This window comes from Myripristis murdjan, chromosome 8, assembly GCF_902150065.1.
Source record: "Myripristis murdjan chromosome 8, fMyrMur1.1, whole genome shotgun sequence".
Taxonomy (NCBI): Eukaryota; Metazoa; Chordata; class Actinopteri; order Holocentriformes; family Holocentridae; genus Myripristis; species Myripristis murdjan.
The window spans coordinates 8,911,734-8,983,822 of NC_043987.1; the positions used below are offsets into that span (position 1 = coordinate 8,911,734).

At 41.7% G+C, this 72,089-nt stretch overlaps 1 protein-coding gene across 2 annotated transcripts; it reads left to right on the forward strand.

Moving 5' to 3' along the window:
- Nucleotides 1–21,976: 21,976 nt before the first annotated feature.
- Nucleotides 21,977–50,811, forward strand: LOC115364101 (E3 ubiquitin-protein ligase RBBP6-like). Of its 2 annotated transcripts, none has more exons than XM_030058525.1 (20): nt 21,977–22,510; nt 23,507–23,609; nt 27,689–27,743; nt 33,278–33,322; nt 34,790–34,878; nt 35,318–35,414; nt 35,771–35,910; nt 36,106–36,278; nt 37,614–37,717; nt 38,107–38,277; nt 39,061–39,212; nt 39,914–40,019; nt 40,340–40,397; nt 41,288–41,330; nt 41,504–41,863; nt 42,310–42,435; nt 43,632–43,784; nt 44,552–46,711; nt 48,027–48,162; nt 48,384–50,811. In XM_030058525.1, the coding sequence occupies exons 1-20, from the start codon at nt 22,345–22,347 to the stop codon at nt 50,208–50,210; spliced, it is 6,264 nt and encodes a 2,087-aa protein (XP_029914385.1). In that variant the 5' UTR covers nt 21,977–22,344; the 3' UTR covers nt 50,211–50,811. The 2 variants fall into 2 exon arrangements, with proteins under 2 accessions (XP_029914385.1, XP_029914386.1); XM_030058526.1 differs by having other exon boundaries at nt 48,030–48,162.
- The last annotated feature ends 21,278 nt before the right edge of the window (nt 50,812–72,089 follow it).

Genomic DNA, 72,089 nt, shown 5'->3' on the forward strand with positions numbered 1-72,089 from the left:
CATGTGTAGCGAGTAGAAATTACCACAGCATTTTTCTAAAACCTTTTTCCGGGACTGTGAGTAACAAGTGTGAAAATCAGAGGAAAAAGACAAAAAAAAAAAAAAAAAAAAAAAAAAAAAATTACTACATCCGTGTTTCCCTCTTGACCTCCCTGAGCCACCAAGACACTACACTGTTTTGTATAAACTAAACATGAAATGACACCGAGTTTGACAACCTGACACATCGCACCACTACTGCAACAATTACTACCATGATAATAATAAAAGAACTGTTTTAAACCTCCTAACAGTAATGCTGTTTAATTCATGGCGCTGCTGTTCTATCTGCTGTCTTTTACGCCACATGAGGGAGCATAAAGGGATAAAGTTGCAATGCTGCGGACTTGCTCTTCCCGCCCTCCACATGTAAATATTAATTTTGCAAGCTAGCTACAACATCAGCCGTTGTGAGGTGGGCTTGTGAGAGGGGAGACTGTGTCTTTTTTTTCCCACCTCCCCCCCCTTCTTTCTCCAAGCAAGGGCTTTTAAATTTTAAAGGACCAGAGCACAGAAGGGCTTTTATGCTGCAGCATCGTCGTCCTGGGGTGTTAGGAGGGATGAGGGAGCAAGAGAGGAAAAGGCAAAGTACATTTGCGCAGGAACAACAGTTTTTAAACCAGCTGAATAGCTAACTAACAACATAACACGCTTCATGCAAAAGAGACGATTCGCAGCGGAGCTGGGGGGAAAGGAAAGGCCTCGTTCAGCTCAGCTCGCTGTGCACTCCAACTCTTTATTGCCAGGCCTGCTTTTAGGTTAGCCTTTACCTGAGCTGCTGTAGGTGAGGTCAACATCAGGCCAGCTTTAGGTTAGATGGGCAACTTTTTGAGAGAATTACAGAAGCGGATTGTTGCCTTAAGCAGAAGTGGGGATTACAAGATTTAATCAAAATTCTAAGGAATAAAAGCAAATATATTAGCAAAATACTGTCCGTCATTGCTGTTGCCAAAAATTTCCAATCTACATAGCCGCGCAATTGTTGCATCACGGCGTCTAGGTTAGCTTTAGGTTAGCTTTTAGGTTAATGCTGTCTGTAAGTATTCTCTTCAGTATGGGATTTGCTGCAGTATATTAAAAAAAAAGGCCTCAGCGGTAGTCGCTACTAGTCAGCACATTAGAGGTTTTATCTATTAGCCCCTCGGATCCTGAGGGTCAAAGTTCAGAGTTCAAACTGCCATCCATGAGCCATATCAGCATCGACCTTCCAAACCATGCATGCCATATCCATCTGCTTCCAACGCTCACATTTACTCTATCTCTACACCTCGGTCTCGAGCGGCACCCTAATCTCTATACTAGCCTGTAGTGCACTACATTTAAGACGCCTTATAAGGGTGTGTGGGTGTTTACTGAAGTTTACTCTTATAGGGCACGGGGTGCTCTCTGAGACGAGGCCTCTATCTATCTCAGCTTCTTCCCTCGTACCGCCATAGAGCTTTGATACTCTCATATCAAGAACAAGTAATCGTATTATTAGTAAAAAAAAAAAAAAAAAAACTACTCTAAAGGTGCCATTGTGCAGAGGATGACAAACTCTGACACGTATTATAGTTATTAATCTTCTAATGGGGGGGAAGGAGGGAGGGGGGTTGAGTGAAGGGAGCAGAGTTGGGAAGCGGGCGGGGGGTTGTAGTATTTGTAATATTACTGTAGTTTCATTTTCTACTTTGATGTGGTTTGTGAGATTGTGTTGTTTTGATCAGATCTGAAGCCTGAGAGAGGAGGAGGAGGAGGAGGAGGGAGAGATGGAGGAAGGAGAGAGTGGAGCTCTTCACTGATCTCTGTTGGACGTTACCCTCACCTCACCCAGGCCAGAAGTCACTACACAGTATGTCAACAAGACACTTAAAGTTGCAGCTGCACAGACACACACACACACAGAGACACACACACACAAACACATTTGTATCGCTGTACTTGTGAGGACTCTGACTGACCACATTCATTCCCTGAAACCTTAAAGTTGTGTTTCAGGCAAAAAAAAATGGGAAGGTGTCAACGCCACGGCACCGCCATTTGCGCTTTGCCGGAAATATTTTATCAGGATGGAAATTCTCTCATCTGCCAGATACTCTCTCCAGTCTCGAAAACCCTCGCAGCAGCTGATTTGACAGGCTGCCAGTGGGTGCTAATTAACAAAATCCAATAATGCCCACATGACTGGAAATTAGAGAATTATGTATCATAACACAGATGTACCCCGAGATAACTGTAAAGTTCTGTAAGCTTGATGATAAGTTTTGTAATCTTTCCTGTTCCAGATTGGTTTGAAAGAGTTTGGAGCGACACATCAAACACATGCTGATGCATCACACGACGCTGACGAGTTTGAGTTTGCTCATTGAAAACGGCAGACATTTTTCTGGTGCCTCTACATTGCTTTCTGGCTGAATACTATGTACATCAGGATTTTGTATGCTGGCAGACATCGTTATATATCTGCCAAAATAATATAAATATCATGATGCCAGTGTTGCGCAGCCCTAACTCATCAAGTTTCGATGCTGAAATAGTAACCTTAATGAGGGGACAAGCAGCAGATTGTCCCCACTTATGAGAGGATTTTGTTCATGTGTGGCTATTTGGTCCTCGTAAGTATAGAAATATGATCACAAACACACAAGCATACATAAATTCATGTGCACAAACAGGCATACACAGGCATGCACGTTCACACAAACACACCCATTAAGAACAATGTTACATGCTGCATACATGAAGAAACATACACACACACACACACACACACACACACACACAATCTCACTGCAACTCTTTGCTCCACTCCCAGCCTCATCTTTGCCCAGCGTGGCATGCGGAGAGAAGAAGTGTGTCCTGTCAAAACAAAAAAAAATCACTGTGTCACGTTCTGGAAAATCATTGTGAGTGTTCCTCTGGGAGAAAAACAACAACAACAACAACAACAATAACAAACAAACAAAAAAAAAACTGTCGCTGATGTGTCGCGTTTCCTCCAAACTCCTCAATGGATTTTCCAGTACACTGAGCCAGCCAATCAAGCATGGAGGACTAAAAAACTGTTTGATTTTGAGAAATGTGAATTAATGGAATAGTTCCGAGACAAACACACACACTAAGCACTGTACACTTTGCACCTCGCCACTCTCATACAAACACACACACACACACACCATACACACCATACATACATACACGTACACAGACACCTATACACACATTTGTGAGGAGCGCAGAAAAGTAAGGTTATGTGTCTGCATGTCTGTGTGTGTTAAATATTTGTGTGCGTGTGTGTGTGTATGTGTGTGCGCAGTTAGCCTCTCCTCACCCATGCACCCAGTGCCTGCCTCTCCTGCCTTCAGACAGCTCCCAGATCAGCCATGGGGCTTCCAGTTTGACCTCCTCCGCATCCCCACAGCCTTTCCTGGTTGCGCTGGGATCAGTTTTTAGAGCTAACTCCCCCGATCATTCCTCAATAGACTCAGCCATACAAGCTACAAGGACTGTTTTGGGGTCAACAGTTTATGATTTTTTTTTTCTTTTGAAACATAGGCATGGAGGTAGAGCGTTCATTTTGTAAGATTGAGAAGAAAGTGATGTTTGCATTTTGAAAGCCTGATGCGGGGCTGATCACTTTGACTGTCGTGATTGCAGTCTAATTTGTTTTTGGAGCTTCTGGTGGTGGAGCACCAGCTAATGATCTGTCAGCAAGGCTGATTTGGGATTGGCAGAGGGGGCTGTTAAGGCTACACTATAATCTGTCTAGTCCCTTATGACAGCTGATCTTGAGTCGGCACAAGCTCAACCTGGTGTACCCTACCTTTTCCTGATGCTTTCTAACTTCCAAAATCAACCAAATAAAAGGGAGAAAGCTGGTAGTTCATACTGAGAGAGAGAGAGAGAGCCTGGAGAACGCAAAGACCAAGTAAAAGCTGCGTGTGGCGAGCGTGCGTATGAACCACATGTCAGCGTTAGCTCTCAGGCCCAGATGAAGTGAGCGTTCGTCCCAGCTGTACCGCCAACTCAACTCCAAACTTCCCTTTGTTGTAGCTCTAGAAGGAGTTTAAATTGTTTTAGAAAGGAAATCAATAATCCTGGTTCTTCCAATACAGCGGGGCTGTAGTCAGTGGGAGATGTGCTAATTTAAAACAGGAATTGTGGACAGGTGAACTCTTTTTTTCCAACATGAATTCCTTAAATAGAGGTCCAGCTGAATGTTATCTCCATTTCCCGGGATGTCCTCTCTTCCTTGTGAAATCTCTGTTTTGTGGTATCCTGTAGCTGGATGGATTTCATAGATGGATTCATGCATGTATTTTCAAACTTTTGAGAAAACTGTGATGCTATGTTTTATTGTCTACTTCATATTTCCAGCGTCAACAGTTTTGCTTAATATCACAGACCTTCCTCCTTACCCCATTTAAAAATGTTCAAACACAGCTGGATAGGAACTTCTTTTCATTCATAAAGCACATTTTTTAATGCTTTATGAAGCAAGACTTTACAAAAACAATTGCATAGATGCACACCTTTCTTACATGGATTACAGCTCAGAAATTTGATTTTAAAATCACTTGGAGTTGAAGGATAGCAAATGTTACCTGGTGGTACGGAAGCAAGTGCAATGATAGCTTTTTTTCTATAATATCATGTGGAAATAATCAACAATTATAGAAGGGAAAGAGGGCAACTGGAAAATGGGCCTAACATTTACTGTGTGTGCTTTAACACAGGGTGTTATTTGATAATTTCTTAATTTAATAAGTTGGAAGCTAGCACCCACTGAATTCCCCCTTATGTGCCGTACCAAAACAGACTAAGTATGTCGGGAGAAAAGTCAGTGCAAAATCGCTCCAGGTTATAGTCCAAGTAATCATTTCAAATGATGTCTGCTTTTGACTCTTGCGCCTCATGCCCTGCACTCAGACAGTTGTTTACACGCATAACATATTCAAGGTTGGCATGGCTGACTGACCAGGGATGAAAGACCTGAAATGGCAGGATGTTTTACCAGGCTCTGGGAGTTGGTCAAAAAAGCAGCTTTTAAATGAGTCTAGCATAAAGAGCATCCAAGATATCCCTCACACAAAATACTAATGAGTAGTACACGTCGGATTCCTTTTTTCAGAGAGAAATGTTTGTGGTTGATGATAAAGAATGAAATATATATGATTCCAGTTGGATACATTTTTATTGTTTTTTTTTTGTTTGTTTGTTTTTTTGTTTTTTTTTTTGGTATAAAATTGAAAAGGCAATTCCCCAAATGACCTAACTGCCCATCACTGCCCATTCTGAGCCACGATGTAATGGACAGAGTCAGGTTACTAAAAAAAAAAAAAAAAAAAAAAAAAAAAAAAAAAGCCAGAGCTGCATTTACAGTGTTGTACAGTGTTACTTCTGCCTTTTCCAAACAAGGAAACAGCAGGGAATGACATGTTAAATCTAACAGTTATTATTCCACAGCTTCATGCATGTCTCCAGAGATGATTGGTCATTGGCTATGCACTGACTTCCTTTGCATATTGGCGACACCCTGAGCAATGATGCTCTCAACATTGCAGAGATGTGAAAACTGCTGACAGAATCAAAGAATTTTGAGTGTTGAAATATGACTGTAACCTGACTTTGTCCATTTCAAACTGACCTGAGGACTGTTAGAAAACAAATGCCAGAAAACAATCACAAGGGAAGAGAAGGGGAAGTCATTTACCATATATTTTAAATATTTACCATTTTGTACAATGGTCTGATTTGAGTCTACTTTTGTTTGAGTGTATGCTAACAAAGATAGGGCTGTAGCTTTGTAGGAAGTCCACAACAAAAAGGTTATAGATCCAGAAAATCAACTGGAAAATGAAAATGAAATGAAATGAAACAATGTATTTTCTTCTCTAACCTTGAACCAGAGACTGCTTCAAATCAAAGAACTTTACAAGAAAATTGCATTTCCATAACAGGATTAAACTTAAGGTCCTTTAAGAACAATTTTGTATGTACTGTAATTGCCTGGCAAAAGACAAAATTACTTTTTGAATTGAGCAAGAGATTTGGATTAAAATCCTGTAAAGACAACAGAAAGAAATAATGCATCAATCACTAATTGATAAGCAACAAACATTACAGGGCAAAACCACTGCAGAAGATAATGAGAAATAACTGAGGATTGTTGCCTGTTTACCTGAGGCTAATTAAGTAAATCAGTAGATTAAGAAGATTAAAGAAGATTAAAAGATGAAATACCTGAGTCTAAATGCATTTAATATTGACTCCTCCTTCTCCTCTCCTACTAGATAAAAACATTGGTTCTGGTGGGAAGTTGACCTCAAGACACAGATCATAGGATCAGCTAACGTCTTGGCTACACTACCTCCTTTTAACTATTAAAGCCACTCTTCAAGAAAGATAAAACAGCTGCTGTTTGCTTTCAGGTGAAACATGCATGAAGTCTGGATAAAAGCAGCCCACTCTGGCTTATGGTATAGCCAAGAGGGTGCTCTACAAGCACACCAGCAAAGTAGCAGGTATGAGGAATGGCTTCACCACACTACCCAGTAAAGTTCTTCCTCTTGGGTGTTTGGTTTTTATACAGCAGTTACTCGTGTATGTGTGTGCTTCAAAGCTGTATGTACAAGCGTAATATATAGGAGAAAACAAGAAAAATCACCAACGAAATGTGTTAAACGCATTTAAAATGCATCTTTGATCAATCATATTGACTGATGACGCTGCCCTTTGTTTGACAGTATTTTATCCTTCTGCAGTGTACTTTAAATGACTGTCTTTCATAATGTCTCATGGAAATGGGTATTGTTTTAAAGCATGAACATTACACAAAGACATCTGATGCCTTTACCACAGTATCAACCCAAGTCTCATCTACTAAGCAGATTCCCATTTCCATTGAAGCATTATCAAAAGTTACAAGGCTGCCATCAAGACTGTTGCAACAGTACCTGAGGGCATTGTTTACTGTCATCAAGGCTTGCTATGCTTTGTGTCTGAGACACATCTTTGACCAATCAGATTGCCTGGCTGAAGCTACCTGTTGTATTATATAGATTTTAGAGGAAAGCCCCCTCTGTCCATTCAAATTCTATGTGGCCATCATAGCGCTTTGCTTTGAGGTGAAACACCAAGCAGCCATTACTCCACATGTCGTTAAAGGCAAAATGTCGGACACCTGGAGCTGGGCAGTGTTGCCTGCAGCAGGGACAATATTGCAACAGGGAAAATTAAAATTTAAAGTGAATTTAAATTTAAAGTGATTTGGAATGTGATTAAAAAAAAAAAAATCCTAATAAATTGATTAGTTAATCAAGCATTCAGAAATGAAATTCATGTGACAAGTTGAATCACTTTTGAATAATCACCATGTATCTAGCCTTACTGGTGCATTTTAAAGATCTGAAGACATAGTAGTGTTTGGGTAGGTTTGTTTTGTGGCATTACTGATGCTGGAGGAGCAGGAATGCAATGAACTGTTACAGTCAGAGACACTTTTGTTTATTTTCAGCTGTTGCAACCGATTCAGGATTGTGGCTTTGATTGATTGAAGGGGGATGATGATTAACTGGTTTGAAATCGGTGTCTGTGGGCAGCTTTAATCCTGCTCCACATCACTGAGCCCTGTCATGAGATACTTAGGCCTCTAGACACACATTAACACACACACAAACACACACACACACATACACATACACATACACATACACATGGACACGGGGACACAAACAAAGATACACAAGCACACACGTTTATATATGTACACACATGCACATTAACTGTGTACCACCGACTCAGACTCACACAACCAACACACACACACACACAAACACACACACACATACACAAACACACACACACACACACACACACAGCTGCCAGCCAGCCAGTTTCACTGTATACTTTATAATGTAAACCTCCAACTAACAGCGGTCTGACCCGGACACATGCTGTGGAAAAAAGCACACTTTTACTTACCTAATATGAATATGATTACCTATATCTAGAAAGAAAGAATATTATATACGGTATAATGCTTAGAAAATAAAAAGACACCTTTTCAAAGTGCCTGTGGTGCATTTATTTTGTATCTTAATGTGTGTGTATGAATTTTACAGGTATGTTACCCTCTGTGTCTGTCACTCTCTCTCACTGTTTCTTGTGCACACACACACTCACCTATAGCTGAGATGGCATCATTTGGTACCTCGCCCATTAAGTTTGGCTACCTGGTGGTCTTTATCGCAACAAATTAACACTATCTAATCTATCTTGGAAACTTTACCACACACATGTACAGCCAGGCATTGAGACAATAACACTTTGCACACTTGCACACACCTTTTTGCACACATACACACAGACACACACACTAGATGTGTATCAGCCATGCTGTGTCAACAGTTCTGAATTAGCCGCTCAATAGATAACACCTCTACTTATCTCTACCACCACACTGAAGTCTCCACAGGGGGAGGGGGCGGGCTGCATAAGGGAGGGAATAAGGGAGAGAGGCTGATAGAGAGAGAGCAAGAGAGAGAGAGAGAGAGAGAGAGAGAGAGAGGAGGCAGAGGAGAGAGGGAAGGTCAACAAGGAGATTGAAGAATGTGCCTGTTTTGAAGTGTTTGAAAGTGAAAACGGGGGGGGAAAGTATGTAGAGGACTCTGTGTGTGTGTGTGTGTACACTTATGGGCTTTCATAAATATGTGTGTGCCGATGTGTTTATTACTTATGCGTTGCATAAGTTACTTTTCCCCTGGCGAAAGACCTCAGAAGTCATGTCTCCATATGGCTGTGTTTTTTAGCATTTACGAGACTTATGCATCAAATAGAAATTAATTGGGTTTTCTTAATTCCTCCAAAAATAATTTATGACATTTGGATCTTTGTATACAAACCTTTCATGCAGTAATTATAACCTTGAACATGACTGGTGTAATTTTAAAAAACAAAAACAAACTGTCAGCTGCCAAGCACTTAGCCATCCATGCTGAGTCGTCACACATGACCAGAGCTCCAGGAATACTTTTGATGTCATCCTTGAACAACAACACATTGGCCAGAGAAATGGACATGGTGTCTTGCCAACAAGGTATTTTTATGGCTCAGCAGAAAGCTAGAATGAAACTAGTTATAAATTTATTGGGCAAAGCCAGTTACGGAACAGCCAGCTTTGTATTAGATGAAGTTTTATCACCAAGTTCAGAAACAAAGGCCACACCTCGAACACATCCCATTTCTGCACAAAAAGTATCTAGGCACACTTTATCCATTCCTTTCCCCTTTGCCTCAGTTTTGGCATTCCTCTCCCCAAACCGCCATCTTTTTTCTTCTCCTCATTGTTGAATACGGAAACCACTGGGGGGGTCAATCTAATGAGACTGCCTGAAGAAATGGCTCCCTACACAATGTCTCAACTCCCCTGGTTGCTCCTGTTTTCCAGCCCTCGGTCTTCATCGGTAGATGATTAGACTCCTCCATCCATCCATTCTCAACCCTGATCCTTCCGTCATTCTGTCATCCCTCACCTGACAACCCTCATCCACTCATCTACTGACCCCCATCCCCATCCTTCCATCCCTTAATCCCTTATCCTTCCCTCCAGATCCTCAGTACATCATCTCAGTTCTCCTATCCCATATCTTCATATCCTATTAGTCTTTGGTCTTTGTTAGTGAAATGTGTGTGTTAGCTTTGTGTTAGCAAAATAATTATTGGGCTGGATAGTGGCAGCAAAATTTATTGTATCCAGTTTCATTCATTAGAGAGATGTGCAGATGAAAAGGTCCAAGTTTTGAATGCCAACTTAACCCTCATATGGTATTCGTTTTTTTGTTACACAGGGAGTCCTGCTGGATCTGGTGGACCCATTGCAAATTGGGGCGTTTAATTCAACATAATAAAACCTTTTGTTGTTAAGATACTTAAGATTTTTACTTCATCCCAGTTGCAAGTAATATAAACAATACATATGTTTGTTTTTTGTGAAAACGGGTCCCACAGACCCGAATACCTTATGAGGGTTAAATCACAGACTGTGACATGGGTGATTAGTTGAAAACCCCATGAATTTTCCCCATAGACAAAATGTGTTCCACTAGTAGGCAACATTACATCTGGCTTCTGAAGCCTATTAAATGCAGGAACATGAATCAATTTCTGTGCATCAGCTCATTTATTTGCGTGGTCAACAGTGACGGTGATAATGCTGACCAGATTTTGACAAAACTTTCTATCCCAAAAAGGGGCATTCCCTTGTTTGTTCATTTGTTCATATTTTATCAATCCCCCACACAAAATGACACAAATAGACCTTTTTCACAGGAGCCATTTTGACATGAAATAGCAGGTAAACACAGGCGTTGCTAATGACATTAATGAAGGTTCTGTTTCCTGGTGTTGTTCACGATGGCTCGCTGGAAAAACTCTGATACACTTAAATGAAACAGAACGAGTATTAATACTATCATTAATACCTGTATTTATCTGCTATTTCATGCCTAAGTGGCAACAGTGGACAAGGCCATTTGGGCAGAGGAAGTGTTACAAGTACAGGCCAAAATAACTTAGGGCTGGTTAATTCAGACAAAATTAAAATCACTCTAATTATAAATGATTTCCAGTACACACTAACCTGCAAACGATGCTAAATAATCAAACTGGTACACATTGTATCCCAATGATAATTTAAAAACCCAATAATATCACCTACTTTGCTTCAGATTTCATTGTGTGAGTGATTCTACTTGGTATCTGCATTTTATCATTAGAAAACATAATTATGTATCACAGCGGGAGCACTAAAACAAGATGGCATGAGTTGCTGACTGGTTGGCAGTATCATTAATGTGGATCAGCACATTTCCTGGTGTTGTGCACTGGCTGAAATGTGTGTTTGTGCACGTGAGAGAGAGAGACAGAGCACAGGAGGAATGCGTGATGTGTGTAGGAGGGCTTCGGTGTTGAGCTCACACTCACCTGATGAATATTCATGGCTGCGGCGTCACCAATGGAGCTGCGCGGCATCGTCACACAGATTAGAGCAGATGGCGGGATTATGGGAGAGTCTTCACGTTGTTTGAGGATTGTCGTCATCACTGTGCTTTCGCTCCTCTTTACTGTCTCCACGAGGAGTTTTGTTACTGCATCACTCTTTCCTCCTCTTATTCTCCCTCTTTCCTCTTCAGTTTTTTTCTTACCCTCTCATGATCTCCTTGACTTTTCCCACTCTGCCACTTCTTTCTGTTCTTAATCTCGCCAACCCTTTCCCCTCTCTCCTCTTTAAGCCCCCCTTCTCTCTCTCTTTCTCTCTCTCTCTCTCCATTGAGCAGTATGGTACTGTAGTAATTGCTTTCTTCAGCTCCATTGGCCCAATAAGAAGAAATAGCCTTTTATGCTAATAGCCCATAAAAGACACTGAGCCTCACTTAGCAGGAATCCCACATCAGGCACTTTAACAGTGTCATAACACACAGTAATGTCTTGCTTCTGTGTACTGGAAAAATAAACTACATGTCTCAGCACAGGACTTGTTAAGACAAGCAGGTCAAAGGTTTGATGCGTCCATCCCTGAGAAAGAGGCCAGTGTCTCTCCATCTAGCCGTCCATCTGTACATCCATCTGTCTGTTCAACACTTCACTCCAAGGAAATATATTTCAAAATCTATTTAGGTGGACTGACATGAAATTTGGTTAACACATTGCTATTCAAAGGATGATCCATGTCAGTTTCAGTGATCTCATGACCTTTCGTCTAGCACCACCATCAGGCACCATTATACCTATTACACTATATCTCAAAATCTATTGGGTAGATGGAATTTGGGAAAGCATGATCATGCTCCTCAGAGGATGGATCATGTCAGTTTTGGTGACATCAGTTTTTGTGACCTTTCTTTTGGCACCACCATCAAGACAACATTTCAACGTGGCACTCAAGATGTCACAAAAACAGCACCACCTTCAGGCCAAACATTTGACTTGCACACAACACATCTATAAATGTAGTCGACATATCGCCAAGTAATTTGCTGAGCACACTCATACTCCCCGTAAGATGGACCTTCTCAGTTTTAACCACCTTCAGTCCCTAGTGCTAAATTTGATATCTCAGAATCTTTTGAGTGGATTGTAGAGAAATTTAGAAAGCACATTTATGCTACCCAGAGAAATAAAAATAAAAATGAAACACTGTGGGGAAAGGGGTAAAACTGTACTGTTACATTTATGTAAAACTGATCAAAATGGGCTCTTATTTTCCATCAAATGTAATCAGTTAATTCACAAGATAACTTCTCCTGCATAAGATGGCATACATAGAGTCACACACACACACACACATACACACACATCATCTGGCAGTGTGACACAGTGATATTACACCAGCCCAGGCAAGCTGTCACACCCTTGGCCTCACTCTCACCTAACAGACACACACACACACACACACACACACACACACACACACACACACACACACACACACACACACACACACACACATTCACCCTAACTCATTCTGTATAAATACCGTGCAAGTAATTTTGAAAGCAAGTGTATCATTAGCTTCTACTGTGTGTGAGCGCGTGCATGCGTGTGTGTGTGTGTGTGTGTGTGTGTGTGTGTGTCCCTGGTGGATGTTGCTCTAACAGCTGTCTGTATGACTGAATGAGGCTCTGAGGGAGAGATGCTGTTGGCTTTGATGTCCTAATTAACCAACTCACTATCTATCTATCTATCTATCTATCTATCTATCTATGTATCTATCTATCTATCTATCTATCTATCTATCTATCTATCTATCTATCTATCTATCTGTCTATCTATCTATCTATCTGTCTATCTATCTATCTGTCTGTCTGTCTGGCTATATGTCTGGCTATATGTCTGTGTAGCTTTCTTCAACATGCAATAAACTGATTTTTACAGTGCCTCCATCATCACTCACAACTCAATAAAATTACATTTTAATCTATATTTGTGTCCTGCTAAGTCTGTGTGTGTTTCTATGGTACAGTCTGTATGGAAGTGATTTGGACCCAGATGTTGTCCCTTTGGGTGTGTAGTGTGGTCAAGAGAGATTGAGTGTGTGTGTGCGTGTGTGTGTGTGTGTGTGTATTGTGGACGCCTAACCAAAACCCTGTATCCTTAAAAAATCCCCAATGAAGTGTTTTCTACTAGTTTTGTGTGTGTGTGTGTGTGTGTGTGTGTGTGTGTGCATGCGAGTATGAGTATGTGTGTATGTATGGAGCTACACCTGCTCTACTAAGTCAGCTGGCACAGTTTTTTTGCTGCCTGCGGGCCTGGCACAGCCAAATGGAAGCCCTGCAATGTGTGTGAACGCGCGCGCGCGCGCGCGCGTGTGTGTGTGTGTGTGTGTGTGTGTGTGCGCGTGTGTGCGCACGCACGCGAGCATATTAAACTGTGTGTGAGTGTGCATATCTACTCCAACTGTGTGTGAAAAGGTCACCACATTCCTATCAGCTGTTATTTGATTGCAAATTTCACCTTCTTTAATAAATGATCTGCCTTCCATTTCAATCAGCAGACACATGCAGTCACATTTTAATCAGTAAAATACAAACTAGCAAAAGCTAAAGCAGCCAGCAACCATCAACAGTTTCCCCAGTTTTTAAGGAATTAAGAAACATGGATTTATATTACATGATTGGCAGCAATCTATTTAGGAAATTACCAGGTGGTTTGGGTTTTAATGGAGTATCCCCATGGAGTTCTAATTCAAAATTCAGTCAACACCGCTGGATGGTCTGAGTGGAAATCTTTGCTGTTGCAAAGAACCGTGGCTGTTATACTGGGCTAACTTCTGTGTAAACGAATTTGTGGCAAGTTGCTGACTCACTGAGGTGAGAGGTTTTTCAGCAACGACCAAACAAGCAGTGGAGCATGGAGCATGGAGAGGCATCTTGTGCAGAATATCTGTTGCCATGCAGCTGGAGGGGAACTGAGGATTGTTGGGCCCGTTGGTGGGAGATATTAACGTTGATTACAGCAAACAGCCTAAGCACAACATATCAGTACTCAAGCTAGTGTGACTCACTTAACAGCCCCACTGACGTGCAGTATCACCAACGCATGTAACCACAATCACCATTTTTAAATGACCATGGACTCTGTGTACATATCTGCAGTATCTGTTAAGTATCCATTAAATCATAACCAAGAACCCTAACCATAACCAAGAAAACAGCAAAACTGTCTTTCATGTTTCTCAAGCTGATAATGAAATATTAGTATACTGAGTGATAATCTCTTTTAACCAACGTCATCCAGAGAATCCAAATCTGTTAATTTGTTCCTTTCCTGTTTGCTTGTCTGAAATTTGGATTTTGCTCTGCCTGGATTTGAATAGGTCCAGTTAAAAGCATACACAAGATGATTCAAATCTTTATTTTTATTTTAATAAGGTCCAAATGATCGTGACTATGTTTTTTTTTTTGTTTTTTTTTTCTGGAATCAAGTACACATTATGTGGTGGTGTCACGAAATGGGTTAAAATTATGTGCCAGCACCATGGAAACAATGCCAATGCAAAGTCAATTAGGAACCTTAGCCATGCTGGACACACAAATCACTAAACCTAACCAGCCTCCCATGTTTAGCTTGCTAGAGTTAGTTTATGTTCAAGTTAGTTCAAGTTAGTTCTGGTTAATGTTATTATTTGGAATAGTAAATATTGAGCAGTGACAATCAATCTTCTTGCAAAATTGATATGTAATGTTTTGAACGGAAAGGCTTCCATTTAACCCAGTGCTTGTTTTTCTTTTCATTTGAACAGAACCCAGCCCAAATTAACCCAATGCTTTTCTTTTCCCAGTCACACATAAAGAACAACATCAATGCATTTATTATAAACGCACATCTCATACACAATCTGAAGTTTTCTAAATATTTTTTTTTATTATTAATAAAGGAAATATCAAATCGGGAGTCATGTGGTGGTGATGTATTGTAAAATCAGATTTTCTCTTTTCTCCTTTTCAAGCCAAGTCTTTGAGGACAAGAGACACTTCTGCTTCTGAGAGGGGCAAACTGAGTGAAGAGCACTCTGAGCAATCGACACTGCCGAAGAGAGCAGTCTCAAGTGTGTGTGTGTGTGTGTGTGTGTGTGTGTGTGTGTTGAATAGAGCAACACTATGGCCATCTGCACTGTGGAGAAAAAAAAAAGCCTTTGAGCTGTGAACGCTACTCAAGCAGAATGAGACAAGAAGGAAAGAACGAAGATGGAAGATGAAGAGGATGAAGAAGATGAAGAGGAAGAAGAGGAGGGGGAGGAGTTAAGGGCTGACGAACACAAAGGATGGATGATTAGAGAAACAAATTGAGAAAGTCAAAGATGTCTGGAAGGAAGAGAGAATAGGCTGAAAGGAGAAATGGAAGGAGGAAAAGGAAAAGGAAGGAAGGAGAAGAGTAGAGAAAGAAGAAAAAATATAGAGTCATTTTCAGGTCAGTCAGTCATTCAAATTGCAGGTAATCTGATATAATCAGTCACTGACTGACTATTTGACAGCAAATCTATGAAATGGATGAGCTATTTGGACTAAACTGATCAATTGCATGGAGGCAGTAAATCAGTCAGTAAGAGGTCGGTAAGTTTGTCATTTGTCACTTTAGTCCAAACAGTTTGTTGGTTGAACAGACTTTCACTCAGCTAGTCAGTCATTTAATCTATAAATTAGTCAATCCACTAATCAATAAATCAGTCAGTCAGTCAGTCAGTCAAGCCGATCGTATTTTGCTTTCTCTGGTAATCACTATTGGTAATATTCAGTTCAGCATGTTAAGTACATACACATAATTCTAGGTCACATGCATGTAAACCATACTCTCTCTCTCTTTCTCTCCATCTCTCTCTTTCTCTCTCTCTATCTCTCTCTCACGCACACACGCACGCACGCACACACACACACACACACACACACACATTCAGAGCTGTGGATGTGATTGTTCCTAAGCAGCTCTTTGATGGCTGAGTCACTGAACGTGTCCTGTATCAGATCGTGATAAGAAGAAGTACATCAGTTTTAAAAAGCAGCAGCCATTTCTCTTTCATCCTCTCACTCACTCACTTACTCTCTCTCTCTTCGTCCTCCCACTGCTCTCACAATAGTGTGCTAAGCCAGGGAAGAAAGGGCAAATCTCTCCTCTGAGCAGAGCAGGCAGGAGAGAGAGAGAGAGGGAGAGAGAGGAAGAGAAGGTAGAGAGTGCAAAATACTTCCTTAAAAAAATCCTCAATCCTCTCTCTCCCTGTTTTTTTTTCTCTGAGTCCAACCAATCAGCTCACAGTCTTTAAAGACCATGTGTGTGTGTGTGTGTGTGTGTGTGTGTGTGTGTGTGTGTGTGTGTGTGTGTGTGTGTGTGTGTGTGTCCGTGTGTGCGTGCAGCGGTGTCCCCCACCAGCCTGCAATGATGTCACATTGTCAGTGTCATTGTCAGTCATAGCTGCATCCCAATCCTGAATACCATGCTGCAAAGGTAGCTTCAATGATCTTATTAAGTCACATAACGTGAATTAACTATGGAAACACAAGCCTACAAGCTGCAGGTACACTGAAAAATAATTGTAATGTTTGCACCTATATTAAAACATGCTTTCACTGGACAGTAAGTAGAGTGTGCAATTTGGGGTTAAATAAGCTGTTGTTCCTATAGTAAGCCAGGCACAAGGGGCTGGTTTGCTTTTCTTCATGCGTGCCACTGAACCCAGGACTTTGGCTTTAGTGGGGAACGGGATGATGAATCCTTAGCAGTCATATTCAGAAGCCAGGACTTTGTACACATTTCTCATAGTTAGAGTTTAGAAGGAAACAGGTCTGTGTCTACAGCCCAGTGGTTCCCACACCAGTCCTCAAGGCCCCTGTGCCCTGCAGGTTTTTGTTTCAGCTCGACTCTTTCACACTTGATCCATTTAAGGGCTTTATGCTGATTGGATGAAATAGATCTACCTGAACAGGTCATGCATGAAGGTGCGTAGGCCTGGGTCCGGTGTGCAAAGTAGAACGGGAACAAAAACCTGCAGGACAGGGGATCCTTGAGGACTGGATTGGGAACCACTGCTGCTAAGGTATCACATGATGCCAGCTTAGCCCTAGTGCACCCTCTACAGGATCTGTCCAGATTTGATTCAGCCAGAGCTCAGCACTGTCTGATCTGGCAGCTGATAATAGGTGATCAACAACAGATTGAAAGTTAGTTGCCCATTGCCTAATTTCAAATCCAACAGATGATAAGAGTCCTTATCTTGAGACGGAGTTCTTTTGCTTCATTGGGGCAGGAAAGTGATCAAAGGAAACTGCCTACATGGAATGACTCAAGAACAGTTTCAATCACATCCTCGATGCCCTTACTGTGATCGTGCACATGTTCTGGGCAGCATATGGTACACAGCAGGGGCAGCATTCATAGACAGTTGGTGTCTCTTTATATTTCATGTCACGCCACAAGAACCTGAGATGCAGTCTGTCCTCAGGTAAGAGCCTTACTTGATGGAACATTTGTTTAATTTCTCCACTCTGAGCAACTCTGTGTCAGCAGAAACGAAGCATAGCATTAAGTAGTGATGGGCTTGGAAGGAGCTGGCCATATTATTTGGCCTTGACAGATAAAGTTGCAGTTGAATACATTATTGTTACATTATTGTGACATTGTTATTGTAGATGTGAGGCATTTCAGGGTTTTCTCAGTCGCACTCAGATTGGCGGACAAGGGGCATTACTGATTCAAATGGGGCATTCGATCTGGGTGCACCTTTCTTTCTTAACAAAGGGGTTGCATAAGGTTGAGCTCCATCTGTGTCTCCTCTACTATGTATGGTCTTTGCATTCAAAAGGTCCATGGCCTCCTTATCTCGCCTTGATCTAATAATCAACTTTTTATTCCCGAGAGGAATGGGGTATTAATTTGCCACAGTTGCGCTACATGGTGTTTCTGTTCAGTGTAGTGGTTGGCTTGTGATGAAAATAGGCACTGGGTGGAATCAGATGACTCATCAAGAGAAGTGGGTCCTTACTGAACCCATTCAAGCCTTGTTCTCACTGCAGCTGGTGCTCCCTTTGGACCATATTGGACTCTCTCTGATATGATTAGGAATGTTCTGTGATCCAATGTGGATGAACCTTAGAGAAGGAGCTCAGTGGGAGACCATGTAAATGTGGGTGGCATTTCTTGAATTTATCAATAGGATAACTCTGCTCAACAAACACGATCACGTCAGAAGTGAAAGCGCTGTCAAATGAAAATTTTCCCTCAGGGAATGAGGCAGCAGGTATCGAGGTTTACGGTTCTTCCTTCCAGTGTCTGCTGTCTCACTGACAGACCAAAATACTTTGCTGCACCTGGTAGTAATGCTGTAATGTAATGGGATTGGATATCTTACTCTTGTTTATCTTTCTGGTTCAGTTAAGGCACTGAGAGGGTTTATAGTGGTAAGACTGAGCACCGCTGTTTTTGATATGGTTATCAACTTTGATGGTTGGTTTTTTAGTTGTAATTATTAGGGGGCATTGATGTAATTCTGTCTTGCATGCAGAGTTTGGCACGTTATTGTGTTCCCTGACTATGGATTTGCAGAGCCACTATCTCACTTTCAGCACTTGAGGCAATCCACCACTGTCCATATGCCGGCCACTGTCCATGGTGCTGAAGAGGTGCACAGTGGCATGATTTAGGCCTACTTCACATGTGCACACGTAGTTTTGAAAACCATATTGTTCCTCCTGTGTTTCTAAAAGAACACACATAGGCACTGTTTTTAAAAAAAAATCTGACCACGTGCAAACGCAAAATGCAAAAACACTTCAATGTACAAGTGAAACAGCTCGCTCAAAGACAACAGTGAGGACGTTCTCTCGCTATTCCTAAGCAACAGCCCTATCATTCTTAAAGCTGTCCCACCAGTGAGAGGTCCTACCGAGTCCCGGCCAAAACCGGCACTGTTAGCTGCAGGTTGTGTAAACACATAAAAGGTGCTACAAACTAAGACAAACAGGTCCTCCACACACTGACGCAGACTTTACTTAATCACTTTATTAGAGGGAACAACGCGTTTCGCCTCAGCGTCTTCAGGTTCACCTCAGGCTGAGGTGAATAGCTGTGAAAGTGTGGACAGGGCCTGAGGAAAATAAAAAAAAAAAAAAGGATACAATTCGCGTGTTGATTTTATTTCATATGTTGATGAAACTTGCTGCATTTGAGCATTAATGCTTGGTGAGTGCTGACCAGGTGAAATGCTGTGCAGCAGTCACATTGGTGGCGGAGTTCAGCAGGGTATTAGCAGAACAAGTCGATGCTAATCAAAGGGTCTCCATTTGAAATCACCATGCCCATACCCATGCATTTTCTCACAAGACCACAACTGGCAAACTGAAAAACGACTTGTTTGAACACAAGTAATACCTGTTACACAGATCAACGCTGATCTCTGTTGGCTCAATGAGACAGGAAGTAGCCTACATGGGGCAAATGGGACCACGTAAATTCAACTAGAGTACACTCCATTGTTGAGTTTATCAACTTCACGGATGAAAAACTCTAATCTCTATTGAATCAATGATCTCTCTCTCTCTCTCTCTCTCTCTCTCTCTCTCTCTCTCTCTCTCTCTCTCTCTCTCTCTCTCCCTCAGACATGCACACACATGGACACACAAACAAAAACAAAAACAAACAAAACAAGAAAACCTATGCCCACTTTTGGCTTGCATATCAAAGCCGAAATGGGCTGAGAAGCTATGGTTTAGTGTCTTGCTCAAGGACACTGGGTTTATCTGGATCAGGCAAGGATCGAACCGACGCCACTCCTTTACTGTTTTACTTTACCAGCTGCCCCAGAACTGACTTTCGAAACACAAGCCTATAGGCTGCAGGGAAACTGAAAAATTGTCACGTTTGTGCCCAAATTAAAACAAGCTTTTACTTGGCAGTTAACAGTGTGTGCAGTTTGGGTTTAAATGAGCTGTTTTGCCTTTAGCAAGTCAGGTGCAAGGAGCTATTAATATTCATATTCAACTTTACATTTTTGTCTGAAACACCTACACATTCATCAGGTCTTAGGCACGTTCTAAAACCTTGATCTCTATCAAATCTAAAAGGCAAACATCGACCATGTAGACGCAATTACACCCTGCTCATTTGTGTTTGTTTTTTAGTTTTCTCTCTCCCTCTTTTCTCTTCCTCTCTCTTCTCTATCTCAGACTCACAGTGCTTCTTAAGCTGCCTCGTGTTTCCTCACACCCTCTCTTCTCCACTTCCTTGACTCATCATATCCTTGCAGCCTTACCTTCCCTCCTCAACCTTTACATTTACATTGACATTTTACATTTGCGTTTTTTTGCCCTTAGCACTGTGAAAGAGAGAAGTAACACACTTTGTCAGTGGTATTTTCACTCTCTGAAAAGGAGCCTAGTGCAGCTTGTGTGGTGGGTGGAAACAAGAAAAGAGTGGTTTGCCTTCTAACTGCACTCTAAAGAGAAATCAAAGAAAAGAATACAAAAGAAAAGAAAACGGGGCTATCAGGCACATTATGAATGTGTTGTCTTGCGTATGGAACCCAAACTTGCCAAAATACACCAGCGTTCAGGTCCTACCGTTCACAGGCTCCGACACACTGAATGGACTACAGCCCCACTAACAAGCACAGCATAAACACCATAAATGATGCTTTCTCTCCCTCTAGTGGACAACTGAGACTACACACTTGACGGGATTAGCCAATTACTGTAAATTGTACTGAATAAGATGTGTTTGCAATAGAAATTTGGGCGGATTCAAAAATTTGTATTTTTTTTTTCATTATATATTAAAAAAATAGTAAATAAATAATATGCTCAGTGAGGTAAGGATGCCATTTTTTTCAGACTTCAGTTCCCACATGGATGCACTGTGGGAACTGAAGGTAAAGGTCTCTGGATAAACACATTCACCAAATGATAATACATGTCACTCCCCGAGAGGGTTCATCTACCACAGCCAATTGAATAGCAGTGTTTAGGGTTGTTTATTTTTAAGAAAAAAATGCATCACAGATGGTAAGACCGCCAGGTAGGAAAACTGCACCAATACGTCGCCTACAGTTTCACCTCGTGGCGGAAAAGGTCGAGGTTTGCACGTTTATCATACTAATATATTTAATTTGCTCAGCACTAGTCAAACTGGCCCTGGAGCCCCAACAGGTGCATCTACTGGATTGCCGAAGGAACACGGTGCTGCCTTCAGGGCTACAGGAGAAAAATGGAATTCGAAATTATACGCCCATGAAACAGCAAAGTGTTCAGTGAGACTGAGACAGTGTGAGTACTGTGCTATATAACCGAAAGATTATTAGTGTGCCTACGACATTCTGTTGTAGTCCATTTTAACTAAACTGAGCTCCATGGCACCATTTTGTCCGATAAACAGCCCCATACAACAAAATTTAAGCAGTTAACCGCTACTATAATTTCAGTATAATTAATAATTAACTAGTAATGAATATAATTGATCATTTTCAATTTTACATTGAAAATGATGAATGATGAATTGTGGGTAGTGTGTTGGTAGTCCTTTGTAATTTTTCCATGTTATAACAGAAAATTTGATATTTCAGGGAAGAAAAAAATTAAACCACGAGATCTAGGCCCACTGAACTCACCTAACAAATGCCTGCATATGCAATTGCTTGAAACTGCATGTAGGCTATTTATCAAATTCATATGTCTCTATTTTCCAGTTAAAGTTCAATTGCCGCACAAATTCCATACCTGCATTTTTTATTCTTTTCATTCTGTCACCGAGGCGCAAAGCCAATGAAACAGCCACCAAAAATCTACTTTACATAGTTCATAGTGTTATTTCCGACCAAATGCCCCGTAATGCGCGACAGCTCGGGTTTCCGACTGCGGAGCTGTAAATTCGGAGGTGACGCGCAGTCCTTGAAGGCAGCAGCTGATCGTGTGATGACGAGTCGTTGCTTGTGGAAACAGCTGGTGATTTCTGTCAACGAACGTTTCGGGAGAGCAACATGGGGAGGAATAAAAGTTGAAATTTGAATCGGAACTGACTGAATCCGCTTTAATTTGATCATCTGCTGCTGTTACACGAAACGCTGGGGAATGTCATCTTGTGCAAGCCACTTTGTTAGGCAGTGTTAATCAGCCGGCTAGTCTGTTAGCTTAGGCCATTGACTTTCAGTGTAGCCGGTTGCTAACGCCAGTCAGCTAGCTAACTTTGCTCGTACAAGTCTGTGTTTCCCCACAGTAAACAGATACCGTTTTGTAGTCGCTTAGCTCTTGTTTTTTGATCAGTGGGGACTAGTTTTTGTTCACTGCCGGCATGGCTCATGTTCATTACAAATTCTCCTCTAAACTCAAGTCCGACACGGTGGTTTTTGACGGCCTGTACATCACGCTGAAGGAGCTGAAGAGGCAGATCATGGGCAGAGAGAAACTCAGAGCCGGGGACTGCGACCTGCAGATTACCAACTCACAGACCAAAGAAGGTAATGACACACGCAAATATGGACTTTTACGCAATTTTCTTTAATAGATTGGAAACTGGGTGACAGGCTGCCGGTTTGAATTTTGACAAAACACGTGGTCCAGCCCTGACAGCTGTCTCGTCCAGTGGTTGCGTCACCTCTTTGGCTTGATGATGACAGCAAACTTGTCTAGAAAAGTCACTAGGGGACAAAGGACCTAATGAATGGGCAAAATTCCTGCTGCATTATGCTTTATCTCCTTAAACGGCCTCGGTGAATGGGGTTAGAGGTTTCCTGACGGCCGTAAATCAGCCCTATTAGTGCCGTGTAAAAGTCTGGGGACGGATGTCTGGTATAAATAGCAGAGAGGGATCACAGCATAATTGTGCCCATGAGACTATAAGAGCAGTGACACCGATTTGTGTGCTGATAGATGCACACACACTCAGAAAAAAAAAAAAAAAAATCAGTGTAGGGAATGTTGACAAAAAAATGTTTCAAAGTAGCAATTAATAATAATAATAATAATAATAAAAGGACCATATGCTCATTTCATGAAAGGCAGGCAAATAACCATACTCAAGTTAGTGATGTTAGGTATGATAAATCTTACACTCAAGTGTGTGCAGGCCAGGGGCGCCGCTCGGGATTTTGGGTCCCATGAAAAGAAATCTTATTGGGCCCTTGTATAGCCGGCCAATAGGCAAACCTTTTTATTTCAGGCCTTTTGAGGGTCCCCTCCCCAGTTGTGGCCCTGGGTAGTCAGTCCCACTTTTCCCCCCACTACGACGCCCCTGAGTGTGTGCACATCCTGCAGATAAGCTCTTCATATGAAACAAGACATGATATGAACCCACAAGTCAGTTGTATTATGAAGCATAGAAGCATACACAGATCCTATCATGAGAGAGAACACACACACACACACACACACACACACACACACACACACACACACACACACACACACACATGCCGTTCTCACCCTTCAACCCTCAATCTGTCTCTCTATTTCAGAGTACACAGATGATGACGCTCTCATCGCCAAAAACTCCTCAGTCATCATCAGGAGGATCCCTGTGGGTGGAGTCAGGGCCTCAAACAGCAAAACCAACATCATGTAAGTGTTCATTTTCAGGTTAGGCCCACAGCGACACTGCTGCACAGTTATTAGTGCTATCCCTGTGGTTGTAAAGGCCCCACCCTGCTTGCAACAGCACCTTTTGTCTTGGTCCACATGGAGCGTTATGGTACTTGGCCTACATGCTAAATGACCTCACACCCCATCAAGAAATTGGAAGCACCATCACACATATTCAGCACTGCACTACTAGTGTAACATGGCAGTGAAAGATGAATAGAGGTTTGTGTAATCACTTAATACTGGTAGATGAAAAGACAAGCACACTATGAGCTGCAGTCAGCAGTCTCCATCAGGGGAACATTCATATGAGTAACATGATAAATTATTTTCAGAATAGTGTTAAAATCCCCCTGGTGAGACTTGTTTTTATGTAACTTGCATCAAACTGCTATGACTTTTTGTAAATAATGAATTTATACCGTGAAAAGGGAGACTCTCATTTCCTAAATAGAGCTGGGTAAAAGCTTCTCCTCATATAAAAAAGACATCTTACAAACAATAATGATAGCAACAACTACCACAACTGCTACTACTACAACTACTACTACTAATAATAATAATGATAATAAAAACTTTAATTTTTGGAGCACCTTTCAAAATACAAAGTGCATTGCAATAAAGCACATGAGCATTGAATGTAGTATATAATCATAAAATGTTACAATATAATAAAAAGTGAAAATGGCTATTGATACTGGCGCATAGCAAAATAAGTAAAAAAAAAAAGATACTGAAATCAGAAAGCACAAGGAATACAACTAAGCGAAGAGTAGTGTAATACTATAAAATGCTTTACAGTAAGGGAATGCCTTAAGAAGTTAATCAGCTACTGCAGTTTTACTCCCTGGCCTGTTTGTGAGCAGCAGCATTAGTTATTAAGTCACTGCTGTTCTCACAGGACTGTTGGGTTTAGGGACCATTATGGATGAACAGCCATGAAAATCACAGCTATGATGTCTAAAGATACTCGTCATTATAGTGGGTCCCTATAGGCTTGTTGCAGAATGTTTGGTGTGCTGTAATCTGAATGTCGATGCATTATCAGTAACAGGACCAACCATTTTCTGCTCTCCACACTCTTTTTAAATGGGAATTGGATCATTTAGTTCTTGATCAATCTCTATTAGCCACTAGGAGGAGATTGCCCACCTGTCTCTCAGATACCTGGTAGGTGGGGCAGGGTGTCAATGTCAACTGGGAGCACCTGGGCCCAAACAGGCTGTTCCCCAGTTTATCTGGGGGGCGCTCCCCCTTTTGAGCATTTGGATTTTGGTTGGCTTTATGTTTGGTTTATTCCATACAACAGAAACACTACCTCAGACGCATCACCTTCACCACTGGCTACATTGACTTTTCCACATCCCTCAATTTTTTCTCTACTTGAATATGTTCATTAATAAATTTAGTTGTTTCTCCCACATTTTTTGTCCGCCTCCCCTTCTTTTTTGTAATGGATTGTCAAGCTGGGCCATGACACCAATTAAAGCAGAGATCCAGAAATCTCTAGTGAAGAAGTAATATGTCACTGTGCAAAATACTGCAGTAGCTATACTGCTTTATTCAAGTTAACTTTATTAACCCAGATAGGCAGTTGTTTTGCAGCATGGCAGAAATTAATAGACTATAACAATACATATACAGAAGCCATACAAGGAAAGTGTAGTTGACGGCGGACTGCAACTGCAGCTCGAATCACAAAAACTGAATTATTTTTACTCTATTTCATTTTCCTAGCATACATCTTTGTGTGTCTGTGCCCCAGCATGAAATTCCATCAGATCAAGCCAAGGCCAGAGGCCACCCTGTCTACAGTCTGTCAGTTTGATCACTTTAGTCACTAAACAGGCTTTCTGCAGTTCAGTTGCCTCCCTGTGGGAAAGTAGAGCCCATCAGCAGTTGCTGCCTGTGATCCAGTCCTGGGAGTTGGTAGTCAACTCTGTCTCCTTGAACCAGTTTTACAGGAGCTTTTCAATTTGGACTGTTGTAACACTTTTTTTTTTTTTAACAAGTATTTGTTTGGCTTTGCTCAGCCTTTGACGCCCTCTTGGTTTGCCAACCAGCTGTCCTAAATACAGCTAAACCACAATAGCACAAGATCGTAAACATGTAAACCGCAATTCAGTGGCAATATGTACTGCTGCTGAAAAATTATACCTGTTCCATATGAATGTGCTTCACAAGGCCAGGCTAATGTTAACAAGCTAGCTAGCTTCTTTCTTTGATAGAAGACCACTTTTACCCTTTACTTATTACTCAAGTGTTCACAACACTTGCAAAATGCTTAAACTGATTGTGATTGTGACTATAAACAGCATTTTTCAGATATTTTAACTTAAGTTATCTATTTCAGTCATCTATTTTTCCCAGGTCAACTGTAACTCATAATTTTTGTGGGTGTCAAATCCATTTAATAGAGTAAATTGTGATGAAAATGAGATGGTGCCATTTCACCCTCCAGTTGTTTTGATACACACAAACCTACTCTTGTTTACGAACAAGAAACATAATCTGTTTATCCTCATCTTTTGAGATTATATAAATGTCTTACAGTTTTACAGTTGTTTCTATTTGTTTTTTCAGTTTTTAGACTACATTTCTGATGGCCCTGTGTAGATGGTTTAGTTACCCAAATGAAACCCCTTAGAGCAATGTTCTCGTTTAGTCAGTGGAATGCTTCAGTTACTCAGCTGAGCAGGTGTCAAACCACAAGCACTTCCAGTTTTTTGGGGGTTTTGTCACGCTGGCAGACTGGTGGAATTACTTCAGTAGAGCTGAGAAATCACTCTGACATTTACAAACTTAGGTCCAACAGCAAACATTAACACAACAGATGCACAATATTACAATAAATTAACAGAATTATTTATATATATATATATATATATATATATATATATATATATATATATATATATATGTGTGTGTGTGTGTGTGTGTGTGTGTGTGTGTGTGTGAACAGTATCTTCAAGGTTAGTTTGCAGTTCTTCAAGCTCTGATGGGTTCCAGATTAACCCTACACTACAATTTGAATTTGTAGTCTTTTGCATCAGGTTTCTATTGTAAACGACGGTTGTTTCTAGCACAGATGGGTTCCAGGTTCACTTTACACTGTGTTTTAAATATGCAGTCTTTTGCATTAGGTTTCCATTGTAAACTACGGTTATTTCGGCTTTCAGTGAAAGAGGCAAGAACTTATTTAGAAATGCATGGTGACGTATGCAGGGATTACCCAGATTCTAGACAGGCTTTTGCAGGAAAGTCAGCAATGTTGGAGGGTCAAGGCACTGTCAGCATCATGCTGATGTGCAGTGAGGAATGCGGGCTGAAGAGTGGTTTACAGTCGGACACAAATCATCACTGAGGGTTTTCATAAAGAATTGGGCCATGACACAACTGATAAACAACCAACCGACATTCATTCCTATGCCAAACGACATTAAACAGTGGAAAAATTCCAGATTGTTAAATGAAAAATTGCCAAACAACAACTTTCCACCACCTGCACAAGCATACCGCTCAGGATGCTTGTGCATCAGGATCAAACTGTTTTTTTTTTTGTTTGTTTGTTTGTTTGTTTGCCCTTTGTGTTTTCTTTGAACATGCAGGCTTTTGCATCAGCTCTCCATGATAAAACATGGCTGCTTCAGCCTTAAACATCCAGACTTGTGGTCCTGACATCCACAGTTCGACTTAAAACCTGGTGTATTTGCCCTCCTCAGGCGTGTTCCACTATTCCTGAAACTTCAGTACGGCTGCTTGTTGACTTAATGAGATTTGTTTTATCTACTCTTGTTCTTTCTTCTTAAGTTTGTGTAAAGTATCCTTGAGGGTGGTGAAGAGTTCGACAAATAAAAATGTATAGAAAGCACAAGATTCTAATTTTCTGATGATGTGAATAGGGTTAGGGTTATATTTTGAAGTGCTATGTTTGTATGCTCCTCAAGGTTCTTGGTTATGTCAGAACAAAACCATATTGTTTTGTGTGTATTGTGAGTTTAATTGCCATGGATGACCCTGTTTTGATAATTGTCTCTCTTTCTGTTCTTTGTGTTTAGTGAGCGTTCAGACCACCAACTCCACCATCATTACGCCTTCGGAGCCTCCAAAGCAGTATGTAACCAAACCAAAATCAAACAGCACTGCCAAACATACAACACAGCTAACACCAACACAACACAGCTGCTCTCGAACGTGTGCTGAATGTGTGCTCTGCTGCTTTCGTTATGTTGTCTTTCTCAAAATAAAAGACATGCTTTTGAAATTGCACCTTGCTATAGAGATGAAGTATTATGTATATAGCTAGCATTTGTAAATATCATTACATTACCATTAAATTAATTGTAGTTGCCTGGTATAATTACGAGACCACGTTCAAGACAATTGGTTAAATCTATCTCACATCAGTGGTATTGTTAGTGTCAGTGTTTCCCAAAAACATGGGGTGGTGTGCATTCTTTGAAAGACGATGAAGAAGAACAGTAAAGAACAATAAAAACAAAAAAAGTGTTGTTTTTTTTCCCCCCATATCTATTATCCCTTCCACTTTTTGCTAAAACTATGAAAGCTGTAGCTCTGTTTGCTCTGGATGTAGAGCGCCCACTTCCTGTTTTGTGCTATTATGCAACCCAGCAGCAATAATGGAGCGGGTTACAGTTACCTTCCATACTCTAGGCTAGAGATTAGCATTTTGCATCATGTTATCTCAGTATACAGTTTACATTACCAAAAAAGTCTCCAGCTTTCCATTGTGTTTGGTCATAGTTGTAACTAAGACAAAGGACTCTATTTTAACCATCTACACTGTCTGAAGACCATCACAAATGCAATTAGGACGTGTCAAAGTCCACTTTTGCTGTTTTAACAGTGGAACAGGGTTTGTACTTGCTTTCTTAATTAATCATGGGTGTGTTTTGGGTGTAATATGCAATAAACCAATTAGATTGCCAACCCCCACTCCCTTTAAAAGCCAGGTGTGCTTGCACCTAGGTGTATTGCTGTTACAATGGCAGATTTGCCAGGTAACAGAACAGAACAGTTCCAGTTCAAATTCCTAAAGTCAGAGAACAAATAATGCCTCATATATTGTGTTCTTCCACCCCTAATTTGTGAGTCACACAAATTTGCGGGTCAAAGTTCAGCTGGATTGAACTTGGCATGTGGGCAATAGATGAAATTAATTTGCTGCCAGAAGCAACATTATTTTGCATACCTTGTGGGGTTTTGAATGGGTGTGATTGGGATGTGAATATTTCTTTAGCGCCGATGTGACCGCCCCATAATACAGGTTTTCTCATGTAAATTGACCTGACACACACTGGGCAGAGTTTGACTCTAGCTCTCTCTGTCAAATGTTTCTGTCAGGAACATGTTAAAAATGGAATTATTAGTGAGGGCCTCTGTCAGAAAACCTCAAGCACTCTCTGAGAGGCAAACTTCACCTTTGTGCTGCACAATGTAAAATGCAGTGTACAAGGCAATAGAGGCTGTTAACTCTTTTCAGTCTCATTCGTTCATGGTAAGTATGCATATGTCTCAAACTTAATGGGATGCATTACTGCAAAATGCTGCAAGTAGCACCTTTTAAACCTTTAATGCATTTTATTATACATACATCAAAGAATTTCTAGAATTGCTAGATAGAATCAGCACTGAGTGGTATTCCACATTGAAAACAGCTGACTGGAAGACAAGTTACCTCTGCCAGTGTCTGTTCTCGCTTCAAGCTGTATTTATCAAAGGTTTTTTGGTTTCATGGGAGCTTTTGCTCTCAATTTAATCATACCACACATTGAAATAAAGTGAAAAAAGATATGCAGAGATACACTATGTGTATTATGAATCACTCACTAGGATCAGACTGAGAGATGTGAACTCAGTATACAGTTTATGTTGATTAAAAGATCACATTTTCAATGCTATACACCTAACATGAGAAAATAAATCTTTTGGTTTTATATATATTCCTCCTAATAAATGTTGCAAGGTTTAAATCTCCAACACCACTCAACATGTGTGTGATGTGTTATGTAAACACAAAGAGGATACAGTCATTGTCCAAGCTCATTTAATATCTACTGGTGGGTGTTGTTAGCAGACTGGGTGGGTCAAACACTATCATACTGTGAAACAAAATGCAAAGCAGCTATTGAGAGCTGATAACCCAACTGCTGTTTCACCATGCACACTCAGCCGACAGTGAACCTTTCCACCACCATGAGTCATGTCAGCACTGCCTCATGATTCAACACCTTACATTTTCTCAGACTAGCTCTGTGTGATACCTGAAGCATTTTATGGCCTTTTGGAGATGGATATAGTTTCATTTTAATAATCTTTCACAATAACTACTCATATCAGCTCACAGGGTAGTCTCACCTTAATACAGTTGAATGTAGCCGGAGGTTCTGCTGCATGAACGGTTCAGGTGTTTTAATACAGTGGGAGAGGAATCAACTCAGTCACCCCAAGAGCAAGTCCCATTCTAATCACTATCAACATGATGAATATGAATGATTATCTTGAACCCTTTATGCATTTCTCTCTTAGAGTAATAACTTCCATGACGCGATTACCTCTTTAATCAAGTCACATTTCCTGTCACCATCACTGAGATATTGAGTACAAGTGATCATTGACTCTGGATTGCTACATGGGTCTGGAAATGAATAGAAACTTATTTTTAAAGCAGTTATCTGCATAAATCGTACTTAACATCAACAAAAATCATCAAACTGTGACAAATTGAAGTCTAGGGAAAAAATGAGAATTTTTAGTAATCAATATTACATTTGGACTGTGTTCAGTATCATTATGTAATAGTGATTTGCATTAACTTTGCCCAACAGATGATTGGACCAAACCCAAAACAGAAAAAGCATCTCTCAGTGTTCCTGTCAACATGCAAAAATTTAATGCCAGTGTTTGATTTATTTTGCCTAAACACTCTACAAATAAAATGCCCTCTTGACCAAATTTAAATGATGGAGTTGTGTATTTTTGTCGTCTTTAGATAAATTTATTTACCCTAGGATAAATAGCTCGCTGTTTGCCACATCCTCTGTCCTCCCTCCTCCCTGTGGCTTCAGCTACTCAGGATAATGAGATTTCAGACCAGTTTGCAGACTTCACCTCAGTGAATCAAATCTCTCCTTAGGGATCGCTAAAAAAAACATAAAGTCTTCCTCTCAGACAAATTGATCTGACATGAATAAAACTGTTAATCTTTCATCCACTTCTCAAATTCAGGAACCCAGTAGTCCCCATCTAGTTTTTTCCCCCGTGTTATTGAATTGCTCTGCTGACATTTTGTCTCTGAAGCTGTCAACTAACTTTGCTGCCTTACTTGCAACAGTCTGGATGAATTTTTGCACTGACCTGAATTTATCTCTGCTTTCTCAGTAGAAGTCATTTGTATACCGTGGTATCAAAATGTCTCCTTCATAAATCACTCTTTGGATGTCTTAACTCTTGATAATGAGTTGCTGAACTAAACACACTTTTTTTGTTTTGTTTTTTACCAATAAAGTATTTTGTATTATGTATGAAGCTGTCTTATTGTTGTATTGATTATGTGTGTGAGTTCACAGGAGAAATGTCATTATGTCGCCCCCATTTTTGAGACATCACTTTGAGATTTCTGTTGTATTTCATTGTGACTGTTTAATAATTGTTAAAGTCTTCTTTCCTCTTGTTTTCTTGGTTGAAAAACTACATTTAATAGAAAAAATATGGTACACACATGGCCCCTACTTTGGAAAGTTTAACAAATGTGTTTTTAAGCAACATTAAGTTTGGTACTGTGATATACAGAGGATGTCTCTACCGTCTCTGTCTCTAGTTTTGATATATCTTACAAGGTGACACTTTTGTTGCTAAGGTCCAAAACAATTTCTTTGCTCTGACTTCCACAGATCCATGCTAGGACAGTAACAGGAGGAGCAAAACCAGACTGTGATAGACAATAAAAACAAACTTACTGATGTACAGTAATTAGGGAATGGGATCAGTCCTCAATCAGTTTTTGCTGACTAAAACATTAGTACATTATATCCTCTTATCTGTGCTGAATAGGACACATCATCAATTACTTTACAAGATAAATCTCCCCTTCTTGAACAGTAAACAGGAATCTCATTGTATGGGTTGAGTTGATTTACCAGCAATAAATGATTTAAAATATGTAATTACTAGATTTATTCTTAGATGCCATACTTCATTGTACCCAGCATGGGAAATCCATCTGTCCTAAAGCTGCACACAACATAACTCATCCACTTTAGTGAGAGAAGAAGAAATGATTTCATGTCATTGAGAACAGTGCCAATTGTCAGGCCAAATTGAACAGAGCAAGCCCTTTTTGTGTGAAGGGAAGAAGAATTAATAGATGATATAAATGATTTAGGAAGTCAACATTAAGCATACTTCACAATGAACAATTTGGATGCGTACATTTTATTTCATTTTATTAATATGTGTATTGTGCAGTAACTCATGTCACTGCATGACATGCTTTAATGTTCACAAACTATTAAGTTTTGTTTTCATATGGTTCAGTATGAGAATACTATTTGTCAGTAATGTAGTTTAGTTTAAGCGGGATTAATTCTAAGTAGAGGACCAGTAGTGGACAGTCACACCCCTGCACCCTGCAGATCATCTTATTCAAGTGAAGCAAATCCATTGAGCAGGGGGGGGTTTCCAATTCATATGCTGCAAACTGGCTTGACTGGAAGGATTTTAGTTTGTTTGTTTTGGTGAGGGGATCCAGTCAGGAACAAATCTAATTGTGATGCATTTACTGAAACTAAAAACTTCAATTTGGCCACTGTCCACATTAATTATCTTTGATCTTATAATACTACAAGTAATTTATTATTTCCTACCATTGAAAGCATGTCCAACATGTGTAACATGTATTGAGCCACTTGTTTCATCTCTGAGTGAAACACTGCTTTCTTGGCTCATTATTCTTAACCTCAAACAGCAGAGGAATTGAAAAACAAGAGCCGGTTGTCATAAACAAGAAGAGCTGACGTGACAGGAAGCACTGAGGTTATATGAGGCGATGAGAGCAGAGCGTAGAGACATTTTTACCAACTAAAACCAAGTAAAGACTCTCAGGAAACATCGCCAGTCCCTTGCTTTTCAGCACAGCCGCTTTTTAGAGACAAGAAGAAACCGAGTTGACAGGAGGTGCTGAGGTAGAAATCCTGGGATGAGAACAGTGCAGTGACATTTAATACCCCGCTCTCTATGAAAATCACTGCTAGATGACAGTGAAATTTGTTTTCTCAGCTGAAATGTCAAATCCGGCAGCAGACTGAGCATTGTGTAGAAGTAGGACAAATAGACAGTGGTTTCTCTCACAGCATGGTGACTTTAAATTAGAGTTTGTCCAGAGGCTGACTGTATTTTATAGACCAGATGGGCTTGTTCTGGAGCCAAATCTGATGATTCTTAGTTTAAAAATCATGTGTCTGTCTTGGCTTGATCTTCTTATTGGTTTTTCCTCCCAGATTCCAGTACTTACAGACACAAAAATCCCATTCATTTGCCGTGTTGACTCCTGCATATATGTGTTTAGCAGCTCTATGATTGGACAGTCGCTTTATTAGTGAATCTAATTTTGTGTTTGATTCAAACAGATGGACGAGCAGAGTGCTTCCAGAGCTGTGGCCCTTCTTTCTAAGGTTTCCTCTCTCTTCTCTCTTGTATATTTAACATGGCAAGAGTTAAGCTACAATAGTAGTATTTAGTAATGTTTTTAATTGTTAATAGGGGAATATGTTTGCAATGTCAACTTTAAAGGGATAGTTCATCCATTTTGAAAATTTTGACATTATTTCACCTACCCCTTAGCTGTTGTGTAGGACATTAGTGGTGCTATTGTAGATCTTGAATTGCAGTATTACAGACCTCCCTGTTCAAATCAACATAGCAGGATGTTCAGAGTGGTGGCCAACTTTAGGTGTATTCTTGCAACTGCAAAGAACTGTGCCCTTGGCACTGGGCTAATATCTATTTTCCCATTGATGGTAACTATTAACATTTATTTACTACTTTTAGCAAGCAGCCACAGCACAATATATGCTCTCAGTTTTCAAAAAAGTGTGATACACTTTACCGCCAACCACAGTCGTTGTTTTGTTCTGAACTAGCCAAATGACCACAGCAAACAGTTCAGTGACCTTCAATGTCCTACTCCACTAAAGTTGTGTGGCTGTTATCTTCCTCTCATTGTTACTGAGTGCTGATACTGGCTGGATGCTCCAAAAACTATTAGCCCATAACCATTGCAGTGGTCTTCCCCCCAGCTAATAATCCTAAAAAATATTTTTTTTTAGTTTGATGATTTGTAGCAGAATTTTTAGAGCCCAAATTGGCATATAAAATCTTGACTGTTGTAACAAAAAAAATAAATAAATAAAAAAAAAGCAGTAGAACTATTTCCTGAGCAGTCTAACGTCTCTGTGCTGGTCCTCAGTTGCAACGGAGACTGGAAAGGTGCCTGAAAGGTTCATGAAATGTGTGATAGAGGGGGGCAGAGGAAAAGAAGCAGCAATGAAGATGAAGAAAACAAATGATAATTAACTGAAGCAACCTTCTTCGTCTCTGTGGTGGTTACAGCTCTTCTATATACGGTTTTACAGTGAGTGATACAGGCTATTTCTAGATGCTGATAACAGGAAAAATACAGTTATAAACAGTAATTCAAACTAAACTATTGTCCATGTGCACTAAGCAGTCATATGTGTATTTTATTTTCAGAAAGCAGTACTTGTTAAGTGATATTAAACCTTCTTTGAGTGGATTAAGGCAGTTATTGGTACCGGGGGAAATCTACCTCAATGCATTTGGAGCACCCAGCGAGCATCCAGCACTCAGTAACAATGAGGAAAGTACCTTTACTGTCCTACATTACATCTAGGGGGGAAGTGAAATAAGCGCTTGTTTTTCAAAATGGGTGAACTATCCCTTTAACATATGGGGCTGGGAAGCCAATGTGAATCAATGCACATTTGATTTTTAATTAATTTGAACGTGCTGATTATTATATGGCCTTTTTTGTCATTATTTTGTTTGACTACTCTCTCTCTCTCTTTCTGTTTCTCTGTCTCTATCTGTCTCTCTCTCTCTCACTGTGTGTGTGTGTCCAGACTGCTAATCTGGCTGATGCAGATGCGTCGGAAGAAGATAAGATCAGAGCCATGATGTCTCAGTCCAATCATGGCTACGACCCCGCACAGTGAGTCACCAGGCCACGTCTCTTTTGCGCTTCATCCTTGGTTGTTATTTTGTTCTTATTACATCTCCTCCCTTTCTCTGTCTCATTCATTCAGTCTCTTTCTTTATCTCTCTCTCCTCCGCCTTTGCCTTCCTTTGCTGTCTCCCGGCTTTCTCTGCTTTGTCTACATTTTGTTACTTGTAAACTTGAGGACCTTGAAAGCCCTTTGAGACTGTACTCGAACTGTTTCCCATCTCTCCCTTTCTTTCTCTGACTTTCTTCTTTTCCTCTACCTTGCTTTTGCTTAATCCTTCCTTTTTCCCTCTTTCCTTTTTCTTTCTGTCCCTCTACCTTTCTCATTTTCCACCTCTCCCTTCCCTATGTGCTTCCTATCACCTTCCTTACTGCTGTCATTCTTTCTCTCTTTCATTGTCTCTCTCTCTCTCTCTTTCTCTCCTAGTTACATAAAGAAGCATGGTCCTCCTCCTCCTGCAAATTATACCTGCTATCGCTGTGGGAAGAACGGACACCACATCAGGAACTGTCCCACCAATGGGGTAAGAGCAGGACATGTCCCAGTAGATTGGCTGACAAAACTTTAAACTGTCCAATTTCAGTATTCAACTTTGGACAAACTTAGTATTAATGGGACCCGGACCCTAATCATACCCTAACCCTAACAAAGCCTAACTAATCCAAAGTTGATGCTAAATGAAAAGTCAACTGGTAGCTTTTAGTTTTTACATTGGACAGGTTAATATAAAGTTAACCATCAATGCTTGTCTCAATTGTGAATGAGTCTAAATAAAGTGTGACCAAGTGGCTTTAGCAATCCTAATTATTTGGATGAAGACACAGTATAGCAATTCAAAGCTGTGTGTGTGTGTGTGTGTGTGTGTGTGTGTGACTACAGGATAAAAACTATGAGGCCATTCCAAGGATAAAGAAGAGCACAGGCATCCCTCGCTCTTTCATGGTAGAAGTGGATGATCCCAGCATGAAAGGAGCCATGCTCACCAGCTCGGGGCGATATGCCATTCCTACTATTGATGCGTGAGTGTGAATCAACATGTTTGTGTGTCCCTTTTCTATTTAAGGACAAAAGGTCTGATGTTTGAATGTGTGGATTCTGGTGATGTTTTGTCAAGTTGTCCTTAAGAAAAATCACAGCCCCAACAACACCACCGCTTAAACGCCTCAAATGTGAATGTAAACCTGCTCTGTGTGTGTGTTCACATCCTTCTGCAGCGAGGCCTACGCTCTGGGGAAGAAGGAAAGGCCACCGTTTGTCCCCCAGCAGCAGCCTGAGTCAGAGGATGAAGAGGAGCAAGCACCTGATGAGCTCCTGTGTCTGATCTGTAAAGACCTGCTGAACGACGCTGTGGTCATCCCCTGCTGCGGAAACAGCTACTGCGACGACTGTGAGGCCCTGCTGCACATGCCAATTGCTGACAAATTGTTGTACATATATCATATTTTGGCGAATAAAATGTATAAGTTAATTTATATGCACACCAGTATCCTGATTATTAAGGATGCACTCACTATTCCACCTCCAAGAATATTTGATGCCACCTCCAGGGGGCAACACAGAGCACTAAAACTGGGCTAAATAGGGCTGATAAACAGTGGTCTATGAAACTTTTCCAGAAAATCAGCTTTATATATATATTATAATATTTTTTATACTGTGCATTAGTGAAAATGATTAGATGGTGGTTAACAAGATACACATGTCCATGTGCTTAGATGACTGAAATCTGGAATCATTTAGGAAAAAGAAACCTTTTTTCCTCTGGTTGAACAACTAGTCAGCATCACATAGCCTCAAGGCTAATGGAACTTCCCTGAAATTTCACATCAGCTTATGATTATGTCTTCATTATAATTATTGGGCTGTGTAAGTAGTAGTCCAGTTACAGCTATATATTCTACTGTGCCAAGTCCTCAGCACCGGCCCCGATTGCCAAAAGATTGTACTTTTTTCCTGTCTCACAGCAGCCAAAGGCCGTATTTAGGCTTCCTCTCTCTCTCTACAGGCTTTAGTTGAAACACTCAGAATACAATAACTTGTAGTGTAGTTTATCCAGGTGACTCCCACGATTCTGTGCTGAATAATATTGTTAAAAATAAAATTCCACATGGGGAAAAGCAATGGGAAAATACTTTATGAACCTGTGGCTCCACCTGCTCAATTAGCTATTCAGTGTAATTGCTGACTGTGATACATGCGTATCAAGAGGGCAGGAAACCAAAGTCTCTGTCTTTAGACCTTTGAGATCTGACAAATTTCAAAACCTTTAGGAAACAATAAAGTTTGCCAGATCTTTGTCAGATCTCTGATTCCTGTCAAGAGTGAGTTGTATAGGAAATAAACAGTCAACGACTTACCAGCAGTTTCCTGTTGGCTGCTGTAAATGTCCTGCCCACATCAGCATATACACACTACTCAGCATATACAGAGCCAATGTATGGTGGCATAATCTTGCCCTGCAATGGCCTACAACTGTGCTGACTGTGGGAGTGTAAGACAAAAGCAAAGCACACGTTACATTCATGTAGCAGTTAACAGTGTTAGGCATGCTCCTCTGTAGAAAATATCCACTTTAGTGACTTAAACTCTTATACAGGCACAAATAAGCACATACACACTGTTGGCAGCACACAGATCTAGCTCTGAGAGGGTTTACACACACACACACACACACTCATGTTCACATTCAGTCTTAAACCTTAAACTCTGCTCTCTTTTTCAGGTATTCGCACCGCCTTGCTGGAGTCTGAGGAGCATGTCTGCCCCACCTGTAGCCAATCAGATGTGTCCCCTGATGCCCTGATAGCCAATAAGTTCCTCCGACAGGTGAGGGGAGGAGGGATAGAAGAATCAAATAAAAACTGATAATCATTATCATAACCATGAATGCTATTTGTTTTGTACTTTATAAAGCAAAATGGCCTTGTTGGAAAAACTGCATAATCTTAAGAGAGACATCTTAGCTAGTTAGCTCTGTAATTCACAGAGGATTACATTAGAATTACAAGATGAAAGGAAGATAAATGAACAGGGGGAGGAAGAATGGATGTAGGGTTTAATGGTGAATGTTGCGGGAGTATGATGAATTTATCAAAGATTTGTTGGATATATTTCTTCTGTTTTATCAAAGAATGTGTCTTCTCAGCACAACATCTAGTGTTCCATAATACTGGTTAAAGAAAAATCCACTTGTTTTTTTTTTTTTTTCAACACAGGCTGTAAACAACTATAAGAATGAGCAAGGCTACACTAGAAACCCGAAGAAAGTGGCCAGCGCCACCCACTCCCAAACTCCAACTCCGACACCGAGTCCTGCCCCAACCCCGCCCCTGCCGGTCACACAGCCCCGCCCCCAGCGGCCCTACCAGCCGCCCCGCAGCCAGCAGGTCAGCAGCTGTCTGAAGCTCTTAATGATGTGTTTGGATTGGGGCGTAACCACATGTTACAACAAAAGAAGCACTGCTGTGCCTGCAGCACTTAGGCTCTAACTAAACAATGACTGTTTTCCGTTGAGTCTACCTGTGACAATTAGCTGTTTCTCGGGTTCTGGGAGTAGTTACAGTTGGCTGCATCTGTTTGTTGTCTTGTAAAAACCATTCAAACAAGTGGTCGCAGCTGCAGTGTGATTCAAATTTTGGACAGAGTTCTCTATATTTGGCATAATGCTAAGCACTGTCACGTTGCAAGATTTGACCACGGTTGCCACCTCCATAAAATTTCAAGTTAAAGCATGCATTTCAGCTTCATTCTGTTCTTCTACCAATTTAATTTACAAGAGAAAAACAGGAATTGTTGGGAATACTTTATTTTAACCCCTCAGCATAGTTTTTATGCTCTCTAACACACTGTAATATGGTGGTAAGCACATATAAGGATATCATTAGCATGTATTAAATAGTGAATTCAGCGGTTATACATGTTAAAGTTATCCTTATATGGTGTTGCCGTTATGTTTTAGTGTGTAAGAAAGCACAGTATAAAAGATAAATGAAACAGTGCTTTCATCGTCTTGTGTATTATTGTGTCATGTCTGAGTCTGTTGTTTTGCCATTATGAATTTGGATTATTTTTGCTGATTCCAGTTGCTACACTGCACTGTTACCTCTAAAAATGAAGAAACTGCCTTTGCTGTTTTTTGTATTTTCCTCCATTGTGTTGTTTATGTGCAGGACCCTCTGCTGGCCCGCCCACCAGCCTCAGACACCCCGCCACTGGCTCAGCCAGCTGTGACCCCTCCTACAGCAACAGGCCCAGCCTCTACTTACAGCACACCTTGTGCCTCCCCTCAGCCCCCACAGAACCAGATGGAGACACCCAGCAAGTAAGAACACACACAACACACACACACCCACAGTAAATACCTGTTCAGTCATGTGGGGACACTTACCAAATGTGTATTGCATGCACATGATTGTATACACACTGACACTCACCTCTGCAAAATTGTCTGGAGACACCCACTAAGTATAGCAACCTCAGTGATAATAAATATAATATATTTTATAATAAATAATTATAAATAATATCATAGAATGAAGAACAAAAAAGAAATGTCTCTAGCATGTAGCTCTTAAAGTTGAAAAAAAAAAAAAGAATTCTTGGATTAGCTCAAAAAGTACTCAAAATCATTACACAAAATTCAACCTCTGCTGGAATTGATCTGTCAGAAATAATTTAGTAAAATCTGTGCTGAGGAAACCGTCTTTACTCACTCCAGCATGTTCACTTTTTGATGTTACTGCCAATATTGTCTTCATGACAGGAGTCACTTGATCCAGTGGATGTAGAAACACAAATAGGGATGCACCAAAATGTTGGCAGTCTATCAGTACTGGCTGATGTCCAAGACTTTTATTCCACTATTAAACACCTATTCACAGCTTCAGCCCAAAAATATCAGTATCAGCTTTCGGGAAACCAAATCTGTCACTTCTAGGTGTAATCTCTGACCACAAATAGAGCCAGGCATACTGATAATAGGCAAAGTAACAGCGATACATGTGCTGCTGTGTGTTTCCTCAGGGAGGCTGGGGGGGAGACGCCTGTTGAAGCAGTGGCTGCTGCTGCCCCCTCTGTACTGGTCTCAACCACAGAGCCCGCTGCTGCTCCATCACCACTCATGCCAACAGTGAGAACACACACACACACATATGAAACTGCACTGGTGGTTCCCATCATACAGTTTACACTATATCCATCCTCTGTCATTAGCATCATAATGTAACATAAAAATTGTCCCCTTAACACACTGGTTTTGTGCACGGTCAGATAAGTCCAAGTAATTTATGTCACAATAAGGAATGTTTGTGCGAGCAAGCTCTTGTGGTCATGCTAAAATCTTGCAGGAAAAATGTTAGACTTTCACGATTTCTAACAATGTGCTGTACTGTATATGAAATCTGTGACCTGTGTGTGTGTGTGTGTGTGTGTGTGTGTGTGTGTGTCCAGGTTTACCATGTTCCACTGGCAGGCCAGGCCCAGTCAAACCCACCGCAAACCTCCTCAGGTGAGACAGACACAGTCAAGCTGTCAAGCACTCATACAGGCAGGGAGCTGCTGGAGCTTCTTACCTCTTGAGGCACATGCGCCCCCTGCTGGTCAGAAGTCATATCTCAGCACAACCTTGCCTCATGGTTCTCCTTGGTTGTGTGACTCCCTCACTCCTCATTTTCTCGGTTCCCCTTAAAAATGTGTTTCAGCTTTGACATTTGAATAGCGATGATAAAGCTGCCAGATGAAAGCAGGCCACAACAGACTGTGCATTTTAAAACTCTATCTGGGTTTAATTCACAGCATGACGTCTGCCTGTTTTTCAGGCAAATTAATTTCAGGTGACATTCTGCTGAATCTTGTTTTCTACTGAGGGGAATCCCAATGCCCGGACACAGACACGGCTTCAAGGAGGGATAATGTCCCTGTCATGCTGGGTGTCTCTGCTGCTAGCATGCATGTGTGTGCTAGAAACAAATTTAGGTTGTGATATTGTAGGAGATGATGGAGAAGGAGAGTCTACAGAGCAGAGGCAGGGAGGAGCAGGTGACACATTCAGTTCAATCAGCAGGGAAAAAAGCTTCATGGTGCATTTGACCACTAAATTGAGGTTTGAAGATGTGGTGGTTTTTGACATTTGGCTGAAGTTCAATGATTCAAATTTATTCTGTCAGCCTCATTTCCAGCTGTGTAAAGACATACATGGGATAAGTCTGCCTATCTGTCAGTGAGTTTTTATTTATCACAGGTCACACAGCTTTTCTCTTCTCTTTTTCTGTTGCTTTGTCATTGTATTTGTGTAGCTTTAGCCAAGTAAACAATGCAGTAACTGATCATTAGATTGAGAGCTAAGGTAACTTGACTGTCACGGCTAAAGAAGGAATCATTTTCTGTCCAAATCCAAAGGTCCAGCAGCAGGACACACTGGGCCATCACCAGACTGGGAGAGGTCAGTTTATTGTGTGTGTGTGTGTGTGTGTGTGTGTGTGTGTGTGTGTGTGTGTGTGTGTGTGTGTGTGTGTGTGTGTGTGTGTGTGTGTTTCACTTGTATTACAGATATGCTGGACTTCAACCGCAGTTTCCTTTCTGATGTTATTTCCTCTTTGTGTGTTTCTTCCCCAGCTCCTCCTCCCCCTCAGGCCATGGCTGGACTCGCTCCGACACTCAGCAGTCCCCACCCTCCTCTTCCTCCTCTTCTTCAGCTGCTCCTGCTCCCCCTGCACCTCCTGCTCCTCCTATCTACCCCTCTCTATCCCTCTTCTCCTCCCATTTCCCCCCCTACCCAACAGGACAGCAGCCTCTGGCCCCTTACCTCCCCACTTATCCCCTCGCTCCCCTCTGGCCTCCTCCTGTCCTCCCAGGAGCCCCTATCCCACCCCTCTGCTCCTCTTCCCTCTCCTCCTCCACCTCCTCTTCCTCTTCTTCCATACCTGCCCTCATCCCCAAAGAGATGTACAGACATCAGAGGAGGGTGAAGGAAAGGTGAATGTGGCCGATTTTCTATGTTTTCCACCAGTAATACAGAGAGTTTTACACATTTTCTGAACCATCATAACTCATAAAAACTCATAAAACATTTTGATTTCAGACAGAAAAAATGGAATAAGCTAGATTTGCCATCTTTGTTGTTGTTTTTTAATTGGTTGTAATTTCAATTATGGGTAGTACTCAAACGTTTTTCAAAATTGGATTTCTGTAACCAGATACCCAGATACCCAGTCTGAACAAAATCTGTCTTCATTTATGCAAATCACCTTTTAGCTTTTGTTCTGAAAAGGTATTTAGTATACATATTCATATACATATGTATACATATGTATATAAGTAATCTGTTGTTTTCTCTTGGTGCCCTGTATTGTTTAATAACATTTTTCTGAATGAGGAAAAAACATATTGAGCTCGGATTTATGTGTGTCCCTGCTCATCAGTCCTCCAAGTCGCGTGTTGGGGAGAGCCAGGCAGAAGTCCAAGCTGGATGAGATGACCAATGATTTCGCCAAAGAGCTGCTGGAATACAGAAAATTCCAGAGAGAGAGGCGGCGATCCTATTCCAGGTTGATAAATTCACCAAGAGCAAGAAACACTTGGCACACCAAACACAATTCATATGAAGAAATTTGTCTTAGTGACATCGGTACATTTTGGAGCTGCAAAATAAGTGTAGTGCCTCGCCGTGCTTTGGTCTGGTGTAGCATGATAAGGTTGTACCGAATAGAATGAAATATTGTGTGGGTGTCCCATTGATTGATGCAGGATGCCCTGTGTTTAATTTTTATTTAATTTTAATTTATTTGTGTTATATGGTTTGTGAGGCTTTACGTCTGGGGACTTTCTGCCTTGTTGATTCATCAATGCTTTAGCAAATCTGACCTTGCAGTATATATTAAGCGATGTAGAGGAGGAGCTTAGGGCCTTGTTTGCCTGGTGATGGTCCTGTGTATGCTTTGTATTCAAGAGGCGCCCCCCACCCCTCAGTGTCAAACTCCATCATCCCCCCAAGTTTCATCCAAAACAAGCCCGCAGAGGCTCAGAAATCATTACGTGAGAGATGGATAGATGGAGCCCAGTCCACAGTCCCTTCCCCAGACTTCAGTCGTGGGAAACAAAAATAAATAGCATTTAGTGACAGTCAGACTTATTCAGCGTGTCTGCAGGCCTGGAAAAAAACCGAATCCCTATTCAAGCTTCAAAAGTCCTTGAATCCTCATGAACACAACCTTTGAGTCTTGAGTTCAGTTACAGAGGCCTAGAATGTTTTTCCTCATGAGAAATCAGCCCAAAGTGTGCAGACTTACACTTACACATGTATAAACTGAGTTACCTTTTCCATTTTTACGTTCAGAGGTGAAATTGCTCTCCTATTTAATTCTGACTGGCACCAGAAAGGTGTTGAGATGTTTTTGATTTACCTTGATTGAAGCTTGCAGACACTCTATTAGAAAGTGAGGGTGAGGATTTAGTTTATTTTAAGTCATGTGTGTCCCTTGTGTTGTGTTACTTCAGAAGGCATATATTATCCTTCGGCATGTTAAAAGCAAAGTTCAGGCACTTACACACTCTTTTCCATGGTACTTTCTGAAAGACATTGATAGCAAGGTCCTGTTTTGACTGGTTTGGCCTCTTGTTTCTTTTTCTCTACATCCCTGGCAAACTCTCCAATATCTTTCTCCTTCTGCTTCATCACTCTCCTCTCCTCTTCCTCGTCTTATTGCTCATTAACTCGTTCACTTTGCCCCACTCTCTGTTTCAGATCACCATACAGAGGTTCCTCCCACAGCCGGTCCTCCTCTGGTTCTTACTCAAAGTCTTACTCTCGCTCCCGCTCCTCTCGCTCTTACTCTCGCTCCCTTAGCCGGTCCAGATCCAGATCCCACTCCCGAGGCAGATCCAGGTCTAGATCCAGGTAATTTGTGTCCTTTATTGGTATTTCTCTTTTTTCCCCTTACAAATAATTCTTTTAAGATCACGCTAGGGTTGGGCAATATGTCAAAATCATCTTACTAGCCACCATCAACTCAACAACTGTCAGCTGCTGATGTATTCACAACTGTGAGTGTGCAGCGTGTGGGGATTGGGGGAAGGGTCCCTATTGAATATATATGAAAGAATGTATTACCCTGCTTTTAGTAGGTTATTTCTTTCGTCATTTTAATTCTACTTCTTTTCTACTGTATTGGAAACAATGCAGGTCACCATTAAATTAACAAAATAAAACGTCAAAAATCACACTGCACTGTCTCACTGCATTTCCAAGATGAACTGCTAAAAATTTACCAAAATCACCTAATTTATATATTCATTTGTTTCGATTTGTTTTTGTCCATTTGTCCCAGTGATAACTATTGGGGGAAATGTTAGCAATTAGTTTGAGGAAAAAAAGATAAAGGACAAAAGCGGCTCCTGCAGTCTTTGGTGAATTGTAAATATGTTCCCAGAATGCCACCTGTTAGGTCAGGACTTTTTAAACTTTTCATGCCTCTTATCGAAAAATTCTCTGAATTTCTTCTCCAAACTCAAAAACAACAGGTATCAGATTTTCTGTTGTCTTTGTGTTTCACAAACCAATGAGGATGGAAAATAAGTTATTAGCAGTTCAGTGGTTAGTGCGATATTGTGACATATTAACATTTTACAAATTGTGTCTCTAAAGGTTTTTTTGTTTCTTTTCAGGCCTCGCTCACCTTACTCCTGTCACAAAGACCCGCCCACCCGCCTGCATTCCCGCAGCTCCCGTAGCTCTGGTTACCGCCGCTCCCGCTCCCACACGCCTTCCTCGTCATCCTCCCACCGAGGAGGCTACCGGTCCAGGTCCCGGACCCCAACAGAACGTCGGAAGACCCATCATGATGGTAAGCGGTCTACGCGAAGCGACCACAAGCACCAGCGACGAGGAGACCAGAGATCCTCGTCTGGTCGCTCCCACAGGAGCGTGGAAGGGAAGTCGGATGGCCACACATCTCAGGGTGGGAATCAAACTAGCGCCATGCCGACAGACAGAGAGCGCTACCGGCAGTGGGAGAGGGAGTACAGAGAGTGGTACGAGAGATATTTTAGCAGCTATGCCAACCAGTTCCACAGTCTCCCACCTCTGCTCCCCACGCCTCCTCCTCCTCACAAGGAGGAGAGAAGGACCAACAGTTCCCATTCCTCTCATTCAAACTCCCGCTACCGACCCCACCACAGAGGGGACAGGAGAGAAAGTCGCTCCCCTCCCTCCCAGTCGTCCAATGACAGCCCCTCCCCGTGCGAGGACACCACTCGGCCCATGACCTATCAGCAGAGGTGCACTGAGAAGTACGGCCGCATGTCACTCAACCTCCGAACAGCCAGGAAGCAGCCAGGATGGCCAAGAAGAAGTGAGGGTCACGAGCAGCCAGTCACAAGAGACTCAGGGGACCCTGGTGCTCCAAAACATGGAAAGCAGACGAGGGTGTGGAAAGAAGAGAGGGGAGGACGAGGAGGAGAGAAGTCATCATCTCTCAGTGTCTCAACAGACAACAGCCACAAAAAGGTGAGGAGCAACACAGCTGAACCAAACACCTCCAGTGACAGCACGCCGTTACATGATGAACCAGTTGCTGGCGATGAGTTAGACTCAGTCCCACCTTCTCATGGGCCAGATAAGTCTTCAGGTAAAGACGATGAAGGAAAAATGGAACGGGAAGGAGGAAGAGAGGATGGATGTAGAGATCCAGGCTCCAAGCAGGGCAGGGAAATAGAGGTCAAAGTTAAGCCTTTCAGAGACGCAGATCGAGAAATGGACAGATACTCAGAAGGCAGCAAGGTGCCTGAGTCAAGATCAGACAAGAACAGAAAAAAGAAAGAAGAGGAGAGGGACAGAAAAGAGAAAGGGGGGAATCTTTCTGATGAGATGCATCATAGTAAGTCGGTGAAAATGGAATTCACTGAGAACGACAAAGCCGGCAAGAGTACATCCCCAAAACCTCTTGATGAAGAGAAGCAACAGAAGGAGAAGAGGAAAGCATGGGGGAGAGTTCAGCCTCTGAGCAAAGAGATGTGGGAGGCAGGGATGACTCTGAAACCACAGAAGAAGATCAGCATCAACATCAATCTGGATGGGAGAAGGAAAGAGCAGACTCATAATGTGGAGTTTGGGGAGTTGGAGAGGACAGTGATGAAGGAGAAGGAGAAGAACAAGGCTGACGAGCGAGAGGAAGCGAGTGAGAGCAGAGGAGAAAAAGACGTTAGAGCAAATGAAGGACGGGAATCCAGCAGAGAAGAGGAAGCTGTGTTTGAAGAAAAAACAAACGTGGATGAGGGAGAGGGAGGAGAGATGAGAGTGAGAGCCAGTGTTAGAGAGGATGAAGGACAGACGTGGGAGAAAAATCTGGGAGAGGAAGAAGTATTTGAAGATGAGAAAGAGGACAGGGAACAGGACGATTTCGACTTATGGCAAAGTGCCTTAGGAGGAGCAAAGGAGGAGGAGGAGGAGATGAAAAAGCAAAAGGGGGAGACAGAGGAGGAGCGAGAAAAGAGGAGGACCGGTGAAGAAGGGGTGACAAAAGAGGAGAGGAAGAGGACGAGGAGAGGAGAGGAGGAGGACGGCGTGAAGGACAGCAGAGGACAAAAGACAAGAGAGTTAGTCGCCAAAGCCCACAAGGAGATGGAGGGAGAAGAGAGGAGAGGCAAGGAAGACAGAAAAGAGGAAGCGGAAGAATCCAAGCCAAAAGAAGAGCTGATGGAGGGAGCTAAGAGGAGGAGGATGTGTGAAGAGGAAGAGGAGATGGCGAGGTCCCAACCACAGAGGAGCAAAAGCAGAAGTCGCCACAGGCTCCCTGACAGACCAAACACCACAGTGGAGTTTGCCAGGTCAGTAGCTTTCTCAAAATCTTTTTTTTTTTTTTTTTTTTTTGCATACTTCTTGCATTTTCTTTCCTTCGTTTACATATTTTCATTCACACTCTGATTTCCTGTCACTGCTGGTTAGCTTCTGTCATCCAGTTCTATTGTTTCACCTCTTGGCTTTTATTTTGCTGGCTTGTTTGCATTTGCTTTGTGACGTCCTCCTCTATCCTGTAATGTATAACATTTTCATCAATGGGATTTATGAATGATGAAGTTTGGGACATACTTCCTGTACTTACTTAAAATGTGAAATACCCTCCAAAAATCATTGTAGTGAATATTGAATATTGAAAAAGTAACTACCAGTGACATTGTCTGTAACCATAACAAATGTCTGTATCTGATCTTTTAGTCGTTATCGATCAGCTGATTTAAAAACAAGCAAATGACGTCATGTTCAGTTTCAACTAAAAAAAAAAATGCAGCAGTTTTTGATTGTGTTTTTTAGAGAGTTAGCTTTCTCAGTGTTTCCATGCAAATATAGATGGTGGTAGAAATGTGAACTCCAAGTGTGAGCACGGCCCAAGTTGCTGAAGAAATCTTCCTTTCAAACTACAAGCTTCTGAGCAAAGTTGCGAGACTAGTGTAGGCATAATGATCACTGGTCATACAGCACCAGCTGCTTGGTGTATTAACTTCTCATTTTCACTTTCTGAAGGATTTCGATAGATTTTGATAGATTTGATAGATTTGATTCCAAATTTTAGCTTGGCGTGACACAGCAAAATGTCTTCAGCCCTAGTTTCTGCTTCAAAGCCCTGCTACTCATAGTTTAATAAAAGTCAGATTACAATTAGGTGGTGGTTACACTGGCAAGCAATGAAGGAAAGCAGTAGTGGTGTGATTCCCATCGTCTTCTGTGGTATGACAGTGGTATGGTTGGTTTCCATTACCGTTCCAGTTAAACTAACAAACAGGTCGATTTTGGCTTTGGCAGCTGGCTCACCAGGCGGGAGGCTTATTTAACAGAGGAACTGCGACTGTTAACCAATTCATTAATAAATCAGCCAGTGTGCAAATTGGACACTAATGGTTAATTTATCAAGTGCTGTGGTTAGCTAGCTACAGTAACAAGTCAGCACACAATTAATCATGTCTAATTGTGCTTTTAGAGATGCAATCAGACTATTGTGAGCTAAGGTCCTCCTATATGGCCGCCAGAGAGTGTGTTGCCTCATCTGAAAGCTTTCTTTGTGAACATTGAAGGTTAAATAGCATATTCAATTTTATGTGCATATTTGTGTGCGTGTGTGTGTGTGTGTGTGTGTGTTTAATGCAGCAGCACCTCCTACGTCGGCAGCTGGGGAGGTGTGAGCAGTGAGGAGCGACAGGACCGGAGGATGGTGGTGAAAACTCTGGAGGAATACACTCAGCACAGAGCCACTACTGCAGAGGATGAGATGGTATTCATACAGGTACGTTGGGATGTGCATGCACAGATACACACACCTTTCCCATGGTGCATTTCAAAGTGGATTCAGCGTGCACACATGTGCACACAAAGACAAACAAACTTGCATGATTGTCACAGTGTGCACACAGTGGCTTTCTCAGTCAGCTCTGTTCATTTTTTTTTTTTTTTACACTTACTTTCACCGCACAAAATGTAATGTGTGTATAATTCTCTCTTTCTCAGGTTCCACTTTCCAAATGGGAGAGGGACGAGTCTGATGAAGAAGAGCAAGAGGAAGGAGAGATCAAAGTTCAAGCTGGCACTCCTCCTGTGCCAGTGCCTCCCCCGTCCGTCTCCATGACAACTGAGATACCGACCAATAGCGAGAGAGAGCAAGAGAGGGAGGGCAAGAGACACAGGGAGACAGAGAGAGAGAAGGAGAAGGAGAGAGACAGAAGCCGAGAGATGGAGAGAGAGAAAAATGCCACTCTGTCCCAGCCAAACAGAAATGTGGCTTCCTCTAGTGGCAAAGATCGGTATGACAGAACGTCGCCCGCTGATCGAGAGCGGGAGAAGGAGCGACAGCAGAGGAGGGAGAAGGAGAGGGTGAGAGACAGAGAGCAAGAGAGGGAGCGGGAGAGAGCGAGGAGAAGGGAGAGGGAGAGGGAGGAGGAGCGGCAGGGCGACAGAGCGAGAGGAAAGGGGAGGGAAAGAGAGGAGCGCAGCAGGGCCTCCCTCCCTCACTCCTCCTCTTCCACAGGCTCCTCTTCCTCCTGTCCCTCCGAGCGAGAGAGGAGGGACAGCGGCGACAAGAGGGCCCGCAATCAGGAGAGGAGAGAGAGGGAGCGAAGGAGCGATGCGGGAAGCGAGAGGAGCTCGTACTCCTCTTCGTCCCGCTCTTCCTCCCGTCCCAGCTCTTCTTCGTGCCGCTCCGATGACTCAAAGCTGTCGAGCGGCAGCAGGGGAAGCAGCTTGACCGCCGCCGCAGCCGAATTTGAGCTGCCCGATCAAAACGCAAACAAAACACACACAGACAAGCTTGCGGACTTGAAGCAGAAAGATCGGAGAGAGCACCACGATCCCAGACAGCGCCACAGACACTCAGACAGACCGGCGGACACCCACCACCCACTCCACTCCTCCCCACCTTCACCCTCCAGCAGCCTGGGTCAGGAGAGAGACCCACTCCCTCACAAATCACCCAGAGAGCCCCAGGATGTGTCAGAGCTCAGCAAGCCCAGAGCAAGCAGCCCCCGCTGGGATTCACTGTGGCCTGGGCTCCCCTCTCTGGTTCCACAGCCGGCACAGAAGGAGGTGGCAAGAAGAGGGGCAGCTGAAAGAGACACACCCATGGTGAAGGTGTTGTCCTTCAGCCAGGACATCCAGCAGGACCCCTGGGCAACCAGTGGTGTTAACAGTACACAGCACCCAGGAAGGCCCACTGAGCCACCCAGTCCTGACAGAGACAGAGCCAGGAGCTCAGAGACAAAGAGAGAAGGGGAAAGAGAGAAGAGAGAGGGGAATGGCGTCAGAGGGAGGGAAGGGAGGGGAGGCAATCCTGAGAGACAGCAAGACAAGGCGGTCTTCATGCCTGACTACAGTGAGAGTGAGGAAGAGGAGGGAAAGAGGAGCAGGGACGTGGTGAATGAGATGATCAAAGAAAGAGAAGGGGAGGGAGATGATCGAAGGGTGAAGGCCGAGAGAGACGGGAACAGTCAGTGGGGGGAAGAAGCTGAGAAATGGCCCAGAATCAGAGAGATGGAGGAGGGAGAGAGGCCAAGCAGCCCCAGTAGCAGCATCACTTCATCCACAAGCCAGGAGGACGCCAGGAGAGACGGGAAGAAGAGAGAAAAGAAAGAGAAGAAACACAAGAAGCACAAGAAGCATAAAAAGGAAAAGAGGCAGGGCATTCTGGAGCTGGAGGAGGGCGAGCTGAAGAAGCACAAACACAAGAAGAAGAAATCGAAGAAAAGCAAAGAGGAAGAGGAGAGCAGCAGAGGGGACGACGACAGGTGTAAAGAGGAGGGTGAGGAGGCCAAAGACGACCAAATCTGTGGAGGAATTTTGTGACAGCCCGCGGTGTTGGAGGGGGGAAGCGTCGCATGACATTTCAGGCCTTGCTTCTCGTTTTTAACACTTATCGATAATCAAAATAAACGACTGTCCAGAATGAAGTTCGCTCAAACCAAGTGTCCGTCGAGTTGTCCGGCCAGCCGAACGGCATTCCCCTGGGCAAATAAATCACGCAATTCCACCGTCGCAACAAACAGTCGGCGAGCACTGCCATTTGCTCAGTGTAGACGAAATGAATAACAAGTGAAAATGTCAGGAAGTGGGAAACTTTCTGGCTGCATATGAGAGCCACTCGCTCTGTTTACATTCTCATAAATCAAGCCAGTAATTGCACTGAAACCTTGGCAAAAACATGCTTAAACAAGATCACTTCTATCTGATTAGACATGACCTTTAAATCAGAAAAACTGAAGTGTCAGATAAGTGTCATTTCACTGACTTTTGCCTAATTTAGCTACTCTTAGAATATCTGTAAAAAAATACTCAAAGCTGTAAGGAAGAAATATAAAGAGAGAAAACCTATTAGTTGTGTGCACCCAGCTGACCTTAATTTTTACACCAAGGCCTGTTAGTTTTTCTGCAGTCCTTACTGTTAAAGCTAAAAAAAAAATGTATTCGACCAACGCCAAGCTCTGCTCGGCTAGACTACCTTGACTTAGTCACTTAAGAAAGTGACATTTACTTGAATGGTGTTTTTTTTTTTTCTTCCTCTTCTTTTCATGTCCAAAAATGTACCTGATCTTGTCTTTTTGACTTTTTTTTTTTCCAAGGTACTATTTGGATCGCTTTTCTAGCACCATAAGATCACCTCTCACGTCAGATATGCATTCTGCAAGTGAAATGGAAAATGAACTTGTAGACGAGAAGCACTTTATAGATACCAAAATGAATGTGAATGCTAGTGAATGCCAATCTTTAGGTCTGAATGATTTGAAGTTTCACGCACACGTTTCATTCAAAGCAGCGGGTGGCCGCTTGCCTCTGAGTTGAAACGTCGGCCTATTTAGCGAAGCTCCCATCCATCGATGTTACAGCTTGAATGAAGAAAATGTATAGAATTTTGATGGGAAGTTGGTCGATATTATTGCAGAATTCACTGGATAGCCTCACACTGGAGTACGGAGATGCACGGCGAAGGTTTCTGGAAAAGGGTTTTTGATTAATATGAAAGATACACTGTGAATATATATATACTTTGACCCTCTGTGATGTATTTTTTGTTTTGTTTTGTAAATGTTTAATTTAAAAAAAAAACAGCTGAATGGATGAATAGCTTATCAGAGGAAAGTTTAATTTCTCCTGTTTTGAAGGAAATTAAAAGAAAACCAAAAAAGAAAAAAACTTTGTGTCATCCTTTTTCCCCACTTGATAAAATTAGCATGTTAATATTTAGAGGCAGCGGTGTGATGTAGCGAGCGGAGAAGACAAACCATCAATCAGATGATCACCCCGGCAAGCATCCAGCCTGATGAAATAACTCTTTTAACTACATAGCTAATTTACATGTAGCATTTTGTGTACTTGCACTTTTTGAGTACTTTTGGAAGTCAGACGTTTACTTTTAAGTAAGCTTTTTACTAATTTTCATACTTAAAATAACATCCATTTCATAGTTTCTTCATAAGCAACAGACAATGGACAAACATAAATTGACAAATTGTTTCCATTTCCAGTAAACAGTCAGGAGAGAAACATAATTTAGCTTCACCTTGTGCACTTTACTTAGCAATTTTGAATTTTAAAAAATAAGAGGGTCTTGTTTTAACTCTGTGCTCTGCTCATACCTTTTAAGAATTACAAGTTAAAGATGACATAACTTCTCTAAAAAATATGTTTATATATATATATATACACACACACACACACACATATATACATACATACATATATCTATAGATAGATAGATATAGATATACATACATATATAGATATAGATATATACTCTGACTACATTTTAAATGAGCTACTTTCTACCTGTATTTAATAGACAGTCCTAGTGCTTACCCTTTACTTCACCTTAATGACAATATACACAGTATCAGCACTTGTGTGGGACATACTATAGGGCTCTTCCAAAAAAGGTAAAAAAAAAAAAAAAAAAAAAAAAAGTATTTGTTGGAGTGGGAAAGTGTGGGGTGAATTTTAAGCGATTTCAGCCACTGGGTTCTGTGCCTCTCCAGCATTTGTTTCTGCTGTGGGCCAAATCGAGGTCAAGCCTAAACAGCGGGCCTGTGTTGTTGTAACTCTGGCTGTTTGGCAGAGATAAGTGGAGGAAAAGGCCTGTTGTGTCTTTGTGCAGCACAAGAGCAAAAAGGTCAGAAAACTGACCAGCCAGCCAGCAGTTTGAATTTGAATTCCCCTTTCTTTCTGCTCTTCTTTCCCATACAAAAACATGCATATGTAGGCTTTATGTCTTGCACATGAACACACAGAAAAAGCTGGCATGTTGTTGCTGTTATGGTGAAAGTTTTGTAACTCTTACCTTTGGTGACTGTCATGTTTTCATATGGGCTGAGGAATTACCTCTACAAGCTGAGGTAGTCTCCAACCCGCTGGGTAGAATGAAACTCTTTAAATGCATCACGGCAAGGCTGCAAAAAAGGCTGTTTTATGAAAATCTGACATTTTGGAGATTCAATGTATATAGCACTGCACTGATATACAGACATGTTGCACATAAATGTATGCAAAAGATGCATTGTGACTAATCTGTCAGCTTTTATCTAGTCTCATGTTGGTGTTTAGACACTGGCAGAAACGTATGGGCTGGTTTCTGACTTTGTTCCTTATTATGGATATTTATAGATCTTCACAAACCGACCTGCTTCCTGTCAAAGCAGAATGAAAGTCAAACTCCTCACTTTATGAGCTGTTAAATCGAAGACGGAAAAAAAGTTAGTGTATGCATGTCCTCAGAAAGAGCTGACAGCCACATTTCCACTTGGTCTTCTTCATCAGGCCAACACAAAGAAACCCTGCACAGAAATCTGGTTATAGCAAGTCATTATGAATCCCAATGTAGTTGTGAGCAAGATACGCCTGCAAATGATGTGCCTGGTCAGAAAATTCATTTTTATTAATTGGTCATTCATTCAAACTGATACAAGAGCCATGAAAACCCTCACACAACAACAGCCATAACATTAACCCTTGTTTGGATTCATAATAAGGTAGATATTTAAGGTAGCAGGAGCTACTGAAAAGCCAGAAAACCAGATAACTGAAGAAGATTAAGACATTTTTTTAAAAAACAACTTTATTTATGTTTAAAAAAAAGCTGTACACAGAAGTCCACAAAAGTCTTTGTGATATTAAAAAAAATAAAATACAGTTAAAAACATCTTAATGTCCACAGTTGTATGAAGAATAAACTGCAGTGTTGTCCACCAACAAAGAACCAGTTCTGATCTGGTTCCCACCCCAAATTTAGAACCGTTCTTTGCATTTCTACCAAATGTAGATTCGTTCCAGGACGGAAAGACTGGTTCTCAGCTGGAACCACAAAATGGTTCTCAAATTTGAACCAAATGTATTGTTCTGCAAGTTAAGATGGAGACGACTACCGAGAAAACTTTGTGGTCTGGTTGAAAATAATGGTTAAAAATGTTTTTGCCAACACTAAACAGAGATTCTCTTACACTTCCATGCATGTCTGCAAATAAAAACATTTAACATTTGCCTCTCTATGGGCAGCAGCAGGGCTCATCCTGCTCATTCCTCCAGGACAGAATCAGCACACCAGCTAAGGAACTGGCACGATTTAGAGTTTATTATTCTCTGGCTCAGATTATGTAGGTTAATTCCAACATCTATGAGGGGTTGGGAATGTCCCAGCAGGCAGGCAGGGCCACCACGACACCGTGGTCACACACCGCCAGAGAATTAAATTTTGTTATCCATGCCCACCGTTAATGATGCAATGGTTCCACTCCAAAAACTGGTCAAAATGTGGGCCAGTTCCTTAGTTTGCACCTTGGTCCTAAGAGTCTTGAACCAAACTAGTTGGAGAACCAGAACTTTTTCAGTGGAAAGGCGTAAAAGTGAGGTCAGCATCCCGCTGTGAGCTCTCCATTCTCAAGAGCTTTTTCCAAAAGTTGTATTTTGATGGGCAAAAATACCATTTTCATTTTCATTTCAGAAAATCAAAATGGAAAGAAAATGTGTGTCAGGTACAGCCACTGTAGCGCTAACCGTGTCCAAAAGAGTACATTTTTTGCCTGTGGCACCAAGGTTTGTTAGAACGGACCAGTTCAGGAAGGTGGAAGTGGAGGAAGTCGGCTGGAGCATGAGAAACACCGCATGCGTGGTCCTCTGGTCCAGGGCGTTAGCTGCAGCGTCTAATCCCCATTAACACTGTGCAAGTTACAATGTGAAGAGCCATTGTCAAACCTCTTGCTGTCTATTGTATAGTCATGGCTTACAACTACTGTAGAAACAGAAGTGAAGATGATGCGCAAGTCATGAACGACTTTCCCCCACAGTGGCAATGGTGTCCATTCTCAAGGTTTTATCTAAAAGGCACATGTTTTTATTATCTTTGTGCATTTGTATTTATGAATTGTAAGGCACTTTGCGAGTTCTCTCTGGGAAAAGCGCTATATAAATAAATTTTACTTACTTACTTATTTACTTACTCACATTTTAACGCAAACTGTACCTTTTCCATTTCTCTGTAAGTCCTGTTAAAATGTGCTTTTTAAACAAAACTTATGCTGTGTTCCATTATACTCAGAAGTCAGAAAATAAAAGATCTCCAAGTCAGGAACGTGCAGTAGAATAGAAATTCAACTCAAAACTCTTAGTTGGGATCTCAGACAAGATTATTCTACTCCAACACACAGTGAACAGCAACCAAAACTACCCTGTCATCACATTTTCTTGATAAATCTAGATAAATCTATGTAGTTCATTTTAGACCGCAGTGTAAAGTCTTTGCTGCTGATTTTGGCTCAGTGTTTTCACATATACATCGCTACGATGCAGTAAAGGTGCTAGTCTGAGGTTGTTTTTTTTTTTCCCAGGCTTTTCACTGGCACACATTTACATCAGAACTCAGATCCGAAACTTGGACCACAGTGAGGGATTCTCTATGAAAAATTCATTGAGCCGGTGTGATCAGGATAGTCTATAAAATAATAATTGTTTTGTTACTAGAATCACTATAAAATCCAACTGTATCAGTGGCACAGACGGTGCAGCAAGATGAGTCCACCTCAATCTGGTCTATATCAGGGATCCCCTGTGAAATGGTCATTACAGAGAAGATGGTCCACACAATGATTCGCACTTCTCTCGCTCGTTGGTTTCATTTCACCGAGCGCTTCCCTCCGCCATGCAAAGCACATTTCTGCTGGTCCTGCGTGGAGCGACTTTTCCCAGCCGCTCTCTCCCGGCTCTGGTCTTCCAGCACCACACTGCCTGCATCGCCACTTTTCTCTCCATTTGTTCGCTCTCCATCCCAGACACCATGTTACCCCCCCCCACAACCCCCGCCCCCCCCCCCACTCCTCCCCGTCCTCCTCAGTGTCTGACAGTCTGCTGGAGGCTGAATCAGACGCCGCCTCCCCTCCTCTCCTCCCTCATCACGCTGGCACCTTGTCTTCTCGCCCACATGCCAGGTAAGGCTGCCCACGCTTGTTTTTTTGTTTTTGTTTTTGTTTTTTTGTTTGTTTTGTTTTTTCTTCCTTTTCATTTAGTCCGATGCACAGTGCTCCCGGCTCACCTTGGAGACAAAAACAAACCACTGAGAGTCACATTCTTTCTCATTACGCGCAACAGACCACGTAGAATTCAACGGTGTACAGACATGCCTTCACTGTCATGTTTTGGGTGACACACACATTCACACACACACACACACACACACACACACACACACACACACACATGATGCCACAGAGGAAAGTGTTTTTTGCGAGGGGGGGTGGGAACGTGCTAAAATAAATACAAAAGACAACATGCACAATATGCCCGCTGTCTGCCTTGGCGTGGGTTTCATGCCTACTTTGTGTGTGTGTGTGTGTGTGTGTGTGTGTAAGTTGATGCCTGAAGTGTATCCAAGCTTTTCTTGCTTCATTAGCTCACTACAAGGAAGACGTGGCAGCGGTCCAGCATCTACCCTTTCTCTTTCTCTCTCTCTCTCTCTCTCTTTTTTCTCTCTGTTTCTTCTCTTGACTTTCTCTCTCTTTCTCTTTTTCTGTTTCTCCCTCTCTCTCTCTCTCTCTCTCCTCTGTTTTGTCGCCGTGACCGTGCTCAGTCGCTCTAAACTGTGCCACGCGCCGTCGTGCCAAGGCATGCTGGGACTGAGCCGGAGGATTCGGGGGGTTCGGATGCTTCGTCTCGGCTCGCGTCCAAACCCGCGATGAAGGGCAGGGCGGTCGGGCGTCTTTACACTTTCACGACAAAAGGTATCTGCCGTCGTCTCGCCGCGCCCGCTGCGTGTCTTCCAAAATGGCCGCTAAACGTCCTGGTCACCCCGGCGCCCCCTTCTCCCCCCTCCTCCTTCACTTCCTGCGGCGTCTCCACTGCGCCTTCATGTTTCTGCTCTTTTGCTCCACGGCCGCCGACGGCTTTTGTGCTGCCGAGTCCAAGCGGCTGTTTGTCCATCTGTTCAACTGTGTGTGTGTGTGTGTGTGTGTCTGTGAGAGAGAGAGACAGACAGACACAGACACAGAGAGCCAGACAGGTAGTGCAGACAGACTGTAGGTGAAAGTTTTGAAAGCACCAACCCAGACAGACAGGTACAGAGCAGCAGACAGATGCACAGACACACAGACAAAGACAGACAGACAGACGCGGACGTACACACACAGATTTAGGCAGACAGAGACACAGACAGGCAGACACGCACAGATACAGACAGACAGACAGACGGCACAGATGCACAGACAGAGACAGACAGACAGACGAGCCATCAGAGTGGGGCGTCCTGTGTGGATCAGAACAGAGGTACGCTGCTTTCAGATTCTCTCTCAGCCTTTCTTCAGTCTGCCGTCCACTGCTCCTCACTCCTTTTTCTGCATTTAATTCAGCCTCTTTCTTTCTTTCTTTCTTTCTTTCTTTCTGTCTTTCACGCTCTTTCCTTCATCTGGGTTTCCTTCTCTCCTTTGTGCCCCTGATGTGTGCTGGCGTCTCGGGGCTCAGTGCCAATGCTGCCTTACTGTGTGTGTGTGTGTGTGTGTTGGCATATGCAAATTGGCTTGTTTGGGGCCGATGGCAGCTGCAAACACTTGTTTGTGGCATAATATCCGCATGGTGATTGGGTAAAGGACTCTGTGTGCGTGTGTGTGTGTGTGTGTGTGTGTGTGTGTGTGTGTGCTACATCTCTTTTACTATAACCCACAAGTAGCTGGATCTCATGAAGGAAGCCAAAAACACTGCCAGCCTCTCCATTTAAATATGCAAATGATTCTGAGCGCAGAATTTGAAAACAGCCAAACATGTGCAGCACGTCACGCTGGAACAGCCTCACAAACGCCATGAGGCAGGAATCACACACATATGTCCAATTAGATTCACTTTTCACTCACTTTTTCTGACATTCTGCTTTCAAACAAAACATTACAATGGGATGCTTCAGATTGATACAAAGTGCATGAAAAAAGGTTTCATTAAAGGAAAACTGAACTTTCGAAGAGTTTTTGGTTTATGTAGTTCCCAGGGTGTTATATGACTCCTCATAGTGGGGAAATCTCCTCATCAGTAGCTCTGTTCTCTCCTGGGCTGCTGACCCACAACACCGGATTTCTACAGCTCCTGAATTTTCACAGCTCCTAAAATAACACTTTTAGCACATAATCATACACACACAAAGACAATTATGCTAATATACAAAACAACAAATCCCGGTACCCATTTTTTTTTTTAGGAAATTAAACATCTCTTTTTTATTTGAATTAGAAAGTAGATCCGGCAGGTTGTGTCTTCTGGAAACGCCCACATAGTAACCTTGTGCCAGGAAGAAATGACCTGATAGTAGGCCTCCTTTCACAAATAATCAGAAGTACATGAAGAAAAATAGGTACTGGGATTTGCTGTTTTTTATATTGGCATAATCCACTTTGTTTGCGTTCATTTATGTGCTAAAAGTTATCATTTTGGGAGTGTTTTGCTATGGAAGTGAATGAAGAGACATGGAAATCCAGTGGTGCGGATCACAGAGCAACTAATGAGGATATTTCACCATCATGTGGACTCATATAACACCCAGGGAACTACACAACCAAACACGTACCAAAGTTCAATTTGGTTTTAAGAGGGCAAAGTATTGATATTCAGTGGCACTAACAGCGGCTGCCATTTCTTAACCTGCATTTAACCAGGTGAAGTCCCAGTCTCATTTTAAAGTAAGAGCCAAGACAACAGGAGGAAGCAAAGCTGCAGACAAGACAGCACGTATAACACATCATCACATAAGAAAAAAAAATTAGGAGATAAGGGGGGGAAACTGAATGACAGGAGGTGAGGGATGGAGAGAGAGAGAGAGAAAGAGAGAGAGAGAGCATAATTGAGAAGAGAGAGCGAAATGACAGATAAGAGATAAGATAAGTAAAATATCACAATCTCATTAAAAACGCTGACAGGTTCCAATAAAGTCTGCGCCCGTGGGACTGGAAGGCGTTTGGCAGATTTTGTTTTTATCTGTGATTTCTCACCTGTTGGGAAATCACGGACTGGAGTTCACTTGACCTTTCTGTTTACCAGTTTCTCTGCCAAGAGAGCAAGAGAGGACAAGAGAGGACAAGCTTATCAGTGAGAGAGAGAGAAAAATCATAGCTCAAAGAGAAAATCACAACTGAACTGGGGAAAGGAAAGCGGCCTCTAGTGGACGGCTATATTACAACAGGCTGCACTTGCTTCAATTATAACCCGAATGCTACGTCAGAATAAATGAAAACCAGAAGTTGCTGTGTTGTGTAAAGGCATAGAAAATCATTCATGCTGAAATAAGGTCAATTTTATATATTAAAGGATGCCGAGGTATTTTGTTGTCGTTTTGGGTGTGTGTTTAATGTCCCATTTGGCCAAACTGCATTGCATTGCAAACTGCATTGATTGTATGAAATGTGCGATCTAAATAAAGTTTGAGTTGGTTTGGTCTGGTCTGTGCAGTTTGATTGAACTGTGTTAAACACAAACACAATGTGAACAAGTCCAAGACAGACATGAGCATCTCACTCTTCCTTTCATCTGTGAATCAGGATGATGATGGTGATGAAGATGATGATGATGAGAGATGCAAGAGTAGGTGATCAGATTCAACCAAACTGGAGGGGAGAGGTTTGCAAAAAAATTCAATATCCCATCCAGCAGTTCAGTGCGCTTTGAGAAGAGGAGTGACATCATGAGTTGGGAATTGTGTACTTTTTATGTCTCTCTCTCTCTCTCTCTCTCCCTCTCTGTTTCATGGTGTGCCAGGAGAAAAGCTTGCTGTGAAAGAAAGAAGCTATTGGTGGCAGATGTTACTCTGGCAGTGACGGAATGTGTGTGTGTGTGTGTGTGTGTGTGTGTGTGTGTGTGTGTGTGTGTGTGTGTGTGTGTGTGTGTGTGTGTGTGTGTGCATGGATGCAAATGTGGCCTTGCAAGCTGAAGCTGCTTTTGTATTTCTTAATCTTGTATGGTATTTAGTGTTTGTAGTGTTGTGTGCATATGTGTGTGTGTGTGTGTGTGTGTGTGTGTGTGTCTGCACTGCTGCCTGGCCCTGTCTGTGACCGCATCTGTGTGCAGAATAACAATGAGCCTCTCAGCCTACCCAGACTCTGTGTGTGTGTATGTGCGTGCGTGCGTGTGCGTGTGTGTGTGTGTGTGTGTCTTTGCCAAGGGCTAGTGTTGCCCTATTGAGTTTAAAAACAGATTTGAATCCCTCTCCTCCTCTCCTTCTCTCCTGTGCAAGAGGAGGTGCAGAGGAGGTCTTAGGCAAAAGGATGAGAAGAAAGGAGGTGGGAAAGGTGCTGCAGGTGAATCTGGATTACAGGGGATGTCTGACTCTCGTCTCCTCTTCCTCTGTTTTTCTCTGTCTTTATCCGTCCTGTGCTCTTCACTGCTCGGACTGTTTTTTTCACTGTCTCTCTCTCTCTCTCACACACACACACACACACACTTTCAAGGCAAACATCTCACATGACAGACACAGTTAGGCCACATCACACTTAGTTGTACAATCAGAATACACCGTGGACATTAATAGATTCTTATGAACAGCTTTTTTCTATTCATAGGAATCAGCTGTCCTTTGTTTTTTCTATTTTCATTTGCAGTTTGCATGTTAGATGTCTCGTTGGTGCTCTGACACGGGCTGACTTGCAATCAGTGCAACAGTAAAATAAGCCTCACTCTCCTGGATCAGCACGAGGAACATCAAAAACAAGGAAAGGACATGACGGCCCAAATTGGTGCCAAATGTGGAAGCCTGAAGGAATGGGTTTGTCATCCCTCACTTTATCAGCTAGTTGAACAGGTTATTACCCCAGCCAGGTGGCAGAATTATTGATATATTTTTTTTATATTGTTAACTAGCTCACATTTGACATACTGGTTTATGTTTATTTGAGCTGGGCTTTATCTAGGCTATATGGAGCAACCTCGTCTCAGTTCGTCCTATAGTCATGAAAACACAATCTATACATTTGTGTCAAGGGACTTTATAAGTAAAATTTGTGCCTTTGCCATGTATTGTGGGGTAGTATAAAAGGAAGAAGGTGGGTTGGTGGATGGGTCAATCAACACCACTTTCACTCAGGCCACCCGGGTTCGAGTCTGTGGTGAGACTGGTGTTTGTTCATAGAACAAGATTGGATCCGGTTTCCGTGTTTTCATGCCCAAACCTAACCTTTCCCTAACCTTAACCAAGTGGTTCTTATGCCTAAACATAACCTTTCCCTTTTTTGGATATACGTTTTTGTTGTCTCAAGCTGCTGCAATTTGAGGGTTGCTCAGACAAATCAGATGCCATGTATTATAAGAGTTTTCGCACCATAAAATAGCTAGGGAAATTTAAAATTAACAGGATGAAGCCATGTTGTAGTGTTTTGTTCCTGACTGCAAACCATCACTTATACTGAGCAACTGCAGATTTTTCAGATTTTTCAAATGCCTGACAGCAGGAGAACATGCCTGCATGCTTCCAGTCTGGAGGACTCAATGTTGTGCAGGAATGTGTAGCTCTTAGGCTGTGATTGTGACATAAAAACAGCAAACATTGTTTTGATGAAAGTACCATTTGAAATAGATCAAGGGCAAGGTTTGTTTTAAGACTGCACTATAACATATGATCTAAAAGTCAATGACGCACTATAAAATCTCTAGAAAGAGTTTAAGAGTGAGTTGCAAAAATATAAATGACAAGATGAAGCAAGATTTGCTTCCGAGACTGGTGTTCCTACTCTGTCTGGAGCCGTTAGATCAATAACATTAAATTTCTCCTGACAGGTTAAAGTATCAGTGATTTTGAATGTTTGGCCCATTTACCAAAATCCTCCCACATTTTACTTTGCAACAAACTATTATACAAATCACACAGGGGTACTAAAGATTTCACAACATTTAATCAAAATCCAGTGATTTTTGAATTTGACCTTTTGGTTGAAACATCCACCTTATAACGTTCTTCTTCTGTTGCTAAAAAAAAAGTCATCATCATTCATAAACCACAGAACTAATAGACGGTTGTGGAAAGCAAACGTTTCCCCAGGGACTATTTTCTGGTAGAGATCATTTCAGTCCACCCGATTTCAAGTCCTCAAAACACAACAGTGCTGCTGCTTTTAGGAAACTTATCGAGGCCCGAGCAAAGGAAAGTAAAAACGAATGCAAGGACAGCTATGACGTGGTTTAGGAAACACTCCTGTGGGTCGTATTAGAGGGTTGGAACAAACAACCGATGTGGTTTTATGTGTTGGAGCACTTGTTGGACATTAGCTTTGAGAACTGTGATGTCTGCACTCCTTTAAATGAACCCTGGCTACTTTTACTTTTGATACTTAAGCACAGTTTCCTGCTAATACTTGTGTACTTTTACAAAAGGGAAATTTTGAACCCAGGAGTTATACTTTAAAAGGAGTACTCTTCTATTATGAGATTGCTGATTTATGAAGTAAGCAAGGACTTGACAACTTTTTCCACCATTCCTGTCCTTCTGGCATTTTTAGGAACAGGAAAAGAGAATTCCTTCCACATCTGGGTCAAATAGTACCTGCAAATAGTTCCTGATATTTGTTTTATGTTGCCCAAGTGCCAGATGGGTTTTCCACACAGGAGAGCAGGCTCAGACAGGAGAGCATCTGAAAGGCAGCTCACTGTGCAGATCAATCATTTACCTGACGCTATCTGAGTTTTCCCTGCTGTGGTTAAACCCCACCCATCTGTTCCTCCAAGTAGGTCAAAACAAACACCATGATAGCGAGGGATGGAGGGGCGCAAAGTATGAGATTAAAAGTATGAGTGTGTGTGTGTGTGTGTGTGTGTTCATCCATCTGTTCAATGCTTGAGAATGTGTTGTCTGTCGTGATGTGTAGGTGCGAAAGTACAATGCCTCTGGTGTGTGTGTGTGTGTCTATGGGTTTCTGCTTCAGTGTGTTGGCGCGGACATGTGGTTATGTGTGTGACTGTTTGTTTACATTCCTCAGGGTTTGTGGTTATGTGTGTGCGCGCGCGTGTGCGTGTGTGTGTGTGTGTGTGCACGCACTGCTGTGAAGACTAACAAAGCGAGGCGTTGGGATGAATCAGTCTTTCCTCCAGGAGCACACAGAGCATGAATATTTATTACCACTCTGCCATCTCTCTCTCTCTCTCTCTCTCTCTCTCTCTCTCTCTCTCTCGCTCTCTCTCTCTCTTTCTCCATCACTCAATTTGTGTGTGTGCTCTACACACTTAAGTGGGCAGACTGACGGCTGCGCTGTCTAGACACCATATCTACATCCTTCTGTGTGTGTGTGTGTGTGTGTGTGTGCGCATGCATTTAAGAAAGTGACCTCCCCCTCTAGAAGAAAGATGATCACATGACATTCTGTCAAAGTCACATGACTCACCTCATGCGACTTCACACACACACACAAACATACAAACATACACGTTAACCTATGTTCTCCAAAACACACACACACACACACACACACACACACACACACACACACAGAGTGACATAGAACGAGATTTATCTCCAGTTTGTGTGTGTGTGTGTGTGTGTGTGTGTGTGTGTGTGTGATGTCTACATTCCACTACTTCTGATTGGGAGAGTCTTCAGCATTTTGTTTAATTAGCGTGTCCATAGCAACAGCTCATTAGCATGCAGAGGAGAGGGAAACGTGTGGGGGGCGTTATGGGAATTATGCAAATTGGCGTGCCGTCCTGTGATCATAATAAAGCAGAACTGACATTCTGACACACACTCGCTCGTGCGCCGTCTCTCTCTCATACACACATACACACACACACTTGCACACATTTATATACAAACATTAATCGTACACACAGCCACCATGACATTGGCTAGTTTGTGGTATTAACAGTGTTTATGTGTAGAATATATTTCAGATTTTGACATGCTTATATTGTCCATCGTCTGCATGCCTTCCTTTATCTCAGTTTGATTGAAGATATAAATCATACTTGTACACACACTTTGATTCATACACTCCACTTCACATTTTCTAAAGTTAAACTGTTTTTCATGTTCCTATAACCTTCAATGTCCAATGAAAACCTCAAATCGGACTATTTTCCTGCTTTCATTTCATTTGATTGTTTTGCATCTTCCTCTTTAAAATCAGAAATTTCTACCCCCGTCAGGCCGATGAAACCCTTTCAGAAAGTTTTTGCAGAGCGGCATGGCCATGTAGCTAAAAGGCTATTTTTCTTAGTTCTGGCAAAGTTAGAAATGTGAGGTTTTCACTTCAAGGTGACAGTTGGCTGGGGTTTTTTTCTACATATTTTTTTCTGTTTATGTTCTGTTTTTCTTTGCTGTTGGCAGGAGGCTTAGATTATTTATTGGTCCTTGAGAAGAATTGTTTTCCACAGGTAAGAGCAGCCAGTACGTGAACAGATGAAACAACACAGGAAGATACATACCATAACTGTTTCCACATGGGCATTGTTAATGTTTCATTTATGTTTTTATTGTATCTCCTCCACCTGGGTTAGGGTTTGTAGGGTCCAAAAATGGGTTGCAAAATAATGTGTAGGTGGTTATGAACCTAACCATTCTGTAATTCTATGGCAGCCCATTTCTGCCATAATTAGGACTTTTTAATCCCATAATTTTGACTTATTTTCTCTCGATTATGACTTTTTATCTTATAATTATAATGTTTTATTCATACTTAGGACTTATCTAATAATTATGACTTTCTATCTCATAATTGTGACTTTTTAATCTCATAATTTTGACTTTGAATCTCATACTTTTGACATATTTTCTCACACTTATGACTTATCGCGTAATTATGGCTTTTTAATTTAATATTTTTCTTGCTTACCTGGTCTTACAACATATATATGTAGGCCTGCACTCAGAAAAGAGTCAGCTTGCTCTTTATAGAGGCCCGTTTGCAACATGCAATAATCAGTAGATCAGTAGAGAAATCTACTGACAAATCAATAATCAACAATAACAATCAAAAACAATCAACAATAATCAGAATCAAGAAATGTGTAAATCGATAGTTAAGTGGATAATACAGTATATAAATAAACTGACAATTTGATAACCAAAAGTGAATTCTTGAAAACAAACATAAATCAGTAGGTAAAACAATCATGAATTCATTAGCTGATGCATGAAAATCATAATAAAACTGAAAGTTTTATTATAATAATTGATAATTGATGTTATAAGCGAATGATTCTGAGTGCTGATATTCAGTATAACAGCACTCCCTCCTCTCTCAACTTCTTACCAAGTTGTAAGAGTCCTCACTAAGAATATAAATGAGATGTGATTAACTGTAGCTCAGACATGTGGCCTGCCTACATATATTTTGTTTAAACATTAGGAAAATGCATATATATCTCATGTAGCCGATGTTATATTGTAAACACTTCTCCAGTTATCCAGTCAGCTGGAAGTAAACTGTGATGTTTTTTGGTGTTTGGTTACAATGCACTGGTGGCCTTTATTTTGTGTTTTGTGTGTTTTGCTTTAATAAAAACTTTTCAGTCAGTACAAATGCACTGGTGAGCCATCATCACCTTGAAGACATCTTTACTGTTGCTATGGAGACTTCAGCAGTGTGTCATGCATCACCTTCATACCCAATCAGAGTAAAAAAAAAAAAAAAAACACCTTCCTGCTACATGCTAAATGCTATGCCCTATAACCATGGTGTGCACAAACGTGATATGTTGCATTATACAGTACACATAACTGACATTTATGATTACAGCTGATGATAATCACAACTTTTACTTGAAAATAATGCAACATGACTCTAACTCCCACTCTGTCTGTCATTCTGTCTTCCTTTGCTTTCTATATGTGTCTTTCTTTCCATGCATGGCTGTTTGCTGTTGAAAGCAGTGAATGTCTCTGTGTTTTACTGTTTGACCTCATTATAAACCACTACAGATGAAAGAGTCAACTTAATGACTGAAATGCGAGTGTGTTTTTGGCATCATGCTTGATTTTTCCTGTGCTTCTCATTCATTACAAGTTACCATGTGTGTGAAAGTGACAGTCAAAAAAAGGAGGGGTTTAGTTAGAATTGTGTTGAGGAACTGAAAGAAAATGAGAATGAGTGAGGCTATTTGTGTGTATATGTGTGTGTGCATGTGCACGCACACACGTGTGTGTGTGTGTGTGTGTGTGTGTGTGCGTGTGCGTGTATGTGTGTGTGTGTATGTGTGTGTGTGTGTGTGTGTGTGTGTGTGTGTGTGTGTGTGTGTGTGTGTGTGTGTGTGTGCGCGCGCATGTGTCTGTGCTTAATGCGCGACTGCTGGTGTGAACCAGCTAGCTGATTGTCCCACTGCCATTGATATGGAGATGGAGAGCGAAGAAAGGAACTTTGTGTGTGTGTGTGTGTGTGTGTGTGTGTGTGTGTGTGTGTGTGTGTGTGTGTGTGTGTGTGTGTGTGTGTGTGTGTGTGTGTGCGTGTGTGTGTGTGAGTGTGTGTGTGTGTGAGTGTGTGTGAGTGAGTGTGCATGAGTGAGTGTGTGAAGAACATTGTGAAAATTAAACAGATGCTATTATTATGGATGCTGTTTTTTCCACAGAGAAATTAAATTGTCTCAGCAGCAACAGATTTGGGATGCAATAAACACCATAATAAAAGCTAATAAAAGAATAAAAATGCTGTTATCACTCTCTGGTATCATCAGCCAGCCCAGTGACCTATAAGCGTATATGACACAGTAATCACAATCACCAGCCAGCAAACAGTCACAGGATACAGAGCAGAATAATGGAGTATGTGAGTAATAAAGCAGAAAGTAGAGTTAATAGCATTTCACCAGTTTGTTTTTTGGAAGGCGGGTAGTGACAACAACATTTCTGGACTGAAGCTGCAGGCAAATACTTTGCCCTGACATTCTACAGGTTTGAATTTGACCATTGCCATATGCACTGTAGCAGGTGAGCCACTTGCCCTCAAATTCTCCAATAAAAAGAGCCAGAACCTCACTTTCCCCCATCAAGAGGCTAGTCGTCCAGTGTAATAAATCAAACAACAATACTGTTAAGTTTTTGTTACTTTTATCTTTTTTCCTTTTTTTCTGAGGTTAACATACCTCATATTTTCAGCTTATCCCACAACATTGGCGCAAACTTCTTGTGAGCTACCTTTCTGTCTCTGAGACATTTAATAATTCAAATGGTGTTTCTTCAAGTATCTGGTTAAATTAGCAACATTGTAATTCTGACCATCCAGACATGACTGCCTCCCACCAACAGAGCGCTGCACGTATTAGTATTTTTTTAACGTCAAATACATTTTTACATTTAAACACATTTTAGTTTGGATTCTCACCCATGTAGTGGTATTTGCTGCTGTGTGCAAGTCTTATACTCCAAGTCTGCAACGCAAAGCAGAGAAATTGTTTTGAAGGATGCACAGAAGCACAGTTTTAGTTTCACTTTCTTTTCTGACGTAGCACCGCCACTGTTCTCACTGCTGCTGGTCAAGCTCTCGTTCTTGTGACAGGGACGGAGTTGATGGACCAAACTTGGTGTGGAGGTACAGCACCAGTCAAAAGTTTGGACACACCGTCTTATTCAATGTTTTTTCTTTTATTATTTTCTACATTGTACTGTAGATTAATACTGAAAACATCAAAATGATGAAAGAACATATATGGGATTATGTAGAAAACAAAAAAAACAGAATATGTTTTAATTATAAAATAAATAACTGGTACTGTATTACACTCGCATACAGCAGCAAATACCACTATATTGGTAAAAATCTGAACTAGCACTGAAAAAGCATTTCTGAAAATTTCACTATGATCAGCGTGGTCAGTGTGGAGTCTTTTGACTGATGCGCCAAAATGACATTTTTCATGGACACCTGGGATTTATCCTAAGAAAGGTGCCATGATAGCTAACCTAGTAGAGCATGTACCAGTTGGCAAGGCTGAGTCTTTACTGAATGGGCCTGGGTTTGAATCCAATCCATGGCCATTTGCTGCATGTCATCCCCATCTCTCTCTACTGTGACTGTCAAATAAAGCTGCTACTGTAATGTTGCTGCTACTAGAGACTTAAAATGCACCACTTCATCCCTGTGCTCTAGAGAGGAGTTATTAGACACAGTTTATGACAGCAAATATAAAGCTTTATAATGACTTGTCATAGGTCAAATCCACACTGTCTCAATGGCCATTTATTTATATGAAGGTGTTCTAGATTATGGCTTGTAAAGTAACCACAGAAAACACTGAAGTGAGGACCCTTTGGACTCAACTCAAAGGTGAAATAAGCACAAAATTTGATAGCTGAATACATGATTCTCATCATCGGTTTGATTCACTCATAAATTATTAGGGTTTTTTTTTTTTTTTGTCTGCTGAGTGTACACGTCCTTATTTGAACCAACCCGCAGTTCTGCATCGTGCTCCTTTAAAGTTTGCCTTTAACTTCGTCTAGGAACAGAGCTTTAAATTCACCCCATCACTCTGTCGGAGACCAGCAGCTCAGTGTTTACAGCATCTCAGCATCAGCATTTGTGAATGTCAGTGAATGTGAATGGGTCCATCTCAGCTCTCACTCCCACCAGTCCCCAGTGCCCATTTAGTAGCTTAATTATGAACTCTACACAGCAAAAAAAAAAAAAAAAAAAAAAGAGTTCCTCTCTCACTGTCCTTGTCACTGTCTCACCACTTCCCATGTCTTCATCTGTCTCTAACCTCCCCTTATGTCTGTCTCCGTCCTCTGTGCTTACAGAGTTGTGAAGTCCGTGCTGCCCCTCTTTCCCTCCCCCCTTCTCTCTCTCTCCTCTCTCTAACCTCTCTCTATCCTCTCGCTCACTCTCTATGTCATTGCTGGGCTTTTGTTCCTGGCAAAATGAGAGCCAACAGCAGTTTGAGTTTGGCACTGAGCCAGAATCCAGCACACACACACACACACACACACACACACACACACACACACAGAGTGAGTTCTTGTCAGAAGACCAGTGTCATTCTCATTAAATCTCATTAAATACAAACATTAACACATTAACGACCCAGGAACTGTGTTTCAAAGGTAAAGTGAGTCACAAGCTGATGGATTTCTATCTATCTATCTATCTATCTATCTATCTATCTATCTATCTATCTATCTATCTATGCTGATGGAGACTTTTTTTCACTTCGTTTGTAATGTGGAATGATCCAGGCACGCTGCCAGGTTCTACCATTTTATCTTATATGAGATTTATTTGTCCCGATAAAATGTGAAGATTGGAACAAGCGGAGCTGGGAATCTGCTGATGTAAACAGTCTAAGCATGGGCAAGTTGTTGTTGTTAAATGACTTGTGTTCCTATGCAAATTGAATTTAAAAGTGCTCAGTGCCCTCCAGCGACTTCCCAGGCCCTGTTTTTCAGTAAATACTTGTCTGAAGCCAGTGGTGTCAGATGAATACTACGAGGAGGTGGTGGTGGTTGTGGCTGGCTATCGCTCTTTATCTGTGACTATTAAAATCCCATTTGAAGTGGAGTGCCTTTTCGTGCGAAGCTGAATTATATTTAACTTGCAGCGCTCGGTGCTCTCAGCTCAATAAGCGTGCAGAGCTCTCTGTGATGTCGAGGACACAGGGAAGTGTTTCCAGTGCTTTGGCAGTAACGAGAAAAAGGAGCGAGCATTGTTAACCCAGGTCTGAGGCTGACCTGCAGTCTCAGAGTCACAACACTTCCCACATTGTGTTGCGGGAGAAGAGCCGCAGCCTTGTGGGAATTATCAGCACTGTTGGTTTTCTTTTGCTTAAACAACTGATTTTGCTCTCCTGTAATGGTCATGTTTATCAGTCTACAAGGTATCAGGGAGGGATACTGAATGGTCATCCAAAATACTCCACACAGCAGCAGAGCCCAGTGGCAGTCAAATGGCCAAACCGCAATCAGTTAAAGAATAATTAACTTTATTTGCAATGCATTTTTTTATGTAGCTTCTGTAATATTGAAGGAGAAACATTACACCACTTAGTAAATATATTTACAATAAACAGCTTGTAATGAATGGGTTTTTGAATGACAAAATCAGGTAGTGTGTGACCTTGAGTTTAAAGTCACGTGAGCCCTCAGTATTCATTCCATATTTATTTCCGGGCCGTCTCCATTTACATTTTCATTTGAAAGGTTTTATGACTGGGTTTAAATGTTCAAACCAGCAAAGGCTGTATTGCTGTAAAATAACCAAGAGATAAGCCGAGTCTTACTGAAGTGTTTGTGAGCTGCACTGAAAGCAAATTGAACTTTGGAAGAGTGTCGGGTTGTGTAGTTACCTTGGGACTGTACGAGTCCACTCAGTGGTGAAATTGTTTGTTGCTCCATGCTCCCTGGGCTGATAATCCAGAATACCATATGTCTTTTTCCCATTCACTTCCATAGTCCAGCAAAACACATCCCACAATAACACTTTTAACACATAAAAAAACACTAATAAAGTGAATTATGCTAATATCTACACCAAAATGTCCCGGTACCCATTTTGTTGTGTGAAATAACAATTCTTTGTGAAAATACAATCAGGTCCTTTCTACCGTGCCCAAGGTTACTATGTGAGAGTGGCCTGCAGACACTACCTGCCGGATCTACTTCCCAATTCAAATAGCAAAACAAGAAGAAAGGAATAGTTTAATTTTCTCAAGAAACAGGTACCAGGACTTGTTGTTCTTTATATTGGCATAATCAGCTTTGTTCATGTTTCTTTAGGTACTAAAAGTGTTATTTTGGAACTTTACTGCGCTATGGAAGCGAATACATAAATCCATATACAAGAAAAGATATAAGACCAGTGAGATAGAAATCCAGCACTGTGGATTAGCAGCCCAGGAGAACAATGAGGATATTTCACTATCATGTGGACACGCCAACACTCTACCAAAGTTCAATTTCAATTTAAGACCTTCTTAAAAGTTCTTATTCGGTAATCTGCTCAGATCTTAATCACTTCATTAGAAACACGCAGCGGAGCTTTGTTTGAAATCGAGACCTTCATTTCAAATTGTCGCCAAGGTACCAAGGCTTCCAGACATACCAAATATATCACTAAATTACAGAGAAATGTGTATAAATTGATGTACAGCAGAGTCTAGGTATTTTCCCTTAGGTGTAATGGTGCAGCTGTAAAAAATGTGGCGTCTTGGGTTTGAATATTTCAGTTTAAATGTGCTATGCTTTTGGTGAGGTGCTGAAATGAGCAGATACGGAATATGTATGTGGCATTATTGTATGGCCTGGAGTAAAATGTGTTTTTTTATGACTTTGAAGCTACTTAAAGGGGAAATTTAAAGGGAAAATGAGAGTTCAGAGCCTCAGGACAGCCGAGTTTAAGTGACATGGCTGGAGGAACGTGTGTCCGCTGGCTGGGGTGTTAGGACAGACTGTAACTCTACGCTGTTATGAATAAGTGATGCAGTCAGAAACTCTACGCGTATGGACACACACACACACACACACACACGCACGCACACACACATATATATATAAATACATACTTTGCTGTTAGATGGTGGTGGGTTAACATACCAGAGTGTTTGGCATAAAAAAAAAATTCATTCATATAGACTCTCATTGATATGCAAAACACTCATACTCGTATATACACACCTTCATTCCTGTTTTTCACATATGCTTCTCTCCCTGCCTCTTTCTGTCTTTCACTGACACACTCACACACACACACACACACACACACACACACACACACACACACACACACACACACACACACACACACACACAGGCTCCTCCACACAGTCGAGCTTAATGGTCTGAATAACCAGGTTTTATTACTGACGGAGGGCTGCTGAGTCGAGGCTGCAGGATGAGAGATAGAGAGGTGAGGGAAGGAGAGATGGAGGGAGGGACATCAGCAGGAAAAGACAGAGGAAATGATAATGAGAAATGGATGAGGGAGAGCAAAAAGATGAAGCATGCGGGGGGAGGAAGAGGAGGGGAAGGGGGGCAGGTGGAGGGATGGAAGAGGGGAGGAGAGGTGAGTAAAGGTAAAGTTGAGTTACACGCCAGGTTATGTTTGGTATGCGTGACTGTGTGTGTTTGTGTGATTGCGTTTATGCTTGTGTGTTTACGTGTGTGTATTTGCATGCTCATAGATCTTGAAGTGCTTGGGTGTGTGTGTGTGTGTGTGTAGGATGATTCCTGGATCCAGGCAGCCAATCATCCATCTTACAACAGAGAAGAATGAAAGGAGGAATGAATATTTAAATGAGGGTCAGTCCACTGCG

Bases quoted from the DNA above. Each gene is read 5' to 3' on its own strand.
- LOC115364101 (XM_030058525.1), top strand. From the start codon at position 22,345: ATGGCTCATGTTCATTACAAATTCTCCTCTAAACTCAAGTCCGACACG. The intron at 23,610-27,688 runs GTAAGTGTTCAT...CTTTGTGTTTAG, and splicing joins AACAGCAAAACCAACATCAT to TGAGCGTTCAGACCACCAAC. The intron at 41,331-41,503 runs GTCAGTTTATTG...TTTCTTCCCCAG, and splicing joins CCATCACCAGACTGGGAGAG to CTCCTCCTCCCCCTCAGGCC.